Source organism: Triticum urartu, chromosome 5A (genome assembly GCF_056163025.1).
Source record: "Triticum urartu cultivar PI428250 chromosome 5A, HENAU_Tu73, whole genome shotgun sequence".
Lineage (NCBI taxonomy): Eukaryota > Viridiplantae > Streptophyta > Magnoliopsida > Poales > Poaceae > Triticum > Triticum urartu.
The window spans coordinates 43518950-43591038 of NC_141877.1; positions in this window are offsets into that span (position 1 = coordinate 43518950).

Below are 72089 nucleotides of genomic sequence, written 5' to 3' on the forward strand. Positions count from 1 at the left end.
CGTTTCGATTTTTTTTTCAAATAACTCCTCATTAATTAATTTATAGTACTCCCTCTGTTCACTTTTATAAGACCTTGAAGACATTTCAGACAATGTGCAAAACAATTCATTTTAAGTTATCTGAAATGACTTACAAAAGTGAACGGATGGAGTATCTCATTTGGAATGACTAATTATTGCAAGGAAAACACGGGCATGGTAATACATACAGATTCGTTTGCAAATAAAAGAAGATTCGTTTGCATTCTCAAATGTAGGCGCACCAGGCAGACTAGGGTCGTGTCGGGGTGGACGCTGCTTCGGTGCCTTAAAGGCAACTGCCTTTGGGTCACTGACATGTGGTCCAGCCACCTGTTGGGCCCACATGTCATGGACACAAAGGCAGGTGCCTTAAGGCATCGAAGCATAGTCCTGTCGGGGTGGTCGCGTGTGTCGTATGGACGCGTAGCACCCAGCCACTCACCCCCCTCCCCCCAAAAAAGGACGATGACAATATAAGTTCGCGCTTCCACATTTCGGATTGAAATATCTGGTGGCCCCAATTCCATCCCTGTAAAATCTCTCTTCTCCACCGTCCCCTTCCGCGCCCAGATTGCTCAAATCCCTAATTCACCGCCAACCCTCGAATCGCCCCTCGTCTTGTCTCTTTCCCCACCGTTCCCCACCTCTGTGCCAGACGACGATGACGAAGACGACGGTCGCGCTTCACCACCGCACCGGAGTTACCTCATCTACGCCCTCGTCCACCGCACTGGGTGGTCCACCGACAATGTTGGCCGCCGCAACCGACGTGCCTCACAGACACCGAGTTCCACCGCATCAGGTGCGCTTCACCGACGCCATCCCAGCTCACCGGGGCTACTTCACCAAGCACATCGTCGCACCTCCGCCCCACAAGGCCGTTGGGGCTTCACCAATGGTCTCGTCCACTGCATCGTAGCGCTCCGCTGCCACTCAAGATCTGCATCCGTGCGCGGCCAGCCAACGCCAGCGCATCACCCTCGACGGCTCTGAAGTGACCCGCACTCTAGCTAGGTGAGCATGCCCAAACGCCGGCCCGAACTAGGTATCCACACATCACTCCCTTGTGCATTGTTCCGACGATGTTTGGATATCCTTTCACTACAATCTTAGCTTACACGCATATGCAACTCTGACTTTAACTCTTATTTCTTCTGGAGATATCATTTGAAACAAGCAAATCCATTTTTTAGCGAAGCATGACGGCGCTACGGGATCTGGTACACATCCTGCACACCCGTATAACCTTGTAAGTATCTGTCCTCCGGTACAACATCAAGGTCAATTCCTCTTATTTGATCAACCATTCGCCGTGTCAAAAATGCAGAGGGGGATGCAAGGAGCACAAGGCCTGCACATCCAAGAAAGTGGTAACATGGACTTGTACATGGAACATCCCAAGCGCAAGCAGAGCTGCAGTGAGCCTGTACAACGAGCTAGCGTAAGTCCCTGCATTTCATTTAATTCGTACTTGCATTCGTGTATGATTTGTGTGCAGTGGCTGATCCACGAATTCAAGTTACCAGGGGCGAACATTTAACTTAAAAAATACGAAGGCACCTGCACTTCGGAAATCAACATAACTTGAGAAATGTGAAGCTACATGCACTTTGAAAACCAGCTAATGATCCAAAGTAGTTCAGATTATAAACACTAAATGATGCAAGCACCAAAAATCACAAAATGCAACATGGTGTAAAAGGACTACAAACATGGTCTGTACCTGCTTGAATTATTCGTTCTCTGGCTGAAAATATCAAAGTGTAATTGCATGTATAACCAGTGCACAAACTGCATATCAATATATCTATCCTGCACAAGTATGTCAATAGTTTCAAACAACAGATTAGAAAAGTATTTATGCTATGTTGTCATGATACGGGGACTTTCTGGTAGATGGCCTCGATGTTTCCTCAAGCTATGAAAATGCACTATAATTTGCTTGTCATCAATGCCTGCAAATCTCTGTCTCTCTGAACATAGTAGATCATCATTAGACACTAAATCCTTCAATGAGCTTGCAAAATGCTTGCATTAGATCCCTCATTAGACACTATATGTTCATCACCAGGAGCATGTAAAATGTTTGCATCAAATCCTTCATTAGCAGTCTGTTCATTAGACACTTCAGGCTCAAGAACAACATGAGCTTGTATGTTTGCACCGGAAACTTGATTAGATACATCAGATTTAGTCAGTTCAGTATTGATTGGGGGAGTTATAAAATAAGTAGAAATTGGTTTCATTTTCTCATAGATTCCCTACATACAAGCAGTTTTACAACACCGTCAGGTTTAACTATTGGGCAGAAATTGAAGAGTTGAATTAGATATAATCAGGGATGTGATGTACCTGCTCGTTGCGCATGCTACTCTTGCAAGCTGCGACTGTCCGTTTGCACAAGCTCGATGCCATGCCCATGCTGCCGCCGCTGCCTCCCACGCAGGCTACACCCAGGGTTGGATCTTCATCTTCTTGTCCTTTCGTTCGCTTGAAGCCCGGCGACCTCCCTCCAACAAGGGCGCGAGGAAGTGTTGTGTCGGTCTATCCAGCGGTGGCTAGGTTGGGAGCGAACCAGACTAGAGGCTGGAGCGAATGAATTGGGATTTTTCCTGCTGTCGATCGATAAGGGAGGCGCTCGTTTGGGCTGCGAGCCTACTATAGGGCCTGCCTTGTACTTAAGTTATTGGCCCATCCAAATTGAAACATTTTTCTTCATTTTTTACATTGCCTGCTCGTGCGTTGGGACGAACAAAACTACCATGGGCCAACCTGGACGACTCAAACTAGGTGCACACTTTCCAGCCACCTGAGGCGGCCGCCCATACCAGCCACTATGGTGGCGTCGCCCCTTTTTGCATTTATGATTGGATAGTGAAAAATATTCCAGTGGCGCTTTTGATTTACCCACAGAATGGTTGAATTGCTTGTTTCTATGAACTGAGTTCGCAAATAATGTGGAGGATGCCAGTCTTTTCATCCTATTGTAGATTGCTTAGATCTCGATATGCCAAAAGTAATCGCATGAAATATACAGTAAAAGCCAGTGTGATGTGTTTGGCTACAACTAGTCTGACTACACGTCCTCATATAACATATCAAGGATGCACCATCTTACCAGATTAACCATTCGACTTACCCATGCAGTGTGGCAAGAAAGAAGTATTGGGACTGTGTATCCAAGAAATTGATGCTATGGACTCCTTCGTACAACCTTGTAAGCGAAAAAATATTTGCAGTGTGCCTGTACAAAGAACTACCGTAAGTTCAGTTACCTGCTTCTCGGAATTTTAGTTAGCCACTTATTGCAAAATTGTTCAATTACGTTGCTTGGCTTAATTTAGTTTGCTACTGATACTTACTGTTAATCATATTGTAGACTGCGCCTATCTATGTGTTTGATACTTACTGTTAAGAATTACCTATTTGCCTTAACTTAAATATCTACTTGTTTGTTTAACTGCTTTGCTGCTGCAACAGCGGGTTACAATGATGTTAATAACTACTTTTCAGTATCCAATTGAAACTCTTTAATTCCTTGTTTGCTTAACTGGTTTGCTGTTATAACTCTCAGTTGAGATGTTTTGCTAACTTCAACTTTTCTGAATCCAATCGGAACTTTAGTGGCAAAACAGGTTAGCCCAAGATCAAAGAGCGAGGTCCCCATGGATGTTGCATCATACCACAGCAGTGGCACCGGACCAATCGTGCATTATGAATTGCCAACTGCTGATGCTTTAGAGGCTAAACTAGTGGTAGAAAGAGATTCTGCTTCTGCACTTAGAGATGAAGTTGACATGTTGAGGAAGCAAACAGCACATTCACAAGCAGTACTCAAGATAACCATTAAATATTTGGTGGATTTCAAAACGAAGCAAGCTGAGACTGACCAGATTGTTAAGGTCCTGAAGGAAAAAAGGAAATTAAATTTCTACTTGGTAAATCATAGGTGAAATGTTCTTTCCATAGTTGAGTAACCTTTGTGTTGTTTGTTCATGTAATCAATCAAACCATTTGTTTTAGAGATCATGTAATAATTGTTTTTTTTATTTTTTGGTTTGTAATTTTATTTGAGCACAAGTCTGTAGTAATTGATAAGACTCGGAGACATTTCATTTGGATTGCTGTGCCAGACCTACAAATATGCCAATCGGGCTGAATGTGCATTCAGCAATAGTAGTAGTATAGATGGACCATAAGTGGCACGCATCGGAAAGGGCCAAGATGCTGGCTAACAAAAGGATGTTGTTGTAGCCAAAAAAAGTACAGCGGCCTGGCTTATGTATGTTAGTTGATATTATTGATCAATATACTCTATAAGTATTTATATGTCTGTTAGTTCTATACATTCTTGGTTGATTGACTCAGTATTTGAATCTTGATACATCGCTTGTGTACATATCTAAATGGGAGTACACATTATGCTGCGTGTGACATTTGAGTTGGACATGAAGTATTCCAAATATTGAATTCACCTTAAACTGGATTCTAGTTTCTGAATTTGAGTATCGGCATTTGTAAACCATATTCATATATGACAGTGGAATACATCTTTGTCGTCCTTTTGAAGATATATAAAAAACATAGAATGATTTATAAAGATTCATATAGGAATACAAAATGGATTCGAATTTAGTTGCCAGGGTAACTGTGGATGCTTATTGTCCCAAAATTTCGAAAGAAGTAGCAAAATGTCCATTCCCACGTCGGCTTCCCAAAGCCAAGTGTTTGGGAGATGGAAATTACTGTCTACCCATTACACGGACAATCCATCGGCCCGATTTCCACTGCTCTAAATAGGGGTAGGTTAGTAACTTCAATTAGACGTGACACGACCGCCTCCGAGCACATTCTGACACAGTGGGCGTCAAACATGGGCGGCAAAACTCATTTGATTCAAGCTCGTCTGAAAGACCTCTATTTCTCCCTCCATTCCCCATTCATACACGGTGGGTGGCAAAACAAACTTGACTCGGCCGAAATCGATGTAGGCAAATATTTTCAATAGGGGCAGGTTTGTAACTTCACTCAGACGTGACACAACCGCCCTACCTGTCAGCCCCGTTCATACACCATGGGCGCCAACCATGGGTGCCAACCACCCTCTCCTCGCCCAAAAACGCCCTGGACAAATATTGGCGAGATGCGAGATTACCGTCCTATCACCAACCGACGAGACGTCCAAATTTTAAACAGGGGCTAAGTTCGTAACTTTCCCATATTTCAGACAGGCGCGTCCCAAAAACATGGTTCCCCGTACCTCTCCCTCCATTTTCCCATTCATACACCGTCCGCGCTAGAAGACCCCATCCCCACACCAGCCTCCGTCCGCCACCCCATCCATCGTCGCCGTCCTCCACCACATCCATCGCCACCGTACTCCACCATGCCGGAGCGCCTACCAAAACCGCGTTGTCCACTACTAGGATGGACGTTTCTCATCCACGGCGACAGACCAATAGCCTTGCATCGCATCCTCTCGCTTCATCGGCGCCGTCGTCCTCTTTGCCGGGGCCGCTCACACGACCTTCTCTTCCACCGCAACGGGACTTTTCCCCCGATGCACCCGTCTACCGTCGCAGATCTGCTTCAACGCCACCGATAGCCATCACACCCCTGATGCCTACACGGCGCCGCAAGAGAGGTGGTACTTCATATCTCCTCAACTTTTTGATCTCAACCAGAAAATAGATCTTAACTTGGTTACTCTACTTTCTTTCTAGCTCTTAGAATTTAGTTCTTAGTTCAAAGCAAACAATGGATGCTAAATATCATTTCTCCGGTTTGCAGCTTCAAATCTGCCATGGCACAGCCATAATACGGTTTAATTGATCATGCTTAGGGTTTAATTGATCATGTTGGTTCCGTGGTGGTTTCTTTAATAGAAATCGGAGGGGAAACCCTCTTTTGCTGAAAAAATATGCTTAGAGTTTCCCCCTTTTATGATCACTATACGATCAGAATACGTGCTTCGTGTCATAATAACGCTGCTCGGCCCACCAAGCTAAACAAGCTTAGTTGTTCAAATACGAATCTGATATTATTAAAACAGAGTTGTTTAATTGGTCAGCTAAATGTTCCTAAATTAGTTTCGAAAATGCATGTTCGCCGCTGGGGTGTGTATCTCTACAGGGTGCCCACGGTGGGCCAGCCCACCCTGGGATTTTGGGTCGTCCCAGGCCCTGATTCCCCTCTATTCTGCTGCGCGCTTCCGATCTCTACTTGCCCCCAGCCGCCTGCCTCGCCCGCGACTTGCCGTCCCCGGACGGCATGACTCTAGGAGGAGACGCCGGACTAACAAGAGGCCAGGAGCCGCTCACCCAACAGCGTCGCCGCTACCCGGGTGCACTGCTGTGCCTACCTTCCCAGTCCGTTCAGGGCTCAAGCATGCAGCACCCACCAAGCCAACCCGATTTATCCTGAGATACGTCCTCAACACTCAACAGCCACTCCTCATCACCCATTTTCTAATTGATTCATTACTCATTAGGCAGGACTGTCATTAGGGTTTGTTGTGTGCTCAGTGCTACCTACACTTAATGGTTCAGATGTATTTCGATAATCTTTAGTACCTCTAAAGTTCATAGGGTTTTCAAAATTCCGGCCCTCGGAACAGAAACTAGTCATTTTGGATTGTTGGTCGTAGTGACATTGAACTAGATTACTACTGCAAGCCAGGTTTGTTGAAAATTTTACTTGTCTTTCTTAATCATTCGATATAATATCCAATTATTCACGTTGATTAGTTGCAAACAATAAGTGCTAGACAAACTTCTTCATTCAGATTTGGACGGTCTCTTACTGCAGTTACAATTCTGCATACTTGTCCTAGTAAGCTCACAAGTAAATGATTGATTCACTACATCTATGCTTGCCTTGTCATATTTGTTGTCAATATTCTTTTAGGGTGGACCACCCTATTTCTAAATAATGGAACCGTAGACATGAGTGAATAGTATTTCTCTATGTGATCTCTTCCATCATGTGTGGGTAATGAACACTGCATTGTATAGAAAGAAAGTGTCATTTCCAGCTTTTACATAGGTTTCGATCTTTTACATGGAATACAATCTACCTACTTGCTTTGTGTCGCACTACCAACACTCCACCCTTAAAGCTAAACATTACGCCACTCATAATTTCTTAGTTTATTTGTTCAAATATGAATTTCATATGATTCTAATGTTCCTACTTCAATTCTGAAATGTGTGCCTGCCTGTTATAGAGACATAAGGGGTTTGTATTTCTGTGTGTGGTCTGGTCAGCACGGTTGGGGAGGTGAACTTTGCATATGCAGGGATTTATAGGGAGACACTCTCCGAGTTGAATCCGCAATGCATTCCATAGATAATCTGACTACTTTTTATGTTTTCATGACTCTCATATTCTGAACAGCATCATAATTATTATGAGCTTGCGCGCATGAAAAGAATAAAGCAGAACAATGCCATGGCTGTCAAACTTGGCATTAAGGGACCGAAATCAAGTCTGGATGCAATGCAATGCAAACGCTCTCCACCTACAGATTCATGCTCAGAATATGATCCTAATGGTGATTCTGAGCTAGAGGGAGACCTAAGTCAATGTAGCTCCCTAGTGGAGGAGTCAGAAGAAGATGCCTGATGTCTACTACACAACCTTCTTCTTGTAGACATTGTTGGGCCTCCAAGTGCAGAGGTTTATAGGACAGTAGCAAATTTCCCTCAAGTGGATGACCTAAGGTTTATCAATCCGTAGGAGGCGTAGGATGAAGATGGTCTCTCTCAAGCAACCCTGCAACCAAATAACAAAGAGTCTCTTGTGTCCCCAACACACCCAATACAATGGTAAATTGTATAGGTGCACTAGTTCGGCGACGAGAGGGTGATACAAGTGGTATATGGATAGTAGATAAAGGTATTTGTAATCTGAAATTATAAAAACAGCAAGGTAACTAATGATAAAAGTGAGCGTAAACGGTATTGCAATGATAGGAAATAAGGCCTAGAGTTCATACTTTCGCTAGTGCAAGTTCCCTCAACAATAATAGCATAATTGGATCACATAACTATCCCTCAACATGCAACAAAGAGTCACTCCAAAGTCACTAATAGCGGAGAACGAATGAAGAGATTATGGTAGGGTATGAAACCACCTCAAAGTTATTCTTTCCAATCAATCCGTTGGGCTATTCCTATAAGTGTCACAAACAGCCCTAGAGTTCGTACTAGAATAACACCTTAAGACACAAATCAACCAAAACCCTAATGTCACCTAGATACTCCAATGTCACCTCAAGTATTCGTGGGTATGACTATACGATATCATCACACAATCTTAGATTCATCTATTCAACCAACACATAGAACCTCAAAGAGTGCCCCAAAGTTTCTACCGGAGAATCACGATGAAAACGTGGGCCAACGCCTATGCATAGGTTCATGGGTGGAACCCGCAAGTTGATCACCAAAACATACATCAAGTGAATCACGTGATATCCCATTTTCACCACAGATACGCACAGCAAGACATACATCAAGTGTTCTCAAATCTTTAAAGACTCAATCCGATAAGATAACTTCAAAGGGGAAACTCAATCCATTACAAGAGAGTAGAGGGGGGAGAAAACATCATAGGATCCAAATATAATAGCAAAGCTCGTGATACATCAAGATCGTATCACCTCAAGAACACAAGAGAGAGAGAGAGAGATCAAACACATAGCTACTGGTACATACCCTCAGCCCTGAGGGAGAACTACTCCCTCCTTGTCATGGAGAGCACCGGGATGATGAAGATGGCCACCGAAGAGGGATTCCCCCTCCGGCAGGGTGCCGGAACGGGTCTAGATTGGCTTTCGGTGGCTACGGAGGCTTCTGGCGGCGGAACTCCCGATCTATTGTGTTGTCGGATGTTGTTAGGGTATATGGAGATATATAGGCGGAAGAAGTACGTCAGGGGAGCCAAAAGGGGCCCACGAGGGTGGAGGGCGCGCCGGGGGGGGGGGGGGCGCCCCCCTACCTCGTGGCCTCCTTGAAGCTTCCCTTACATGCACTTCAAGTCTTCTTTGCTTCTTTCCTTCCAAAAATGAGTTCCGTGAAGTTTCAGGTCAATTGGACTCCGTTTGATTTTCCTTTTCTTCGAAACCCTAAAATAGGAAAAAAAACAGAAACTGGCACTGGGCTCTGGGTTAATAGCTTAGTCTCAAAAATAATATAAAAGTGTATAATAAAGCCCATAAACATCCAAAACAGTAGATAATATAGCATGGGGTAATCAAAAATTATAGATACGTTGGAGACGTATCAGCATCCCAAGCTTAATTCCTACTCGTCCTCGAGTAGGTAAATGATAAAAATAAAATTTTTGATGCGAAGTGCTACTTGGCATAATTTCAATGTAATTCTTCTTAATTGTGGCATGAATATTCAGATCTGAAATATTCAAGATAAAAGTTCATATTGACATAAAAATGATAATACTTCAAGCATACTAACTAAGCAATTATGTCCTCTCGAAATAACATGGCCAAAGAAAGTTCATCCCTACAAAATCATATAGTTTAGTCATGCTCCATTTTCGTCACACAAGAATGCTCTCATCAAGCACAACCCCGATGACAAGCCAAGCAATTGTTTCATACTTTAGTAATCTCAAACTCATAAACCTTCACGCAATACATGAGCGCGAGCCATGGATATAGCACTATGGGTGGAATATAATATGATGAGGGGGTTATGTGGAGAAGACAAAAAAGGAGAAAGTCTCACATCAACGAGGCTAATCAATGGGCTATGGAGATGCCCATCGATTGATGTTAATGCAAGGAGTAGGGATTGCCATGCAACGGATGCACTAGAGCTATAAATGTATGAAAGCTCAACAAAAGAAACTAAGTGGGTGTGCATCCAACTTGCTTGCTCACGAAGACCTAGGGCACTTAAGGAGGCCCATTGTTGGAATATAAAAGCCAAGTTCTATAATGAAAAATTCCCACTAGTATATGAAAGTGACAAAACAAGATACTCTCTATCATGAGGAATATGGTGCTACTTTGAAGCACAAGTGTGGGAAAGGATAGTAGCATTGTCCCTTCTCTCTTTTTCTCTCATTTTTTTAATTTTTAATTTTTTTTGGGCCTTCTCTTTTTTATGGCCTTTCTCTTTTTTTATTCTTTTTTTCTCACTTGGGACAATGCTCTAGAAAATGATGATCATCACACTTCTATTTATTTACAACTCAATGATTACAACTCGATACTAGAACAAATATGACTCTATATGAATGCCTTCGGCGGTGTACCGGGATTGCGATGATGCATGAGTGACATGTATGAAAGAATTATGAGAGGTGGCTTTGCCACAAATACGATGTCAACTACATGATCATGCAAAGCAATATGACAATGATGATGCGTGTCATAATAAACGGAAAGGTGGAAAGTTGCATGGCAATATATCTCGGAACGGCTATGGAAATGCCATAATAGGTAGGTATGGTGGCTGTTTTGAGGAAGATATAAGGAGGTTTATGTGTGAAAGAGCGTATCATATCACGGGGTTTGGATGCACCGGCGAAGTTTGCACCAACTCTCAATGTGAGAAAGGGCAATGCACAGTACCGAAGAGGCTAGCAAGGATGGAAGGGTGGGAGTGCGTATAATCCATGGACTCAACATTAGTCATAAAGAACTCACATACTTATTGCAAAAGTCTACAAGTCATCAAAAACCTCGGCACTACGTGCATGCTCCTAGGGGGATAGATTGGTAGGAAAAGACCATCGCTCGTCCTCGACCGCCACTCATAAGGAGGACAATCAAATAACACCTCATGTTTCAAATTTGTTACACAACGTTTACCATACGTGCATGCTACAGGACTTAAAAACTTCAACACAAGCATTTCTCAAATTCACAACCACTCAACTAGCACGACTTTGATATTATTACCTCCATATCTCAAAACAATCATCAAGCATCAAACTTCTCTTAGTATTCAATACTCTATATGAAAGTTTTTACTAATCTTGTATACCTAGCATATTAGGATTTTAAGCAAATTACCATGCTATTTAAGACTCTCAAAATAACCTAAGTGAAGCATGAGAGTTCATATTTTTCTTCAAAATAAAACTACCACCATGCTCTAAAAGATATAAGTGAAGCACTAGAGAAAACGACAAACTACTCCGAAAGATATAAGTGAAGATCAATGAGTAGTCGAATAATTATACAACTATGTGAAGACTCTCTAACATTTAACAATTTCATATCTTGGTATTCTATTCAAACAGCAAGCAAAGCAAAATAAAATGACATTCTAAGAATGGCAAACATCATGTGAAGAAGCAAAAACTTAGGATCAACCGAAACTAACCGATAATTGTTGAAGAAGAAAGATGGGATGCCAACCGGGGCATCCCCAAGCTTAGATGATTGATAATTCTTGAAATATTATCTTGGGGTGCCTTGGGCATCCCCAAGCTTGAGCTTTTGTGTCTCCTTAATTCCTCTCATATCAAGGTCTCCCTAAATCTCAAAAGCTTCATCCATACAAAACTCAACAAGGACTCGTGAGATAAGTTAGTACAAACCATTGCCAAAACCTTATCATACTCTACTGTGGAAAATCCCTAAAATTATTATACAACATTGCATACTAAATGCCTCTGCATATTTAATAGTCCTATCCTCAAATAGAATCATTAAAGAAGCAAACATATGCAAACAATGCAAACATAACAGCAATCTGCCTAAACAGGACAGTCTGTAAAGAATGCAGCAACATCCATACTTCCCTAAATCCAAAAAATATGACAGGAAATTCTCACTGTAGTAAATTTATCAGAGCTTAATATGAAAAAGGTTTCAACATTTTATCACATTCTGACTTTTCTAGGGAATTATTGCAACAGCGGTAAACTTTTTGTTTTCAAACGGCAACATGTGGACTTCTAAAATAGGCATAGTAAAGACTATCAATGCCACTTTTATTGAAATAAAAGATGCAAAACATTTTTCTAAATAACATCAAGCAAATCCTAACAAAATAAATTGACGCTCCAAGCAAAACACATATCATGTGGTAAATAAAAATATAGCTCCAAGTAAAGTTACCGATGAACGAAGACGAAAGAGGGGATGCCTTCCGGGGCATCCCCAAGCTTAGGCTCTTGTCACTCCTTATTCCATAGTCCATCGAATCCTTACCCAAAACTTGAAAACTTCACAACATAAAACTTAACAGAAAACTCGTAAGCTCCGTTAGTATAAGAAAATAAATCACCACTTCAAGGTACTGTAATGAACTCATTCTTTATTTATATTGGTGTTAAAACTACTGTATTACAACTTCTCTATGGTTTATAAACTATTTTACTAGCCATAGATCCATCAAAATAAGCAAACAACACACGAAAAACAGAATCTGTCAAAAACAGAACAGTCTGTAGTAATCTGGATAAAACATATACTTATCGAACTCATAAAATTCTCAAATAAATTTCTGGACCTTAGTAATTTATCTATTAATCATATTCAAAAAGAATTAACTAAACATCACTTTCCAAATAAAAATGGCAGCAATTCTCGTGAGCGCTAAAGTTTCTGTTTTTTTACAGCAAGATCAATAAGACTTTCCCCAAGTCTTCCCAAAGGTTCTACTTGGCACAAACACTAATTAAAATCATAAAACCACATATAAACAGAGGATAGATAATTTATTTATTACTAAACAGGATCAAAAAGCAACGAACAAAAACAAAATTGGGTTGCCTCCCAAAAAGCGCTATCGTTTAACACCCCTAGCTAGGCATGATGATTTCAATGATGCTCACATAAAAGATAAGAATTGAAACATAAAGAGAGCATCATAAAGAATATGACTAGCACATTTAAGTATAACCCACTTCCTATGAATAGGGATTTTGTGAGCGAACAACTTGTGGGAACAAGAATCAACTTGCATAGGAAGGTAAAACAAGCATAACTTCAAAACTTTAAGCACATAGAGAGGAAACTTGATATTATTGCAATTCCTACAAGCATATATTCTTCCCTCATAATAATTTCCAGTAGCATCATGAATGAATTCAACAATATAACCATCACATAAATCATTCTTTTAATGATCTACAAGCATACAAAATTTACTACTCTCCACACAAGCAAAATTCTTCTCATGAATAATAGTGGGAGCAAACTCAACAAAATAACTATCATGTGATTGAAAATTAAGATCAAGATGACAAGTTTCATTGTTATCATTATTCTTTAAAGCATACATGTCATCACAATAATCATCATAGATAGGAGGCATGCTTTCGTCATAATAAATTTGCTCATCAAAACTTGGGGGACAAAATATATCATCTTCATCAAACATAGCTTCCCCAAGCTTGTGGCTTTGCATATCATTAGCATCATGGATATTCAAGGAATTCGTACCAACAACATTGCAATCATTCTCATCATTCAAATATTTAGTGCCAAACATTTTATAGATTTCTTCTTCTAGCACTTGGGCACAATTATCCTTTCCATCATACTCACGAAAGATATTAAAAAGGTGAAGCGTATGAGACAAACTCAATTCCATTTTTTTATAGTTTTCTTTTATAAAATAAACTAGTGATAAAAACAAGAAACTAAAAGACTTGATTGCAAGATCTAAAGATATACCTTCAAGCGCTAACCTCCCCAGCAACGGCGCCAGAAAAGAGCTTGATGTCTACTACACAACCTTCTTCTTGTAGATGTTGTTGGGCCTCCAAGTGCAGAGGTTTTGTGACGCCCTCGATTCAATCGTACACTAATCATACACGCAAATGTGTACGATCAAGATCAAGGACTCACGGGAAGATATCACAACACAACTATAGACACAAATTAAAAAGATACAAGCTTTATATTACAAGCCAGGGGCCTCGAGGGCTCGAATACATAAGCTCATAAACACAAGAGTCAGCGGAAGCAACAATATCTGAGTACAGACATGAGTTAAACAAGATTACCTTAAGAAGGCTAGCACAAAAGCAACAATGATTGAAAAGTCAAGGCCTCCTGCCCAGGAGCCTCCTAAGTACTCCTAGTCGTCTATGGTCTTCACGTAGTAGTAGGCATCCTCCGGGTAGTAGTAGTCATCAGTGGCATCGTCTGGCTCCTGGGATCCGTCATCTGGTCGCAATAATCGGGTATGGGGGAAAAGAAGTAGCAAAGAAACCGTGAGTACTCATCCAAAGTACTCGCAAGACTTACATCAGATCTAAACTAAGTATGCATCTGTATCAAAGGAATGGGTTGTATCTGTGGACTAAACTGCAGAATGCCAGAAGGGAAGGGAAAAGCCTAGCCTATCGAAGACTAGCATCTTCTGGAAACCACCATCTTGGAGCAACAGGAGGGAGTAGAGAAGCATAAAGTAAGGCAGTAGAAGTGTTATCAACCTCGGCCAGAGATCCTTTCTCGACTCCCTGCGAGAAAGCAATCCCGGAGCCATACTATCCAGTTATCATCACAATCCAGTTCTCATCATCATCCAGTTCTCATCACAAGTATCCAGTTCTAGTTGTATCGATCGGGATACAACTCCAAGTGTCCGTTACCGTAGGACAGGCTATCGATAGATGTTTTCTTCCCTGCAGGGGTGCACCAACTTACCCACCACGCTTGATTACTCCGGCTGGACACACTTTCCTGGGTCATGCCCGGCCTCGGCCAAACAATACGCCGCAACCCGACCTAGGCTTAATAGAGAGGCCAGCACGCCGGACTAAACCTATGCCCCCAGGGGTCATGGGCCATCTCCCCGGGAACTCCTGCATGTTGCGTGGGCGGCCGGTGAGCAGACCTAGCTACCTCCTTCAACAAGGTAGGTGCTTTCCAGTCCAACCCGGCGCGCGCCGCTCGGTCGCTGACGTCTATTAAGCTTCGGCTGATGTATACCACGCAGAACGCCCATACTATGCCCACGTGATGGTTAGTGCTATCAGGCTAGAGGCCCCTCGGATCAAATATCCAAATCGTAGTGGATTAGGCACGCGCGGTAATGAGCAGAGACTCACGATCGATGTGACCCCTGTTGGGGAACGTAGTAATTTCAAAAAAATTCCTAAGCACACGCAAGATCATGGTGATGCACAGCAACGAGAGGGGAGAGTGTTGTCTACGTACCCTCGTAGACCGAAGCGGAAGCGTTGACGCAACGTAGAGGAAGTAGTCGTACGTCTTCCCGGTACAACCGATCCAAGCACCGTTACTCCGGCACCTCCGAGTTCTTGACACACGTACAGCTCGATGACGCACCCCGGGCTCCGATCCAGCAAAGCTTCGGGGAGGAGTTTCGTCAGCACGACGGCGGGGTGACGATCTTGATGTTTAACCGTCGCAGGGCTTCGCCTAAGCACCGCTACAATATGATCGAGGTGTAATATCGTGGACGGGGGCACAGCACACGGCTATGGAACGATCACGAAGATCAACTTGTGTGTTCTAGGGTGCCCCCCTGCCCCCGTATATAAAGGAGCAAGGGGGAGGCCGGCCGGCCCTTGGGTGCGCCAAGGAGAGGGGGGAGTCCTTCTCCTAGTGGGAGTAGGACTCCCCTTTCCTAGTCCAACTAGGAATAGGGAGGGGGAAGGAAAGAGAGGGAGAGGGAGAGGGAAAGGGGGGCCGCGCCCCCCCCCCTCCTAGTCCTATTCGGACTCCCCATGAGGGGGGCGCGCCACCTCCTGGGCTGCTTCCCTCTCTCTCCCCTCAGGCCCAATAAGGCCCATTACTTCCCCGAGGGGTTCCGGTAACCCCTCCGGCACTCCGGTTTTATCCGAAATCACCCGGAACAATTCCGGTGTCCGAATATAGTCGTCCAATATATCGATCTTTATGTCTCGACCATTCTGAGACTCCTCGTCATGTCCATGATCACATCCGGGACTCCGAACAACCTTCGGTACATCAAAATACATAAACTCATAATAACTGTCATCGTAACGCTAAGTGTGCAGACCCTACGGTTCGAGAACAAAATAGACATGACCGAGATACGTCTCCGGTCAATAACCAATAGCGGGACCTGGATGCCCATATTGGCTCCTACATATTCTACGAAGATCTTTATCGGTCAGACCGCATAACAACATACGTTGTTCCCTTTGTCATCGGTATGTTACTTGCCCGAGATTCGATCGTCGGTATCCAATACCTAGTTCAATGTCGTTATCGGCAAGTCTCTTTACTCGTTCCGTAATACATCATCTCACAACTAACACATTAGTTGTAATGCTTGCAAGGCTTATGTGATGTGCATTACCGAGAGGGCCCAGAGATACCTCTCCGACATTCGGAGTGACAAATCCTAATCTCGAAATACGCCAACCCAACAAGTACCTTTGGATACACCTGTAGAGCACCTTTATAATCACCCATTTACGTTGTGACGTTTGGTAGCACACAACGTGTTCCTCCGGTAAACGGGAGTTGCATAATCTCATAGTCATAGGAACATGTATAAGTCATGAAGAAAGCAAAAGCAACATACTAAACGCTCGGGTGCTAAGCTAATGGAATGGGTCATGTCAATCAGATCATTCAACTAATGATGTGACCTTGTTAATCAAATAACAACTCTTTGTTCATGGTTAGCAAACATAACCATCTTTTATTAACAAGCTAGTCAAGTAGAGGCATACTAGTGACACTCTGTTTGTTTATATATTCACACATGTATTATGTTTCCGGTTAATACAATTCTAGCATGAATAATAAACATTTATCATGATATATGAGGAAATAAATAATAACTTTATTATTGCCTCTATGGCATATTTCCTTCAGTCTCCCACTTGCACTAGAGTCAATAATATAGATTACACAGTAATGATTCTAACACCCATGGAGCCTTGGTGCTGATCATGTTTTGCTCGTGGAAGAGGCTTAGTCAACGGGTCTGCTACATTCAGATCCGTATGTATCTTGCAAATCTCTATGTCTCCCACCTGGACTAGATCCCGGATGGAATTGAAGCGTCTCTTGATGTGCTTGGTTCTTTTTGTGAAATCTGGATTCCTTTGCCAAGGCAATTGCACCAGTATTGTCACAAAAGATTTTCATTGGACCCGATCCACTAGTTATGACACCTAGATCGGATATGAACTCCTTCATCCAGACTCCTTCGTTTGCTGCTTCCGAAGCAGCTATGTACTCCGCTTCACATGTAGATCCTGCCACGACGCTTTGTTTAGAACTGCACCAACTGACAGCTCCACCGTTTAATGTAAACACGTATCCGATTTGCGATTTAGAATCGTCCGGATCAGTGTCAAAGCTTGCATCAACGTAACCGTTTACAATGAGCTCTTTGTCACCTCCATATACGAGAAACATATCCTTAGTCCTTTCCAGGTACTTCAGGATGTTCTTGACCGCTGTCCAGTGATCCACTCCTGGATTACTTTGGTACCTCCCTGCTAAACTTATAGCAAGGCACACATCAGGTCTGGTACACAGCATTGCATACATGATAGAGCCTATGGCTGAAGCATAGGGAACATCTTTCATTTTCTCTCTATATTTTGCAGTGGTCGGGCATTGAGTCTGACTCAACTTCACACCTTGTAACACAGGCAAGAACCCTTTCTTTGCTTGATCCATTTTGAACTTCTTCAAAATCTTGTCAAGGTATGTGCTTTGTGAAAGTCCAATTAAGCGTCTTGATCTATCTCTATAGATCTTTATGCCTAATATGTAAGCAGCTTCACCGAGGTCTTTCATTGAAAAACTCTTATTCAAGTATCCCTTTATGCTATCTAGAAATTATATATCATTTCCAATCAGTAATATGTCATCCACATATAATATCAGAAATGCTACAGAGCTCCCACTCACTTTCTTGTAAATACAGGCTTCTTCGAAAGTCTGTATAAAACCAAATGCTTTGATCACACTATCAAAGCGTTTATTCCAACTCCGAGAGGCTTGCACCAGTCCATAAATGGATCGCTGGAGCTTGCACACTTTGTTAGCTCCCTTTGGATCGACAAAACCTTTCGGTTGCATCATATACAACTCTTCTTCTAGAAATCCATTCAGGAATGCAGTTTTGACATCCATCTGCCAAATTTCATAATCATAAAATGCGGCAATTGCTAACATTATTCGGACAGACTTAAGCATCGCTACGGGTGAGAAGGTCTCATCGTAGTCAACCTCTTGAACTTGTTGAAAACCTTTTGCGACAAGTCGAGCTTTGTAGACAGTAATATTACCGTCAACGTTAGTCTTTTTCTTGAAGACCCATTTATTCTCAATTGCTTGCCGATCATCGGGCAAGTCAACCAAAGTCCATACTTTGTTCTCATACATCGATCCCATCTCAGATTTCATGGCTTCAAGCCATTTTGCGGAATCTGGGCTCACCATCGCTTCTTCATAGTTCGTAGGTTCATCATGATCTAGCAGCATGATTTCCAGAACAGGATTACCATACCACTCTGGCTCGGTTCTTACTCTGGTTGATCTACGAGATTCAGTAGTATCTTGTCCTGAAGTTTCATGATCATTATCATTAGCTTCCTCACTAATTGGTGTAGGTGTTGCAGAAATAGTTTTCTGTGATGTACTACTTTCCAATAAGGGAGCAGGTACAGTTACCTCATCAAGTTCTACTTTCATCCCACTCACATCTTTCGAGAGAAACTCCTTCTCCAGGAAGTTTCCGAATTTAGCAACAAAAGTCTTGCCTTCGGATCTGTGATAGAAGGTGTATCCAATAGTTTCCTTTGGATATCCTATGAAGACACATTTCTCCGATTTGGGTTCGAGCTTATCAGGTTGATGTTTTTTCACATAAGCATCGCAGCCCCAAACTTTCAGAAACGACAACTTTGGTTTCTTGCCAAACCATAGTTCATAAGGCGTCGTCTCAACGGATTTCGATGGTGCCCTATTCAACGTGAATGCGGCCGTCTCTAAAGCATAACCCCAAAATGATAGCGGTAAATCAGTAAGAGACATCATAGATCGCACCATATCTAGTAAAGTACGATTACGACATTCGGACACACCATTACGCTGTGGTGTTCCAGGTGGCGTGAGTTGCGAAACTATTCCGCATTGCTTCAAATGTACACCAAACTCGTAACTCAAATATTCTCCTCCACGATCAGATCGTAAACTTTATTTTCTTGTTACGATAATTTTCAACTTCACTCTGAAATTCTTTGAACTTTTCAAATGTTTCAGACTTATGTTTTATTAAGTAGATATACCCATATCTGCTTAAGTCATCTGTGAAGGTTAGAAAATAACGATATCCGCCACGAGCCTCAATATTCATCGGACCACATACATCTGTATGTATGATTTCCAACAAATCTGTTGCTCTCTCCATAGTACCGGAGAACGGTGTTTTAGTCATCTTGCCCATGAGGCACGGTTCGCAAGTACCAAGTGATTCATAATCAAGTGGTTCCAAAAGTCCATCAGTATGGAGTTTCTTCATGCGCTTTACACCGATATGACCTAAACGGCAGTGCCAAAAATAAGTTGCACCATCATTATCAACTCTGCATCTTTTGGTTTCAACATTATGAATATGTGTATCACTACTATCGAGATTCAACAAGAATAGACCACTCTTCAAGGGTGCATGACCATAAAAGATATTACTCATATAAATAAAACAACCATTATTCTCTGATTTAAATGAATAACCGTCTCGCATTAAACAAGATCCAGATATAATGTTCATGCTCAACGCTGGCACCAAATAACAATTATTTAGGTATAATACTAATCCCGAAGGTAGATGTAGAGGTAGCGTGCCGACCGCGATCACATCGACTTTGGAACCGTTTCCCACGCGCATCGTCACCTCGTCCTTAGCCAATCTTCGCTTAATCCGTAGTCCCTGTTTCGAGTTGCAAATATTAGCAACAGAACCAGTATCAAATACCCAGGTGCTACTGCGAGCATTAGTAAGGTACACATCAATAACATGTATATCACATATACCTTTGTTCACCTTGCCATCCTTCTTATCCGCCAAATACTTGGGGCAGTTCCGCTTCAAGTGACCAGTCTGCTTGCAGTAGAAGCACTCAGTTTCAGGCTTAGGTCCAGACTTGGGTTTCTTCTCTTGAGCAGCAACTTGCTTGCCATTCTTCTTGAAGTTCCCCTTCTTCTTCCCTTTGCCCTTTTTCTTGAAACTAGTGGTCTTGTTGACCATCAACACTTGATGCTCCTTTTTGATTTCTACCTCCGCAGCTTTCAACATTGCGAAGAGCTCGGGAATAGTCTTATTCATCCCTTGCATATTATAGTTCATCACGAAGCTCTTGTAGCTTGGTGGCAGTGATTGGAGAATTCTGTCAATGACGCAATCATCTGGAAGATTAACTCCCATCTGAATCAAGTGATTATTATACCCAGACATTTTGAGTATATGCTCACTGACAGAACTGTTCTCCTCCATCTTGCAGCTATAGAACTTATTGGAGACTTCATATCTCTCAATCCGGGCATTTGCTTGAAATATTAACTTCAACTCCTGGAACATCTCATATGCTCCATGACGTTCAAAACGTCGTTGAAGTCCCGATTCTAAGCCGTAAAGCATGGCACACTGAACTATCGAGTAGTCATCAGCTTTGCTCTTCCAGACGTTCATAACATCTGGTGTTGCTCCAGCAGCAGGCCTGGCACTAAGCGGTGCTTCCAGGACGTAATTCTTCTGTGCAGCAATGAGGATAATCCTCAAGTTACGGACCTAGTCCGTGTAATTGCTACCATCATCTTTCAACTTTGCTTTCTCAAGGAACGCATTAAAATTCAATGGAACAACAGCACGGGCCATCTATCTACAATCAAACATACATAAGCAAGATACTATCAGGTACTAAGTTCATGATAAATTTAAGTTCAATTAATCAAATTACTTAAAGAACTCCCACTTAGATAGACATCCCTCTAATCCTCTAAGTGATCACGTGATCCAAATCAACTAAACCATGTCCGATCATCACGTGATATGGAGTAGTTCCATTGGTGAACATCACTATGTTGATCATATCTACTATATGATTCACGCTCGACCTTTCGGTCTCCGTGTTCCGAGGCCATATCTGCATATGCTCGGCTCGTCAAGTATAACCTGAGTATTCCGCGTGTGCAACTGTTTTGCACCCGTTGTATTTGAACGTAGAGCCTATCACACCCGATCATCACGTGGTGTCTCAGCACGAAGAACTTTCGCAACGGTGCATACTCAGGGAGAACACTTCTTGATAATTTTAGTGAGAGATCATCTTATAATGCTACCGTCAATCAAAGCAAGATAAGATGCATAAAAGATAAACATCACATGCAATCAATATAAGTGATATGATATGGCCATCATCATCTTGTGCCTGTGATCTCCATCTCCGAAGCACCGTCATGATCACCATCGTCACCGGCGCGACACCTTGATCTCCATCGTAGCATCGTTGTCGTCTCGCCAATCTTATGCTTCCACGACTATCGCTACCGCTTAGTGATAAAGTAAAGCATTACAGCACGATTGCATTGCATACAATAAAGCGACAACCATATGGCTCCTGCAAGTTGCCGATAACTCAGTTACAAAACATGATCATCTCATACAATTTAGCATCATGTCTTGACCATATCACATCACAACATGCCCTGCAAAAACAAGTTAGACGTCCTCTACTTTGTTTGTTGCAAGTTTTACGTGGCTGCTACGGGCTTAAGCAAGAACCAATCTTACCTACGCATCAAAACCACAACGATAGTTTGTCAAGTCGATGCCGTTTTAACCTTCGCAGGGACCGGGCGTAGGCACCCTCAGTTCAACTAAAGTTGGAGAAACAGTCACCCGCAAGCCACCTATGTGCAAAGCACGTCGGGAGAACCGGTCTCGCGTATGTGTACGCGTAATGTCGGTCCCGGCCGCTTCATCCAACAATACCGCCGAACCAAAGTATGACATTCTAGTAGGCAGTATGACTTATATCGCCCACAACTCACTTGTGTTCTACTCGTGCATATAACATCAAACCATAAAACCTAGGCTTGGATGCCACTATTGGGAAACGTAGTAATTTCAAAAAAATTCCTACGCACACGCAAGATCATGGTGATGCATAGCAACGAGAGGGGAGAGTGTTGTCTACGTACCCTCGTAGACCGAAGCGGAAGCGTTGACGCAACGTAGAGGAAGTAGTCGTACGTCTTCCCGGTCCAACCTATCCAAGCACCGTTACTCCGGCACCTCCGAGTTCTTGACACACATACAGCTCGATGACGCACCCCGGGCTCCGATCCAGCAAAGCTTTGGGGAGGAGTTTCGTCAGCACGACGGCGTGGTGACGATCTTGATGTTTAACCGTCACAGGGCTTCGCGTAAGCACCGCTACAATATGATCGAGGTGTAATATCGTGGAGGGGGCACCACACATGGCTAAGGAACGATCACGAAGATCAACTTGTGTGTTCTAGGGTGCCCCCCTGCCCCCGTATATAAAGGAGCAAGGGTGAGGCTGGCCGGCCCTTGGGTGCGCCAAGGAGAGGGGGGAGTCCTTCTCCTAGTGGGAGTAGGACTCCCCTTTCCTAGTCCAACTAGGAATAGGGAGGGGGAAGGAAAGAGAGGGAGAGGGAGAGGGAAAGGGGGGCCGCCCCCCCCCCCCTCCTAGTCCTATTCGGACTCCCCATGAGGGGGGGCGCGCCACCTCCTGGTCTGCTGCCCTCTCTCTCCCCTCAGGCCCAATAAGGCCCATTACTTCCCCGAGGGGTTCCGGTAACCCCTCCGGCACTCCGGTTTTATCCGAAATCACCCGGAACAATTCCGGTGTCCGAATATAGTCGTACAATATATCGATCTTTATGTCTCAACCATTCCGAGACTCCTCGTCATGTCCATGATCACATCCGGGACTCCGAACAACCTTCGGTACACCAAAATACATAAACTCATAATAACTGTCATCGTAACGTTAAGTGTGCGGACCCTACGGTTCGAGAACAGTGTAGACATGACCGAGATACGTCTCCGGTCAATAACCAATAGTGGGACCTGGATGCCCATATTGGCTCCTACATATTCTACGAAGATCTTTATCGGTCAGACCGCATAACAACATACGTTGTTCCCTTTCTCATCGGTATGTTACTTGCCCGAGATTCGATCGTCGGTATCCAATACCTAGTTCAATCTCGTTATCGGCAAGTCTCTTTACTCGTTCCGTAATACATCATCTCACAACTAACACATTAGTTGTAATGCTTGCAAGGCTTATGTGATGTGCATTACCGAGAGGGCCCAGAGATACCTCTCCGACATTCGGAGTGACAAATCCTAATCTCGAAATACGCCAACCCAACAAGTACCTTTGGAGACACCTGTAGAGCACCTTTATAATCACCCAGTTACGTTGTGACGTTTGGTAGCACACAAAGTGTTCCTCCGGTAAACGGGAGTTGCATAATCTCATAGTCATAGGAACATGTATAACTCATGAAGAAAGCAATAGCAACATACTAAACGATCGGGTGCTAAGCTAATGGAATGGGTCATGTCAATCAGATCATTCAACTAATGATGTGACCTTGTTAATCAAATAACAACTCTTTGTTCATGGTTAGGAAATATAACCATCTTTGATTAACAAGCTAGTCAAGTAGAGGCATACTAGTGACACTATGTTTGTTTATATATTCACACATGTATTATGTTTCCGGTTAATACAATTCTAGCATGAATAATAAACATTTATCATGATATATGAGGAAATGAATAATAACTTTATTATTGCTTCTAGGGCATATTTCATTCAACCCTGTCGCCCCGTCTCGAGTACTTGCGACAAGGGCTAAGAATGCCCGGCCACGCCTCGTAAGTATCTCGCGGGCACCTTCCAGGTCAACCCGACTCCACATCACTCACTATTAAGCTCGCGCGGGTACCCCTCAGGGTCGTCCCGTCTTTAGTAACATGGCTCAGTGTAAAGTCATAGTAATCATAGTAACTGTGTGTCTAACACCAAAGGGAAAACCCAAGGAATCACCCTCGGTGAATTCCACTCGATGTTGTCATCAAGGTGAACGTAAGAGGATCCACCCTCGAGGTTCACACTTGAGGGTTTGCAGGACAGAGCCGTACCGGAGGTGGTTAAGGAGGAAATCACCCTCGATGACCACGACCGGATAGCTACACTACAGAGATCTCATCCGGAGTGATGTGAGAGGTTCCACCCTCGGCACTCGATGGTAACTCTGCGGAGTCGTACAACTAGGGGGGTGATGTGAAGTGTCGGGGCCTGGACGTCGATCGTGTTGATCGAGTCATCAAACATAAAGCAAGGCAACTGGGACAAGGTGGGGGTCACTGATGGATCATTAACCATCCTATACTAAGCAGTTTAGGATAAGCAGGTAAGGTATGAAAGCAGGTAACAACAACAGGCTATGCATCAGAGTAGGATCATACAGAAAACAGTAGCAGTTCTAATGCAAGCATGAGAGGGAAAGAAATGGGCGATATCGGAATGCTCAAGGGGGGTTTGCTTGCCTGGTTGCTCTGGCAAGGAGGGGGGTCGTCGTCGACATAGTTGATCACAAGGGCAGCATCGGTCTCGGGATCTACCGGAGAGGAGAGGGGAAAGAAACAGTAAATACAAAGCAAACATAGCATCACAAAGCATAACGTGGCAATATCATGTGCCGAGTGTGACCTAACGTATGGCTACACGATATAGGTGAAGGGGCAATTCAACCGGGAATGTTTTCCCGGTTTCGGACCTGTGTCAGACAGATGACCGGAGGGGGAATGTTCCAGGTTCAGATAGTTAGAGGCATCTGACAGGTAAACGGATCGCGTATTCTTATTCGTCTCATCGTTCTGAGCAACTTTCATGTAGGAAGTATTTTGATCTGAGCTACGGTTTATTTTATATCAATTACCAAAGATTTAAAGATTTTCTGGAACATTTTTAGTTAATGTAATCCAAATTTGACCAAGTCAAAATGATTAGTCAAAAAGGGGGATGTGGCCCACATGTCATTGGCACATAATTTAATTGATGGCTAAACTAAAATGGAGGGGTTAAAATTAACATAGGGGGCCACATGACATAGGCTAGCAATTATCCTAAGTAGTACTAATTAGTCTAACTACTCTGACCACTAAGGGCATCTCCAGCCGTGTCCCCAGGAAGGCCTCCCCAGGCGTTTTTCTTGCGCCGACACCGAAAAATCGGCCCAGTCGCGCCCCCAGGAGCCCGATTTTCGCCGGCCTGGGCTGAAAACAGCGCCGACGGACCCAGGCCGAACCTGGCACGCTGGGGGCGCCCGGGGGCGCCGGGCGAACTTTTTTGGCGCGAAAAAGCCGTGGGCCCGCCGCGTCAGCGACACGGCTCTCTTCTCGCCCCTTCGTCGTCCTCATCGCCTCGTTTCCCGCGGCGAATCAATGCCAAAGCTGCCGCGCTGCCGCGCCGGTCAACCTGCACCATTGATGCCTCACGGGCGGCGCAGTGAAGGCCGGACGACGTGCATCCCTCGCCCTCCCTCGCCCGCCACGTGTACACACGGCAGCCACGCGTACGGGCGGCGTCTCGGCCTATATAAGACGCGCACCAGCGTGCTCGGCGATCACACTCTCTCGCCGTCGTCCCTCCCTCTCCTCTCTCTCGCCGTAGCCGTTCCTCCCTCTCCTCTCTCTCGCCGTCTCCACCCATGGCCGAGCGCTTCCCTGGTGACGGCGCGGCGCCGAACGGCTTCGGCCGCCGCCATCTCCACAAAGACGAGGCTCGCCTCCTTTATGAGGCCGGGTACCCGGTCCCGCCGGACATGCGGGTGCCCGGCGCGTGGAGGATCAGCGCCGGCGGCGTGCCGGTGCCACCACCACCCACCGGGGTGGCGCGGCGTGCGGAGATCACACGCATCCACGCGTCCCTGCCGCGGGCGGCGAGGGAGGGGCCACGGTACGTCCCCGACAGCCCGCTCTGGGAGCCCTACTTCCGTCGCCGTCACGCCGAGCAGCTCGAGGCCACCAACGGCGTCGTGCCCTCCGGTAGGCTCAACTCCAATGGCCGGCGCCGGTGGTGGGGCGTGCCCGGGCGCACGTTGGAGGCCGTCCTCGAGTACATCGAGGGCGGCAACACGCCGCGCCTCGAGTACCCCGATCCCCCGTCCTTCTCACGCCGCCGGGGAAGCTCCTGGACCCCGAGGCGCATGGAAACTGGGGGGGTCCTCCTCGTTGTCCGGCGGCTCGCCCTGCCTCCGCCCCGCCAAGCCGGAGCCCAGGGCACGCCGACAGTGCCCGCACGCGCAGCTCCGGCGTCCGCATCGGCGCCAACGCCTCCCCACCGACCGGCCGCTTCGTCCTCGTCAAGCCCAAGCCGGAGCGCGGCCTCCCCGCGGAGTACGAGGAGATAGCCCGGCGCGTTATCTCCGACGAGGACGCCCTGCAGTGGGCGCGGGACGACTACCTCCGCGACGAGATGGTCCGGCAGCGCCGGGCCCTGGAGGAGATCGCCGCCCGCAAGCATGGGCGCGAGGACGAGCACGGCGTCGTGGTCCTCAACAGCGACGACGACGATGACGACAGCGGCGACTACACGCGGTTCTACCGCCTCCTCGGCATGTAGGCGGCGTGGCGGGCGGCGAGGGAGACGGCGGGGGTAGCCCGCGGAAGTTTTTTTTTCTTCTTTTGTAAAATATGTTTAAGTTTGAACGAACTCGCCGATGTTTGCGTCAAATTTCAGTTGTGTTTGCGCCGTATTTGGATTTTTAAAAAAAACGTGAGCGCCGCGACTGGGGGGCATCACGCCCCCAGTGTGCGGTTTAGCGCCGGCGCGCCCCCAGGGGGCGATTTTTTGCCCCTCCTGGAGGCCAACGGCTGGAGATGCCCTAAGTATTTAATCAGCCTAAACTAATCAGGGCCATCCCCACCTGGTAGTGAGCCAGCCCTGGCTCCCACGCACACACACAACACACTCACGCACACAGCTCTGTTTCTGCTAACAAAAGATAGCATTTTGTGATTTTCGTTGAATTTAATGCATGCACCAAATGGATTTGGCCCAATGGAAACATTTGAGCATTGTCAAGTGTACTACCTCCCCATAATAGTTTTGCTCCAGTTAATAGTCGTTTAGTCGCTGTTTAGGGGCCATCCAGAGGGTTAGTCGTTGTAGAAAATGAAAAGCTAGCAATAGCTACAGTAACAGAATGTTACTGAAGCTGTGCAGCATTGCAGCAGGCACCGGCTACGGGCGCCCGCGTGCGGCAGCGTCAGTGGTGGTGAGCAGCGCGGCTGCAGGAAGCAGAGTAGCGGGGCGAGAGGGCGCGAGGCAGGGAACGCCGGGAGCAGCGGCTAGCGACGAGCGGAGCAGCACGGTGGGCGAGAAGCGCCCGAGGAGCAGCGAGGGCAGCGGGCGACGAGCTGCAGCGGCGAGGGCCGCGCGGCTGCGAGCGGGGCTGCGGCGAGGGCCGTGGTGGCTGGCAGAGCGGTCGAGGGGGCAGAGGCACAGCGAGGCAACGACGGCAGAAGCAGACAGCAGCAGCGCAGCTCATAGCAGGTAGCAGCAGCATCGGGCGTAGGCAGGCGCAGGGCGTGCGCCGGAGCGCGTTAGGTTCGCAGGCTTCGCGCGGTGGGCGCGGACGCGATTCCAGGAGGGCACGACGACGACTACAGGGGGTGACGGGACGCATGGGGGCGGCCAACGCGGGCACGCACGGGCGGCAGAGCATGGCGCAGTGGCGGCGTGGCTACGGCTACGAGGAGAGGGAGGAGAATCGGGGGCTCACGGCCGTTGCAGAGAAGGCCTGGGGAAGACGCGCGGCGGCCAGAGACAAAGAAGGCGACGGCGACCCGATCGAGGCGGATGGAGGGGAAGAAGAAGACGACGTCGAGGCATCCCGTCATCTTCAACCCTGCGACGCAGGCGACGTAGTCGACGCCGAGGTCCTCCCGGGACATGAGCGGACGAAGTACAAGGAACGGTGACCACGCGCACGACACGGCAATGACGACGAGCCCGCTCGGGCGAGCGCATCTCGGCGGATCTGAGAAGGGGAGGGGAGAGGGAGATATTTGTGCGAGGGGGAGCTGACAAGGCCGAGGGGGAGGGTCGCGTCGTTCTTATCCCCTCCGGGGCAACGCCAACGATGTGGTGCGGCGGGGACGCGCGGGAGGAGCCCCGGTCCGATGAACAGGGAAAGAGGAGGACGACCAGGGAGGTGGGCTACGGGGTTGGGCCGCCAGATGGCTAAGGTCCAGGGGGTAGTGGGCCTCTGTCTCACTTTTGTTTTCTTTAACAGTTTTCTTTTCCTTTTAAACTTTCTGTTTATTAGAATTTAGACTCAGCTCCGTATTTTCTTTTAGTAACAAATGAGTTTTGTTTTGAACGAAACTTGGCACCTAATTCTAACACAATATAATGAGATGGAACAAAAAGTATGGAGTGAAAAGGAGATGTCTAACCATTATAGAAATTGAAAAGGCCAATTTTAAATGCTGCTGAACCACTAAATAATTTCCAGGGGCACTTTGGGAATCCAAAAGAGATTGTTTCCAATATGAAAAATATACATGGATTATTTTCCACACCTTGAACATTTTTATTTTGAAGTTTGACGAATTTGAAATTTTGACTTTAGATTGGATTCGAATTTGAATTGCGATTTGGATCAAGTGAAGATTAGCAACAGTAACATGATGTCATGGCACCATTAACAGGGGAGTACTGTAGCATGACACTGGGGGTGTTACAAATCTCCTCCACTAAAAGAAATCTCGTCCCAACATTTAAGTGGGGATGTAAAGAGTAACTTCGGGAGAACTGACCCTTAAAGGGTTAATTATCGGGTGAACAATTCAGGGAAAGAGGCAAAAGTATCTCTCGAGTCGAAACTTAATAAAACATCGAGAGCAAAGTATGAAGGTACAATAGGAAGTTTCAACTGAATGGACAAACGATTGATACCTGAACAAAGTGTGAGAAAGGGGGTCCAGAGCATCGGGAATAGATCATCTCTCGAAAGGTGGCTCGTGACAACACACAAAGCCAAGAGCATATGATACTTCGAAATAAAAGATATACAGGAGAGTCGGGTTCCGATCCTTTGGAACTGTGGGTTATGGGCCCACCATGTGGGTTAAAAGTAAGAAGGGTGTTGGCATCTTGCACGGTTATGATAGCAAGGTATGTCAGAGGGTAGCCTATCAGTTATGTCGGCAACAACGTTGGTACCAAGGGCGAGGGACGAAGAGAACCATTATCCTGCTCGTTGAACGAGGTGGGCCAATAGGCAAAGTTCTCATCCATCGGTGGCTACCAGAAAGTCGTCCACAATAGTAATAGGGTCTTACGGACAGTTTGTACACCGAGGTGTTTACATAAGCAGGGAAATATTTCTGCTTATATCATATAGATCACCAGAAAGGTCGAACAAACCAATGGAAAGGAAAACGTGATCTTCAGGTTAAGCAGAACAATGGAAAGGAAAAATGTGTCTAAACACATATTTCAGGGGTATATCCTTCCCAAGGACAAGCAGAGCATGATATCCATGACAGGATAGAAGTATAGAACCATTTAGGTAAGGGGGAAGAAAATTCCTGACATTACCCATACAACGATGTTTGGATAATTGATAAAAAAAATTAGTATCGTGCTTCAAATGTTCTCATTGGAGATCGGATCACCACAGACATGCTTCGAGATAGCATTGACATGGTTTCAAGCAAAGGTTGGACTTTGGATACACCAAGGATCCATCAGGAATTTCTAGAACATAACATGTTATTTTATCAGGAAAAAGATGAGGAGGTGACCGATGGGTTCAGTAGCAATCCATCGACATGTCAACAAGGATGTATTTCCAAAATTATATGAACCAGTTTGTGTTGGGGAAGGCAAGAATGTTATCGATGATAACATAAATCATTGAGGGGAAGGATTGTATTTCTCATCATGAATTCGATTGATATCCTAGAAAAGCTCAGAATGTTGATGATGATCATGACACATTTGTCGAGATATTTCATGAAGAGGTAATCGATCAGCGATGACATTCAGTCAAAGGAATGATGAAGCAAAAGGTTATTGGAACCATGGGTATGACACAAGCTCAAAGTCAAGCTTGTTGTTCGAGGTGAAATGCTAAGATGAGGAAGATCGACGTAAGCTTAGCTCATCGTCGGAAGTTGCTCCGGGCATACAGACCAGGTAGCCCAGTTAAAAAGTTGACATGATAAAAATATAGCCGATCAGGCTAGGAATGATGTGATGAGGTGTAAAGCTTCCCAGTATCAAGTACTAGGTGTAATGCCAGAAGGTAAATCGGAGTAGAGGTTGGACGGGGGAAATGATTTGCAGAGGATAAGTATTTTAACTTATCCAGTAAATGGAATCAAGGAGGAAATATGGTCGGAATCACGATAGCAAGGATCAATTCATGGATACAAGATGAGCTTGTACCCAAGAAATAATTATTTTTATGAGTAGCTTCCATGATAAGTTCTACATCGGGTCCATGGGCATGAACACAAAGGTTCAAGGTTGACTCCCACTTCTTCAATGCATAACCTTTCATTCACTCCTCGTTCTCGAAGAAATTGTAGTGCAGAAGATTTATCTGGTGAAGTACCAGAAGAGTAAGACTCACATCTCTTTTGAGTTCACACGGATTAGGGAAGGCATATGATCAACCCGTAGGGGTATCTCAGGAACACCTACCACTAACTTCGAGAGCATATAACGTCAGCTCAATAGCAGATCATGGTTTACGATAAGCAGAGGATACAATTTACCGAAGGCAATATGTATCAGGGGAAGAGTGCATGAGATTTTGAATATGAAAGACATTGCTGGATAACAATCCCATAAAGGATTGAGCGGTCCTCAATGGATCTGATGTGAGTATCAATACTCAATCAGAAGGGGGAAAGAATGCAAAGGCAACAGATTATAGAAACAGCTGAATAATTCGACATTCAAGTTGAAGGGAACTAGGTGGACAATCATTACAACATGATTGGCCGATATCCAACTCATGTCTAGAATGACGTATGAGCAGGAAGGTCAAATTTGAGGGTTCGACTGATGATTGTGAGCAATCGCAACATAAAGAATCAATAGGCTCAGGATGACAAGGACAAAGGATGTTAATGAATATTGCTAGACATATGGATTTAACCATAATGCAGGCAGACAAGACTTTCGGGAGCACTAGGCTGCAGAGGATCTTAGGGAGATCGAATTGCATTCGAAGAAATTTGGTGAGACATAATATCAACTGGGATGAACGAATCTCCGATAAGTATGAGGAATTTTTCGTAGGGTTATTCAGGCGGAAAAGAGCTGCAAGGCAGTCGGAAAAAGGATTCTAGAAAGTCAAAGAATACTTTCAGGTATCTTGTAACAACAAGAACGACTAGGGATGGAAGTAAGAACAGTGAGGGTACACGTTTATCCATAAGGATTCAACGGTGTTAAGGGGTTGCAAAAGAAATAAACACAAGTTGTCGGGAGTAGATCAGAGAGTATCTTCGAATTCTTCTGGTGAAGCAGGCAACCATCCGGAATGAAGGGGCTCTTCGGGGAAAGTTGTTACAAGAACCTAATGTAGTTAGTAAATTCATTTAACCCTGAATAGAAGAGAGAACAGAGTCCCAAGTATAGACGAGGAGTAAAAGATCCTAATACCACCCATATGGCGACGCGGGCCCGTACGGCACACATCCATGTTAGTAAAAAGTTTTGTAATGTCTAGACTCAACTTCGGCCAAGGAGTGTGGAAGGGGGATTCCTACAGGCATTCGGCTCTGATACCAACTTGTGACGCCCTCGATTCAATCGTACACTAATCATACACGCAAATGTGTACGATCAAGATCAAGGACTCACGGGAAGATATCACAACACAACTATAGACACAAATTAAAAAGATACAAGCTTTATATTACAAGCCAGGGGCCTCGAGGGCTCGAATACATAAGCTCGTAAACACAAGAGTCAGCGGAAGCAACAATATCTGAGTACAGACATGAGTTAAACAAGATTTCCTTAAGAAGGCTAGCACAAAAGCAACAACGATCGAAAAGGCAAGGCCTCCTGCCTGGGAGCCTCCTAACTACTCCTAGTCGTCTACGGTCTTCACATAGTAGTAGGCATCCTCCGAGTAGTAGTAGTCATCAGTGGCGTCGTCTGGCTCCTAGGATCCGTCATCTGGTCGCAGCAATTGGGTATGGGGGAAAAGAAGTAGCAAAGCAACCGTGAGTACTCATCCAAAGTACTCGCAAGACTTACATCAGATCTAAACTAAGTATGCATCTGTATCAAAGGAATGGGTTGTATCTGTGGACTAAACTGCAGAATGCCATAAGGGAAGGGAAAAGCCTAGCCTATCGAAGACTAGCATCTTCTGGAAACCACCATCTTGTAGCAACAGGAGGGAGTAGAGAAGCATAAAGTAAGGCAGTAGAAGTGTTATCAACCTCGGCCAGAGATCCTTTCTCGACTCCCTACGAGAAAGGAATCCCAGAGCCATACTATCCAGTTATCATCACAATCCAGTTCTCATCATCATCCAGTTCTCATCACAAGTATTCAGTTCTAGTTGTATCGATCGGGATACAACTCCAAGTGTCCGTTACCGTAGGATAGGCTATCGATAGATGTTTTCTTCCCTGCAGGGGTGCACCAACTTACCCACCGTGCTTGATTAACTCCGGCCGGACACACTTTCCTGGGTCATGCCCGGCCTCGGCCAAATAATACGCGGCAACCCGACCTAGGCTTAATAGAGAGGCCAGCACGCCGGACTAAACCTATGCCCCCAGGGGTCATGGGCCATCTCCCCGGGAACTCCTGCACGTTGCATGGGCGGCCGGTGAGCAGACCTAGCTACCTCCTTCAACAAGGTAGGTGCTTTCCAGTCCAACCCGGCGCGCGCCGCTCAGTCGCTGACGTCTATTAAGCTTTGGCTGATGTATACGACGCAGAATGCCCATACTATGCCCACGTGATGGTTAGTGCTATCAGGCAAGAGGCCCCTCGGATCAAATATCCAAATCGTAGTGGATTAGGAACGCGCGGTAACGAGCAGAGACTCACGATCGATGTGACCCCGTCGCCCTGTCTCGAGTACTTGCGAAAAGGGCTAAGAATGCCCGGCCACGCCTCGTAAGTATCTCGCGGGCACCTTCCAGGTCAACCCGACTCCACATCACTCACTATTAAGCTTGCGCGGGTACCCCTCAGGGTCGTCCTGTATTTAGTAACATGGCTCAGTGTAAAGTCATAGTAATCATAGTAACTGTCTGTCTAACACCAAAGGGAAAACCCGAGGAATCACCCTCGGTGAATTCCACTCGATGTTGTCATCAAGGTGAACGTAAGAGGATCCACCCTCGAGGTTCACACTTGAGGGGTTGCAGGACAGAGCCGTACCGGAGGTGGTTAAGGAGGAAATCACCCTCGATGACCACGACCGGATAGCTACACTACAGAGATCTCATCCGGAGTGATGTGAGAGGTTCCACCCTCGGCATTCGATGGTAACTCTGCAGAGTCGTACAACTAGGGGGGTGATATGAAGTGTCGGGGCCTAGACGTCGATCATCTTGATCGAGTCATCAAACATAAAGCAAGGCAACTGGGACAAGGTGGGGGTCACTGATGGATCATTAACCATCCTATACTAAGCAGTTTAGGATAAGCAGGTAAGGTATGAAAGCAGGTAAGGTATGAAAGCAGAGTAGGATCATACAGAAAACAGTAGCAGTTCTAATGCAAGCATGAGAGGGAAATAAATGGGCGATATCGGAATGCTCAAGGGGGATTTGCTTGCCTGGTTGCTCTGGCAAGGAGGGGGGTCGTCGTCGACGTAGTCGATCACAAGGGCAGCATCGGTCTCGGAGTCTACCGCAGAGGAGAGGGGAAGGAAACAGTAAATATAAAGCAAACATAGCATCACAAAGCATAACGTGGCAATATGATGTGTCGGGTGTGACCTAACGTATGGCTACACAATATAGGTGAAGGGGGAATTCAACCGGGAATGTTTTCCCGGTTCCGGACCTGTGTCAGACAGATGACTGGAGGGGGAATGTTCCAGGTTCAGATAGTTAGAGGCATCTGTCAGGTAAACGGACCGCGTATTTGTATTCGTCTCATCGTTCTGAGCAACTTTCATGTAGGAAGTATTTTGATCTGAGCTACGGTTTATTTTATACCAATTATCAAAGATTTAAAGATTTTCTAGAATATTTTTATTTAATGTAATCCAAATTTGACCAAGTCAAAATGATTAGTCAAAAAGGGGGATGTGGCCCACATGTCATTGGCACATAATTTAATTGATGGCTAAACTAAAATGGAGGGGTTAAAATTAACATAGGGGGCCACATGACATAGGCTAGCAATTATCCTAAGTAGTACTAATTAGTCTAACTACTCTGACCACTAAGTATTTAATCAGCCTAAACTAATCAAGGCCATCCCCACTTGGCAGGGAGCCAGCCCTGCCTCCCACGCACACACACAACACACTCACGCACACAGCTCTGTTTCTGCTAACAAAAGATAGCATTTTGTGATTTTCGTCGAATTTAATGTATGCACCAAATGGATTTGGCCCAATGGAAACATTTGAGCATTGTCAAGTGTACTACCTCCCCATAATAGTTTTGCTCCAGTTAAAAGTCGTTTAGTCGCTGTTTAGGGGCCGTCCAGAGGGTTAGTCATTGTAGAAAATGAAAAGCTAGGAATAGCTACAGTAACTGAATGTTACTGAAGCTGTGCAGCATTGCAGCAGGCACCGGCTACGGGCGCCCGTGTGCGGCAGCGTCAGCGGTGGTGAGCAGCGCGGCTGCAGGAAGCAGAGTAGCGGGGCAAGAGGGGGCGACGCAGGGCACGCTGGGAGCAGCGGCTAGCAACGGGCGGAGCAGCAGGCTGGGCGAGAAGCGCCCGAGGAGCAGCGAGGGCAGCGGGCGACGAGCTGCAGAGACGAGGGCCGCGCGGCTGCGAGCGGGGCTGATGGCGGAGGAGGGCCGTGGCGGCTGGGCGCGCGCGCGGCAGAGCGGTCAACGGGGCAGAGGCACAGCGGGGCAATGACGGCAGAAGCAGACAGCAGCAACGCAGCTCGTAGTAGGTAGCAGCGGCATCGGGCGTAGGCTGGCGCAGGGCGTGTGCCGGAGCGCGTTAGGTTTGTAGGCACGCACGGGCGGCAGAGCATGGCGCAGTGGCGGCGTGGCTACGACTACGGGGAGAGGGAGGAGAATCGGGGGCTCACGGCCGTTGCAGAGAAGGCCTGGGGAAGACGCGCGACGGCCAGAGACAAAGAAGGCGACGGCGACCCGATCGAGGCGGATGGAGGGGAAGAAGAAGACGACGTCGAGGCATCCCGTCATCTTCAACCCTGCGACGCAGGCGACGTAGTCGACGCCGAGGTCCTCCCGGGACATGAGCGGACGAAGTACAAGGGACGGTGACCACGCGCACGACACGGCAATGACGACGAGCCCGCTCGGGCGAGCGCATCTCGGCGGATCTGAGAAGGGGAGGGGAGAGGGAGATATTTGTGCGAGGGGGAGCTGACGAGGCCGAGGGGAAGGGTCGCGTCCTTCTTATCCCCTCCGGGGCAACGCCGACGATGTGGTGCGGCGGGGACGCGCGGGAGGAGCCCCGGTCCGATGAACAGGGAAAGAGGAGGACGACCGGGGAGGTGGGCTACGGGGTTGGGCCGCCAGATGGCTAAGGTCCAGGGGGTAGTTGGCCTCTGTCTCACTTTTGTTTTCCTTAACAGTTTTCTTTTCCTTTTAAACTTTCTGTTTATTAAAATTTAGCCTCAGCTCCGTATTTTCTTTTAGTAACAAATGAGTTTTGTTTTGAATGAAACTTGGCACCTAATTCTAACACAATATAATGAGATGGAACAAAAAGTATGGAGTGAAAAGGAGATGTCTAACCATTATAGAAATTGAAAAGGCCAATTTTAAATGCTGCTGAACCACTAAATAATTTCCAGGGGCACTTTGGGAATCCAAAAGAGATTGTTTCCAACATGAAAAATATACATGGATTATTTTCCACACCTTGAACATTTTTATTTTGAAGTTTGACGAATTTGAAATTTTGACTTTAGATTGGATTCGAATTTGAATTGCGATTTGGATCAAGTGAAGATTATCAACAGTATCATGATGTCATGGCACCATTAACAGGGGAGTACTGTAGCATGACACTAGGGGTGTTACAGGTTTGTAGGACAGTAGAAAATTTCCCTCAAGTGGATGACCTAAGGTTTATTAATCCGTAGGAGGCGTAGGATGAAGATAGTCTCTCTCAAGAAACCCTGCAACCAAATAACAAAGAGTCTCTTGTGTCCCCAACACACCCAATACAATGGTAAATTGTATAGGTGCACTAGTTCGGCGAAGAGAGGGTGATACAAGTGGTATATGGATAGTAGATAAAGGTATTTGTAATCTGAAAAAATATAAAAACAGCAAGGTAACTAATGATAAAAGTGAGTGTAGACGGTATTGCAATGATAGGAAATAAGGCCTAGGGTTCATACTTTCGCTAGTGCAAGTTCCCTCAACAATAATAGCATAATTGGATCACATAACTATCCCTCAACATGCAACAAAAAGTCACTCCAAAGTCACTAATAGCGGAGAACGAACGAAGAGATTATGGTAGGGTACGAAACCACCTCAAAGTTATTCTTTCCAATCAATCCGTTGGGCTATTCCTATAAGTGTCACAAACAGCCCTAGAGTTCATACTAGAATAATACCTTAAGACACAAATAAACCAAAACCCTAATGTCATCTAGATACTCCAATGTCACCTCAAGTATTCGTGGGTATGATTATACGATATGCATCACACAATCTCAGATTCATCTATTCAACCAACACATAGAATCTCAAAGAGTTCCCCAAAGTTTCTACCGGAGAATCACGACGAAAACGTGTGCCAACCCCTATGCATAGGTTCATGGGCAGAACCCGCGAGTTGATCACCAAAACATACATCAAGTGAATCACGTGATATCCCATTGTCACCACAGATACGCATGGCAAGACATACATCAAGTGTTCTCAAATCTTTAAAGACTCAATCCGATAAGATAACTTCAAAGGGGAAACTCAATCCATTACAAGAGAGTAGAGGGGGGAGAAAACATCATAGGATCCAAATATAATAGCAAAGCTCGTGATACATCAAGATCATATCACCTCAAGAACACAAGAGAGAGAGAGAGAGAGAGACAGAGATCAAACACATAGCTAGTGGTACATACCCTCAGCCCCGAGGCAGAACTACTCCCTCCTCGTCATGGAGAGCACCGGGATGATGAAGATGGCCACCGAAGAGGGATGACCCCTCCGGCAGGGTGCCGGAACGGGACTAGATTGGCTTTCGGTGGCTACGGAGGCTTCTGGCGGCGGAACTCCCGATCTACTGTGCTCTCGGATGTCTTTAGGGTATATGGAGATATATAGGTGGAAGAAGTACGTCAGGGGAGCCAAGAGGGGCCCACGAGGGTGGAGGGCGCGCCCGGGGGGTGGGCGCGCCCCCTACCTCGTGGCCTCCTCGAAGCTTCCCTTACGTGCACTTCAAGTCTTTTGGGCTTCTTTCCTTTCGAAAATGAGTTCCGTGAAGTTTCAGGTCAATTGGACTCCATATGATTTTTCCTTTTCTTCGAAACCCTAAAATCGGCAAAAAAATAGAAACTGGCATTGGGATCTGGGTCAATAGGTTAGTCCCAAAAATAATATAAAAGTGTATAATAAAGCCCATAAACATCCAAAACAGTAGATAATATAGCATGGAGCAATCAAAAATTATATATACTTTGGAGGCATATCAATGCCCTATCTTATTCACCCATCAAGGTATTTGCTCTAACTTTTCAAGGTTACATTGCTCGTACATATCCTTGCAACTGATGCTTTGCATTGCTTCTACTTTGTTGAACTGCCATTAGCTTAGTTTACACATCGTGTATGTGAATACGCCCTGCCTATCCATTTTCTGTACATATTCCATCTGTCATCATACCATATTTATCCATTCAGATGTTGTTCTTGTGTATCAGACGTTCAAAAGGAAGAGGGCGATTGTTGATTGTGGAGGAGCACAAGCAAAGTATTTGGAAAAGGTAGTGGCACCTGATAAATCAAATAGCCCATTAGGTGTAGTTGCAATATCACCTGACCCACAAAATACCCCAACTCTAGCAGACTCTAGCCCTACTACACTAGTCATTTCTGATGCCCCAACTCAGCAGACCCCAACTGCAGCAAACAGTATGATTATGCCAGTTGACATAGCACCAGCTGTACGACGCAAAACCCCCATTCCAGCAAAGAGTACACCAAATCCAGTTGCCAAATCCCTTTTCGAACCAGAGAGAGCCCCAATTGCAGCAAATAGGACCCCTGTTCCATTTCTTCCCAGTTTAGAAGACGAAGCTTATGTTGTTGTCAGGAACTTTGTGCGCATCTTTCCTTCATGGAAAGATTATACCATAGACACAGAACAATTTCCAGTCTTCCTCCGCAACTTACGCGTAAGTAATGTACTAATGTTATTCATGGTCATTACTGCATATGTTTCTACTGACAGAAGACACAAGATTTCATTCTTTTAAATAGGTGAGGAGCAAACTGGATTGTGATGACGAGCAAGGGTTGGTTGCGCTTTTCAAGCACTCGTTGATGAAGTATCGTTCCTACCTGAGGCAAGCGCACTTCGATGGCAAGCCTCTGAACGAAATTTCTGTAAAGTCTCCGGTGCTACATTTATCCAACGGTGACTGGAATAATCTTGTTACACATTGGTCTCGGCTGCAGCGTAAGGTACTGTCTATGATATCACATCACAATTTGAACTACATTTCTGCATTTGCCTTAATGTCTCACTTGTACGAAAACTGTTAGCAGAAGAACATTCGTTCTCAAGGGACCATAGAATCTCGCAACTACACTGCACATTGCATTGCTCTTGTGAGTACCTCTTGCCCTGTATGACCATACTTACTTTCATAGATGTTTGATTATGTAGCATCACTGCAAATGTTAGCCTTGTAATCGTCCATTTGGTGGACATTATAAGATCCGTATGGACTCTTACATAAATTTAGAATCAACCCAATGCTTTTGAAGAGGTTTAGCTCTGCAGTCCTCTTGTAAGGACTGAACGTGGTCTATCACTGTACTTACATTAACAGCTACTCCCTCCGTCCCATAATATAAGAACGTTTTGTACAGTACACCAGTGTTCAAAACACTCTTGTATTATGGGAAGAGGGATTGGTTCATTTTGTAGCATTCTGCATCTTATCTCCCTCGCCCACCATTTACTAAAAAAGATCACATCTATATTTAATCATACCAACAAGTAGAATACACAGACAATGCCAGTGCAGAAGTGTAGCCCATTGCTCTTGTCAGTACATTTTGCCTATGACGCTTGTACTTTTAGGGGTTGGTAGTTGATTATGTAGCATCAATCTGCATATTATCTTCATTATCCTCTATCCCTTCCAGTATTATCATATCTATAATTACTCTCTACAAAATGTAGAGTACGGGCAATGCTTATGAAGAAGATTTTGTGCTGAAATTCTTGAGTTATCCTTCCCTTGACATGGAGAAGGGCATTATAAAGCCGGTGTTAACTGTTAATGTAAGTCAGTCCTTCTAAAGCCTTTATCCTCAACTGTTGTTTAATTTTCTCATACTCCCTATCTTTTACTGCTGTTTAGTTTGTTGTTTCTACCAAAATGCATGTTCGTAAGAACTGTAAGTTCTAAGTTTTACTTGTAAAACCAAATTCCTTATTCATACCATGCACATTACTTAATACTCCCTATATTTATGCTTGTTTTTGTGGATCTATAATCCAGTGTGTGATGAAGCAGCCCACGTTTGCACCTTGTCATCTCCTGTTTTATCTTACTGATGTGGTTAATGATATGAACAACATGCCATGCACATTATCCAAAATAGATACAATGATTTTCTTTGCCCTTCATCTATGCTTGTTATGTTGACATGGTAATCCAGTAGTGTGGTGAAGCTCCCCGCATTATGAACAATGCCAAATTATGCTATTGATATTTTGAACTTACTCTTTATTTTCTAATTTGAAATTGGATATAATTGACAGAACAGTTATCATCTTTGTTTATACACGTGCAAAACCTGTCATTTGTTTCAGGGTGATATGCTTGATGGCATGCACAAGTCTGCCGAAGGCTGTGAGACAAACCCAACATATATTGCAGCAAAGAAGGCAAAACATCTTGAAGATAGCGAGACAACCCCAAAGTCTTGTCTTGATGCAGTGTTCAAGTTACTTGAGACTAATAGTCAGACAAGCTCACAGAATTCGTTGTCTGAATCAGTTCGACTTCTTCAGTCCCAAGTTCTAGCAGAAAGGCATTCTGCAACTCAACTTTGACTTGAAGTCCTATCTCTAAGAAAGATTAAGGAGAACACTAATGAGAACCTCATCGCTAAACAGCTACACCTGGAAGCTGTGACTGACATGCTAGGCCGGTCTCACAGCCTTGCTCAGCATCTTGCGCAGCAGTTACCCCGCAAGGCTAACCTTTCTTGAACTATCTTGAAAGTGGTCTCGGTTCAGTATTATTTTGTTACGCTGTAATGGTGCCCAGTTTTTGTAATCTGCTTCTTCGTTGCGCTTTATGATCACTGGTGGCGAACTTCGATGCCCAGTGGATGTAATATACCTTAAATCCTTTATTGTATAGTGTAGGTTTATTCTTCGTTACTATGCCGTAATTTCTGTATTGTATAGAGTAGGTTTGTTCTTAATTCCTACTAGTTACTGCCATCATTCGCTATCTGAAAAAAAAATCAGATGTAGTCGACCGGACCGAAACATTCGACTCTAACGGGCCAAGTTTTTAGCGGGCCACAATTGGGCCGGCCTGCGTCTTCCTTGGGCCCGAATGATTGGGGCCTTCACACATTGCGCCAGGCCCAAACTTACACCGGCCTATATTTTAGTTGGGCCTTTTGTCGACCCAGTGCTTAGTTTGGCCCACGTAGCGTTGGGCCATTAACAGGCTGAATATTGTACTGGCCTGTTACGGCCGATATGAAACCACGAGCCTTTAGCAGGCCAAAATGCATGTTGGGCCTCCATTTTCACTAGTTGTCGATGGGCCTTCAGCAGGCCGAAATGTAGACCGGGCCGTTTTGGGCCCAGTTAGCTCAGGGGCTGTTACCAGGCCAAAACATATCTCAGGCCTTAGTTGGCCCACTAATATCATGGGCCTTTAAGAGGCCGAAAGCTTAGCACAGACATCAACGGGCTGAATTACGCGACAGGCCTTTAACAGGCCCAAAGTCATGTTGGGCTTAACTGTTGCCACCTTTAGCACGGGCCGTTAGTGGGCCCGATGTCCCGTCGGACCATATATGGCCCATGGGCAGCACGGGCCATTCCCAGGAGAAAGTCACACCGGGCTGAAATGGGCCCATGTCTACATCAGGCCTCTAACAGGCCGAAAGTCACTGGGCTGTAGTTGGGCCCAAATATTCGATGAACAATTAACGGGCCAGATCTGGCTTCGGGCTGCAAATGGGCCCAAATATTGGGCGAACAATTAACGGGCCAGATTTGGCTTCGGGCCGTAAATGGGCCCAAATATTGGGCGAACAATTAACGGGCCAGATCTGGCTTCGGACCGTAAATGGGCCTTTATTAAGCAGGCTGTTATTGGACTGGCCCACTAGTACCTGATTAAGTTCTACGGGCCTTTGCCTGGGCCGGCCTTTTTAACCTATATGGGCCTCTGTTGGGCCCAGCCACGTGTCGACGTATCATAGGCATGTCTCCTCCAATGGACGGGCGACATCTGGCCCACGGACGAGCTGACAGGTGTTCCCTTCGGCCAATTAGAATTTTACGCGTCGAAATTTCCCATTGGTCAGGGATTTAACGGGTTATCGGATCCAAAATCTGACCCGATAGCTTAACGACATTCCGTTACGGCGGATGCCACGTGTCGGTCACCTTGACGAAAGCACTTCTGTGACTGATAACCCACAAGTATAGCGGATCGCAACAGTTTTCAAGGGTAGAGTATTCAACCCAAATTTATTGATTCGACACAAGGGGAGCCAAAGAATATTCTCAAGTATTAGCAGCTGAGTTGTCAATTCAACCACACCTGGAAACTTAATATCTGCAGCAAAGTGTTTAGTAGCAAAGTAATATGATATTGGTGATAACGGTAGCAAAAGATAACAGTAGTAAAAGTAATGGTTTTGATATTTTTTAGTGATGATAGCAATAGCAACGGAAAAGTAAATAAGCGAAGAACAATATATGGAAAGCTCGTAGGCAATGGATCAGTGATGGAGAATTATGCCGGATGCGGTTCATCATGTAACAGTCATAACCTAGGGTGACACAGAACTAGCTTCAGTTCATTGATATAATGTAGGCATGTATTCCGAATATAGTCATACGTGCTTATGGAAAAGAACTTGCATGACATCTTTTGTCCTACCCTCCCGTGGCAGTGGGGTCCTTACGGAAACTAAGGGATATTAAGGCCTCCTTTTAATAGAGAACCAGAACAAAGCATTAACACAAAGTGAATACATGAACTCCTCAAACTACGGTCATCACCGGTAAGTATCCCGATTATTGTCACTTCGGGGTTAACGGATCATAACACATAATAGGTGACTATAGACTTGCAAGATAGGGTCAAGAACACTCATATATTGATGAAAACATAATAGGTTCAGATCTGAAATCATGGCACTCGGGCCCTAGTGACAAGCATTAAGCATAGCAAAGTCAAGCAACATCAATCTCAGAACATAGTGGACACTAGGGATCAAACGCTAACAAAACTAACTCGATTACATGATAGATCCCATCCAACCCATCACCATCCAGCAAGCCTACGATGGAATTACTCATGCACAACGGCGAGCATCATGAAATTGGTGATGGAGGATGGTTAATGATGACGATGGCGACGGATTCCCTCTCCGGAGCCCCGAACGGACTCCAGGTCAGCCCTCACGAGAGGTTTTAGGGCTTGGCGGCGGCTCCGTATCGTAGAACGCGATGATTTCTTCTCTCTGATTTTTTTTCTCCCCGAAACTCAATATATGGAGGTGGAGTTGGAGTCGGAGAGGCAACAGGGGGCCCACGAGGTAGGGGAGCGCGCCCCCACCCTCGTGGCAAGGTGGTGGCCCCCCTGGCCTTCATCTTTGGCAGGTATTTTTCTTATTTTCTGAAAAGTGTCTCCGTGAAATTTCAGGTCATTCCGAGAACGTTTGCTTCTACACATAAATAACACCATCCTAATTCTGCTGAAAACAGCGTTAGTCCGGGTTAGTTCCATCAAATCATGCAAGTTAGAGTCCAAAACAAGGGCAAAAGTGTTTGGAAAAGTAGATACGTTGGAGACGTATCAACTCCCCCAAGTTTAAACCTTTGCTTGTCCTCAAGCAATTCAGTTGACAAACTGAAGTGATAAAGAAAAACTTTTACAAACTCTATTTGCTCTTGTTGTTGTAAATATGTAAAGCCAGCATTCAAGTTTTCAGCAAAGATTATAACTAACCACATTTGCAATAACGCATAGGTCTCAAGTTTACTCATATCAATAGCATAATCAAGTAGCGAGCCATAATAATAAAACTCGGATGACAACACTTTCTCAAAACAATCATAATATGATATAACAGGATGGTATCTCGCTAGCCCTTTCTGAGACCGTAAAACATAAATGCAGAGCACCTTTAAAGACCAAGGACTGACTAGACATTGTAATTCATGGTAAAAGAGATCCAGTCAAGTCATACTCAATGTAAACTAACAGTAATGAATGCAAATGACAGCAGTTCTCTCCAACTGGTGCTTTTTAATAAGAGGATGATGACTCGGCATAAAAGTAAATAGATAGGCCCTTCGCAGAGGGAAGCAGGGATTTGTAGAGGTGCCAGAGCTCGGTTTTGAAACAGAGGCGAATAATATTTTAAGCGGTATACTTTCATTGTCAACATAACAACCAAGAGATGGCGATATCTTCCATGCTACACACATTATAGGCGGTTCCCAAACAGCATGGTAAAGTTTATACTCCCCCTTCCACCACAAGCATCAATCCATGGCTTGCTCGAAACAACGAGTTCCTCCAACTAACAAGAGTCCCAGGGGGAGTTTTGTTTGCAATTATTTTGATTTAGTTTGCATAAAGCATGGGACTGGGCATCCCGGTGACCAGCCATTTATCTCGTGAGTGAGGAGCGGAGTCCACTCCTCTTGAGAATAACCTGCATAATATGGAACATACATACAACCCTAGTTGATACATGAGCTATTCGAGCATACAAAACATGATATTTATTTGAAGGTTTAGAGTTTGGCACATACAAATTTACTTGGAACGGCAGGTAGATACCGTATATAGGTAGGTATAGTGGACTCATGTGGAATAACTTTGGGGTTTAAGGGATTTGGATGCACAAGCAGTATTCCCGCTTAGTATAGGTGAAGGCTAGCAAAAGACTAGGAAGCGACCAGCTAGAGAGCGACAACAGTCATGAACATACATTAAAATTAATCAACACCGAATGCAAGCATGAGTAGGATATAATGCACCATGAACATAAATATCGTGAAGGCTATGTTGATTTTGTTTCAGTTACATGCATGAACATGTGCCAAGTCAAGTCACTTAAATCATTCAGAGGAGGATACCACCCTATCATACCACATCATAACCATTTTAATAGCTTGTTGGCATGCAAGGTAAACCATTATAACTCATAGCTAATCAAGCATGGCATAAGAAACTATGATCTCTAGTTGTCATTGTAAATATGTTTATTCATAATAGGCTGAATCAGGAACGATGAACTAATCATATTTACAAAAACAAAAGAGGCGAGTTCATACCATCTTTTCTCATCTCAGCCAGTCCATCATATATCATCATAATTGCCCTGCACTTGCACGACCGAACGATGTGAATAATAATAATAGTGCACGTGCATTGGACTAAGCTAGAATCTGCAGGCATTCAATAAACAGGAGAAGACAAGGCAATATGGGCTCTTTTGTCAGATCAACAATAATGCATACAAGAGCCACTTCAACAATTTAATTATGGTATTCTTCTATCGACCCCCAAAGAAAAGAAAAGAAATAAAACTATATACACGGGAAAGCTCCCAACAAGCAAAAGAAGAACAGGAAATCTTTTTGGGTTTTATTTTTAATTACTACTACAAGCATGGAAAGTAAACTAATTAAAAGCTACAACTATTTTTTTTGGTTTTTCTTAAGGTTTATTAAACACACTAGAAGAAAGCATAAAAAGGAAAGTAAACTAGCATGGATGATACAATGAAAAAGTATGAGCACCGACATCTAGCAATGAGTGTGTGAACATAAATGTAATGTCGGTGGGAAATACGTACTCCCGCAAGCTTAGGCTTTTGGCCTAAGTTGGTCTATGGCCAAGGCTGGCCTGGCTGATATCCATAATAGTAACTGGGGTCGTACTGTGATGCAGCAGCTATCGCCTGCTGAGCCACAGCGTGGCGACGAGCGGCCTCCTCTCTCCTCTCGTACTCATCTGCCTCCTCTCTGGTAATGGTATATCCTCCTCTTGCCTGATAATCAAAGAAAGCAAGAGCAGGGAGAGTAATACGGACAGCACGGCGTCTGCCAAAGATTAGTTGATACTGGAGAGGTGATTCGTTCCTCTCGACAAACTGGTGGTGAACCATAGCATTAAAATCTAGGTAGGCGGGAGGTAATTCAAAATTATCTTCGCATATATCTATACCAAGAAAATTAGCTATGCGGGTTGCATAAATTCCACCAAAGAAATATCCATTACGTCTATTAAGATGCAACCTACGTGCAACAATGTCTCCCAAATTATATGATTTATCTCCTAACAGAACACTCCTAAGAATACTGAGGTCAGGGACACACATGTGACATGCCTCATCTTTACCATTTATGCATCTACCTATGAAGAGAGTAAAATAATGTATAGCTGGAAAGTGAATGCTCCCTATGGTAGCTTGTGTAATATCTCTAGATTCTCCCACAGTTATATTAGCAAAAAATCTCTAAATTCAGATTTGTGAGGATCCCTTATACTACCCCATTGTGGAAGTTTGCATGCAGTGGTAAAATCCTCTAAGTCCATGGTATAAGATTTATCATAAAGATCAAACAGGACAGTTAGAGAATTACGTGAAGTTGAAAATTCAAACCTCCTCACAAAGGAACTAGTGAGATTATGATACTGACTGCACTTCTCTTCCTCGAAGCTCACGAGATCAGCGTTACGCAAATATGCGTTGAATTCTTCTTTTATTCCCACTTGATTCATAAAATTTTCAGAAGGCCACTCACAAGGACGCACTGGAGCGTCTCTTGGTGGCTCTTTGTCAGCATCACGCATTGCCAGTCTGGGTCCTTACTTCCTTGAAGAACCACCTTGGAACATTTTCCTAAGCATTTTTCTTCCTCTGAAAAATTCTGAATTTTTTTAGTAACTTCAAAATAAAAGTAAACCAAACTCAATAATATTGATAGTAACTACTCCTACAAGTGCCTAGGGCCTATATCATGCATCAAAACAACTTTTGACCATATAAATTTGACATGCAAGCTCAAGAACAGGGTCACCTAAGCAGCAAAAATTTGCAATGAATAAAGCACTAGAACAAAAACTAATTGGACCAATGGATGAGTCATGATACGTCTCCGTCGTATCTACTTTTCCAAACACTTTTGCCCTTGTTTTGGACTCTAACTTGTATGATTTGAATGGAACTAACCCGGACTGACGCTGTTTTCAGCAGAATTGCCATGGTGTTGTTTTATGTGCAGAAAACAAATATTCTCGGAATGACCTGAAACTCCACGGAACATCTTAGAAAAATTAATAAAAAATCGTTGCCAAAGATGAAGACCAGGGGGCCCACACCCTTCTCACGAGGGTGGGGGGTGCCCCCCCTAGGGCGCGCCCCCCTACCTCATGGGCCCCTGGATGCCCTCCGACGCCAATTCCAACTCTATATACTTGCTTTCGGAGAGAAAAAAAATAAGGGAGAAGAAATCATCGCGTTTTATGATACGGAGCCGCCGCCAAGCCCTAAAACCTCTCGGGAGGGCTGATCTGGAGTCCGTTCAGGGCTCCGGAGAGGGGGATTCGTCGTCGTCGTCATCATGAACCATCCTCCATCACCAATTTCATGATGCTCACCGCCGTGGGTGAGTAATTCCATCGTAGGCTTGCTGGATGGTGATGGGTTGGATGAGATTTATCATGTAATCGAGTTAGTTTTGTTAGGGTTTGATCCCTACTATCCATTATGTTTTGAGATTGATGTTGCTATGACTTTGCTATGCTTAATGCTTGTCACTAGGGCCCGAGTGCCATGATTTCAGATCTGAACCTATTATGTTTTCATGAATATATGTGAGTTCTTGATCCTATCTTGCAAGTCTATAGTCACCTACTATGTGTTATGATCCGGCAACCCCGAAGTGACAATAATCGGGACCACTCCCGGTGATGACCATAGTTCGAGGAGTTCATGTATTCACTATGTGCTAATGCTTTGTTCCGGTTCTCTATTAAAAGGAGGCCTTAATATCCCTTAGTTTCCAATAGGACCCCGCTGCCACGGGAGGGTAGGACAAAAGATGTCATGCAAGTTCTTTTCCATAAGCACGTATGACTATATACGGAATACATGCCTACATTACATTGATGAACTGGAGCTAGTTCTGTGTCAACCTAGGTTATGACTGTTACATGATGAACCGCATCCGGCATAATTATCCATCACTGATCCGGTGCCTACGAGTTTTCCATATACTGGTTCTCGCTTATTTAGTTTCCCGCTGCTACTGTTACAATCACTACAAAATACCAAAAACATTACTTTTGCTGTCTTTACTTTTGTTGCTGCTACCACCACTATCATATTACTGTGCTACTAAACATTTTGCTGCAGATACTAGGTTTCCGGGTGTGGTTGAATTGACAACTCAGCTACTAATACTTGAGAATATTCTTTGGCTCCCCTTGTGTCGAATCAATAAATTTGGGTTGAATACTCTACCCTCGGAAGCTGTTGCAATCCCCTATACTTGTGGGTTATCAAGAATAATTTCTGGCGCCGTTGCTGGGGAGCATAGCTCTATTCTTTGAGTCACTTGGGATTTATATCTGCTGGACACTATGAAGAACTTGAGAGATCCAAAAACCAAGATTTATCCCTCAACTATGAGGGGAGGTTAGGAACTGCCATCTAGCTCTGCACTTGATTCACCTTCTGTTATGAGTAAGTTTGCGACACCTACACCTGCTTCTGCTATTCGTTCTGATATGTCGCATGTTATTGATGATGCCACTTCTGCTATACATGATACTTATGATGAAACTGCTTCTATTCCTGATACTAATGTGCCCCTTGGTGAATTTCTTGATGAACAAATTGCTAGGGCTAGAGAAAAAGAAATTATTGAATCTGAATACGATGATGATAGTGATGATGAAAATATGCCTGTTATTCCTGAGGGTTATCTTTTTGATACGGAATCTTCTGTCGCTATTTTAGCTTGCAAAGATAGATATGAGCTTAAGAGGTTATTAGTTAAATGGAATAAAGAATCACTTAGAGATAAAATGAAACCTGACCCTGCTTTTGCTACTTCACCTATTTGTGTTCCTGATAAGGATTATGAATTCTCTATTGATCCTAATATAATTACTTTGGTTGAATCTGATCCGTTTTATGGGTATGAATCTAAAACTGTTGTGGCACATCTTACTAAGTTAAATGATATAGCTGCCCTGTTTACTAATGATGAGAGATCGCGTTACTTTTATATACTCAAAATATTTCCGTTCTCATTAAAGGGTGGTTCTAAGACATGGTTTAATTCTCTTGATCCTGGTTGTGTGCGTAGTCCCCAGGATATGATTTATTACTTCTCTACTAAATATTTCCCTGCTCATAAGAAACAAGCTGCTTTGAGGGAAATATACAACTTCGTGCAAATTAAAGAAGAGAGTCTCCCACAAGCTTGGGGGAGGCTTCTCAAGTTACTTAATGCTTTGCCTGATCATCCTCTTAAGAAACCCGAAATACTTGATATCTTTTATAATGGACTAACCGATGCTTCCAGAGATTACCTGGATAGTTGTGCTGGTTCTCTTTTCAGGGAAAGAACACCAGATGAAGCTGAAATTCTATTGAATAATATGTTGACAGATGAAAATAATTGGGCACCTCCTGAGCCAGCTCCTGAGCCAGCCCCTGCTCCAATTACTGAGCCTATTCCTAAACCAACTCCGAAGAAGAGAGGTGTTCTATTCCTCAGTCCCGAAGATATGCAAGAGGGAAAAAAATCTATGAAAGAAAAAGGTATTAAAGCTGAAGACGTTAAGAATTTACCTCCTATTGAAGAAATACATGGTCTTAATATACCGCCTGTTGAAGAAACATATGATCTTAATTCTTTATTTGTTGAAGAACCTCCTGATCCCGATATCCCGACACAGGTAGTAAAGGTAAATTCTCTCTATAGATATGATAAAGCTGAAGTCCCTCCTACTAAAATTGCTAGTTAGTGCTTGGATAAGTTTGATAACTTTATGTTTAAGCAAGACGACTTCAATGCTTATTTTGGTAGAAAACTAAAAGAAAATGCTTATATGATTAGACGCTTGGGTGATTATATGGCTAATATTAAAGGTGAACTTAAACTTGTTAGCAAACATGCTTCTATGGTTACCACTCAAGTAGAACAAGTACTTAAGTCTCAAAAAGAAGTGCTTGATGAAATGAATAGTAAGAAAAATGATTATGCTGTTAGAGTGGCTACTAGAACTGGTAGAATGACTCAGGAACCTTTGTATCCTGAAGGCCACCCTAAGAGAATCGAGCAAAATTCTCAAAGAAATAATATTGATGTTCCTAGTTCTTCTAAAAAGAAGAAGAAGAAAAATGATAGAACTGTGCAAACTTCTAGTGAACCTATTGCTGAACCACCTGATAATCCAAATGATATTTCTATGTCTAATGCTGAAACACAATCTGGTAATGAACATGAACCTAATGAAAATATTAATGATGATGTTCATGATGATGCTCAACCTAGTAATGACAATGATGTAGAAGTTGAACCTGCTGTTGATCTTGATAACCCACAATCAAAGAATCAACGTTATGATAAAAGAGACTTTGTTGCTAGGAAACATGGTAAAGAAAGGGAACCTTGGGTTCAGAAACCCATGCCTTTTCCTCCAAAACCATCCAAGAAAAAGGATGATGAGGATTTTGAGCGCTTTGCTGAAATGATTAGGCCTATCTTTTTGCGTATGTGATTAACTGATGTGCTCAAAACAAATCCTTATGCTAAATATATGAAGGATATCATTACTATTAAAAGAAAGATACCGGAAGCTGAGATTTCCACCATGCTTGCTAATTATACTTTTAAGGGTGGAATACCAAAGAAACTTGGAGATCCCGGAGTACCTACTATACCTTGCTCCATTAAAAGAAATTATATTAAAACTGCTTTATGTGATCTTGGAGCCGGTGTTAGTGTTATGCCTCTCTCTTTATATCGTAGACTTGACTTGAATAAGCTGACACCTATCGAAATATCTTTGCAAATGGCTGATAAATCAACTGCTATACCTGTCGGTATTTGTGAGGATGTGCCTGTTGTGGTTGCAAATGTTACTATTTTAATGGACTTTGTTATACTTGATATTCCCGAGGATGATAGTATGTCTGTTATTCTTGGAAGACCTTTTCTTAATACTGCAGGGGCTGTTATTGATTGCAACAAAGGCAATGTCACCTTTCATGTTAATGGTAATGAGCATACGGTACACTTTCTGAGGAAACAACCTCAAGTTCATAGTATCAACTCTATTGGAAAAATTCCATCGATTATATTTGGAGGTTTTGAATTTCCTCTTCCTACTGTTAAGAAGAAATATGATATTCTTATTATTGGGGATGTGCATATCCCCATTGAGGTAACATAATGTTATTCGAAATTTCTCCGGTTCCATGTTATTCGGAATGAGTTCGTTAACAAGACTTGATCAACCTTGTTAGTGGATTCCTTTTGATGAGCATGAGATGGATGAAACTAGAAGCACAACCTTCTGTACCCTCTCTATATTTTCTGTTAATTAGTAGAAATAAAGTAAAAATAGTATTTTTCTGTCTGTTTCCTGACTTATCCGTGCAATATAAAAATATCCCGAAAATAAAATTCCTCAGAATGACATGCCAATTTAATATGATTTTTTCGGGAATATTTGAGGATTTACTGTGCAAAAAAATACCGCGGGAGGAGCTGCCACCTGGCCACGAGGGTGGTGGGCGCCCCCCCCTCTAGGGCGCGCCCCCTGCCTCGTGGGCCCACGGTGGCCCTCCTCCACTTATCCCAGCACCCATCTTCTTCCTCTATCTCACACAAACCCGAAAAACCAACTCAAGCACGAGTTCCAGCCACTTTTGCTGTGATTTTCAATCTCCTTGCTCAAAGCACCTCTCGCAAAACTGCTTGGGGAGATTGTTCCTTGGTATGTGACTCTTCCATTGGTCCAATTAGTTTTTGTTCTAGTGCTTTATTCCTTGCAAATTTGTGCTGCATAGGTGACCCTATTCTTGAGCTTGCATGTCAAATTTATATGGTCAAAGGTAGTTTTGATGCATGATATAGGCCCTAGGCACTTGTAGGAGTAGTTGCTATCAATATTATTGAGTTTGGTTTACTTTTATTTTGAAGTTACTAAAAATTTCAGAATTTTTCAGAGAAAAAAAATATGCTTAGGAAGATGTTCCAAGGTGGTTCTTCTAAGAAGCAAGGACCCAGGATTGCTATGCGTGATGCTGACGAGGATCCACCAAGAGACGCTCAGTACGGCCTTGCGAATGGCCGTCGTAAAATTTTATGGACCGTGCGGGAATTAAAGAAGAATTCAAAGCATATTTGCGCAATGCCGGTCTTGAGGATTTTGAGGCTAACAAATGCCCCCAGTATCATGATCTCACAAGTTCATTTGTGAGGAGGTTTGAGTATTCATCTTCGCGTAATTCTCCTTCAGTCATATTTGATCTTTATGAAAAATCTTATACCATGGACCTAGAGGATTTCACTCTTTCATGCAAACTTCCATCATGGGGCAGTATTAGGGATCCCCCTAAATCTGAATTTAGAAACTTTCTTGCTAGTATAACTGTGGGGGAATCTAGAGATATAACGCAGGCTATCATAGGGAGCATCCACTTTCCTGCTATACATTATTTTGCTCTCTTCATCGGTAGATGCATAAATGCTAAGGATGAAGCATGTCACATGTGTGTCCCTGATCTTAGCATTCTTAGGAGTGCTGTGTTAGGAGATCAATCTTATCATATGGGAGCCATTGTAGCTCGTAGGTTGCATCATAATAGACATAATGGAGATTTCTTTGGAGGAATTTATGCAACCCGCTTAGCTCATTTTCTTGAAATAGACATTCATGAGGGTGATACGGAGTTGCCTCCTGCATATTTAGATTATGACTCTATGGCTTCGCACCAGTTTGTCGAGAGGCCTGAATCACCTCTCTTATATCGTTTAATTTTTTATAAACGACGTGTTTTCCGTATTACTCTCCCTGCTCCTGCCTTCTTTGATTCACAGACAAAAAGAAGATATGTTATTACCAGAGAGGAGGCAGAAGAGTACGAGAGGGGAGCGGAGGCAGCTCGACTCCACGCTGCAGCACAGCAGGCGATAACCGCTGCACATCAGTATGATCCCAACTATTCTTCGTAGCAGTACGACCCCAACAACTATTATTATGGATATCCGCCAGGCCAGCCATGGTCATAGACCAACTTAGGCCAAAAGCCTAAGCTTGGGGGAGTACGTATTTCTCACCGACATTACATTTATGTTCACACACACTCATTACTAGATGTCGGTGCTCATACTTTTTCACTGTAATATCCATGCTAGTTTATGTTCTTTTTCCTGCTTTCTTCTTGTGTGTTTGTTAAACCTTAAGAAAAATCAAAAAAATTAGTAGTAGTTTATTTTTCTGCTATACTAGTAATAATTAAAAGGAAAACCCAAAAATATTTCCCGTTCTTCTTTTGCTTGTTGGGAGCTTTCCCGTGTAAATAGTTTTATTTCTTTTCTTTGGAGGTCAGTAGGAGAAGACCATTATTAAATTGTTGAAGTGGCTCTTTTATGCATTATTGTTGATTTAACCCAGAGCCCATATTGCCTTGTCTTCTCCTGTTTATTGAATGCTCGCAGATTCTAGCTTAGTCCAATGCACGTACACTCTTATTATTATTCGCACCGTTCGGTCGTGCAAGTGAAAGGCAATTATGATGATATATGATGGACTGACTGGGATGAGAAAAGCTGGTATGAACTCGACCTCTTTTGTTTTTGTAAATATGATGAGTCCCTCGTTCTTGATTCAGCTTATTATGAATAAACATTTTTGCAATGACAATTAGAGATCATAGTTGCTTGTGCCATGCTTGATTAGCTATGAGTTATAATGGTTTACCTTGTGTGCCAACATGCTATTGAGATGATTATGATGTGGTATGATGGGGTGGTATCCTCCTTTGAATGATTTAAGTGACTTGACTTGGCACATGTTCACGCATGTAGTTGGAACAAATCAACATAGCCTTCACGATATTTATGTTCATGGTGGATTATATCCTACTCATGCTTGCATCCAATAATGTTTATTAATTTTAATGCATGTACATGGCTGTTGTCGCTCTCTAGTTGGTCGCTTCCCAGTCTTTTGCTAGCCTTCACTTGTACTAAGCGGGAATACTGCTTGTGCATCCAATCCCTTAAACCCCAAAGTTATTCCAGATGAGTCCACCATACCTTCCTATATGCGGTATCTACCTGCCGTTCCAAGTAAATTTGTATGTGCCAAACTCTAAACCTTCAAATAATCATTCTGTTTTGTATGCTCGAATAGCTCATGTATCAACTAAGGCTGTCCTTATCTTCCGTGTTAGGCGGGTTATTCTCAAGAGGAGTGGACTCCGCTCCTCATTCACGAGATAAATGACTGGTCACCGGGATTCCAGTCCCATGCTTTATGCAAACTAAATCAAAATTAATTGCAAACAAAACTCCCCCGGGACCTGATGTATGTTGGAGGCACTTGTTGTTTCAAGCAAGCCATGGATTGATGCTTGTTGGTGGAGGGGGAGTATAAACTTTACCATTCTGTTTGGGAATCGCCTATAATGTGTGTAGCATGGAAGATATCGCCATCTCTTAGTTGTTACGTGGACAATGAAAGTATACCGCTCAAAATACAATTTATCTCTATTTCAAAACCGAGCTCTGGCACCTCTACAAATCCCTGCTTCCCTCTGCGAAGGGCCTATCCATTTACTTTTATGTTGAGTCATCACCCTCTTATTAAAAAGCACTAGTTGGAGAGCACATCCGTCATTTGCATTCATCACTGTTAATTTATATTGGGTATGACTATGATTGGATCTCTTTTACCATGAATTACAATGTCTAGTCAGTCCTTGATCTTTAAAGGTGCTCTGCATTTATGTTTTGTGGTCTCAGAAAGGGCTAGCGAGATACCAACTCGTTATATCATATTATGATTGTTTTGAGAAAGTGTTGTCATCCGAGATTTATTATTATGACTTGCTAGTTGATTATGCTATTGATACGAGTAATTATGAGACCTGAGAATTATTGAAAATATGGTTAGTCATGATCTATGCTGAAAACTTGAATGCTGGCTTGACATAGTTACAACAACAAGAGCAAACAGAGTTTGTAAAAGTTTTTCTTTCTTTCTTTCAGTTTGTCAACTGAACTGCTTGAGGACAAGCAAGGGTTTAAGCTTGGGGGAGTTGATACGTCTCTGTCGTATCTACTTTTCCAAACACTTTTGCCCTTGTTTTGGACTCTAATGATTTGAATGGAACTAACCCGGACTGACGCTATTTTCAGCAGAATTGCCATGGTGTTGTTTTATGTGCAGAAAACAAATATTCTCGGAATGACCTGAAACTCCACGGAACATCTTAGAAAAAAAATCCTCGCCAAAGATGAAGACCAGGGGGCCCACACCCTTCTCACGAGGGTGGGGGCGCCCCGCCCCCCCCCCCTAGGGTGCGCCCCCTACCTCATGGGCCCCCTGGATGCCCTCCGACGCCAACTCCAACTCTATATATTTGCTTTCGGAGAGAAAAAATAAGGGAGAAGAAATCATCGCGTTTTACGACACGGAGCCGCCGCCAAGCCCTAAAACCTCTCGGGAGGGCTGATCTGGAGTCCGTTCGGGGCTCCGGAGAGGGGGATTCGTCGCCGTCGTCATCATCATCCATCCTCCATCACCAATTTCATGATGCTCACCGCCGTGCGTGAGTAATTCCATCGTAGGCTTGCTGGACGGTGATGGGTTGGATGAGATTTATCATGTAATCGAGTTAGTTTTGTTGGTTTGACCCCTACTATCCATTATGTTCTGAGATTGATGTTGCTATGAATTTGCTATGCTTAATGCTTGTCACTAGGGCCCGAGTGCCATGATTTCAGATCTGAACCTATTATGTTTTCATGAATATATGTGAGTTCTTGATCCTATCTTGCAAGTCTATAGTCACCTACTATGTGTTATGATCCGGTAACCTCGAAGTGACAATAATCGGGACCACTCCCGGTGATGACCATAGTTCGAGGAGTTCATGTATTCACTATGTGCTAATGCTTTGTTCCGGTTCTCTATTAAAAGGAGGCCTTAATATCCCTTAGTTTCCAATAGGACCCCGCTGCCACGGGAGGGTAGGACAAAAGATGTCATGCAAGTTCTTTTCCATAAGCACGTATGACTATATACGGAATACATGCCTACATTACATTGAAGAACTAGAGCTAGTTCTGTGTCACCCTAGGTTATGACTATTACATGATGAACCGCATCCGGCATAATTATCCATCACTGATCCGGTGCCTACGAGTTTTCCATATACTAGTTCTCGCTTATTTACTTTCCCGCTGCTACTGTTACAATCACTACAAAATACCAAAAACATTACTTTTGCTGTCTTTACTTTTGTTGCTGCTACCACAACTATCATATTACTGTGCTACTAAACACTTTGCTGCAGATACTAAGTTTCCAGGTATGGTTGAATTGACAACTCAGCTGCTAATACTTGAGAATATTCTTTAGCTCCCCTTGTGTCGAATCAATAAATTTGGGTCCATTGGTTTCGGGCCCAATGCGTGGTAGTAACTGTTTCATGGATCACAAAGACAGAACTCAGTTCCTAAGAACGGTTTCAATGAGACAACCCACCATGTACTCCTACATGGCCTCTCACCGCTACCTTTACCAAATCGTGTTCACACGCTTAGCTCACACGCAATAGGACATGTTCATCACTGTTCCAATTCTTCCTCGATGAATCAGACCTGACTCAACTCTGAGCAATAGCAGGCATGACAAACAAGCGTGGATGAGTAGACACATCAGGGCTCAAACAACTCCTACTCATGCTAGTGGGTTTCACCTATTTACTGTGGCAACGACAGGTCATGCAGTGGAAAGGGGTTCAACTACCACAACATGTAATAGTTGAATCGTTGTTGTCCTAATGCAGTAAAAGAGAGCAGGAGCGAGAGAGTGGGATTGTATCAGAATGAACAAGGGGGTTTTGTTTGCCTGGAACTCCTGAAGATAATATAGTTCTTCATCGGTGTCATCGATCTCATCGTCGAAACCACGTCTATTGAGAGGGGATAAATACCGGCAACAGAGAAAGAAACACAATCAATGCAATCCACAATATGATGCATGATCATGACATGTCAATATGCTGTGGTTTGAGCTAATGCAACTAGCAACATGTTAAATGGAGTTGGTTTGAACCCTAGGTTCAAATTCAAACTCCATATGTGAGAGTTTAAATTCCATTTATATGAATTGGCCTTAACAGCAGCCATAGGTTGTTCTAACATGCATGAAAATGGCATAAACAGATTCCTTGAATTTTTCTGATAATTTTTCATATATAAATTATTTCATTCTGAGCTACGGTTGATTTTCTATGAATTTTTATAGTTTTAAACATTTCTTGGAATTTCCTGAATTAAATTAAATCCAGAAAAGTAATACTGCGTCAGCATTAGGTCATGCCGACGTCAGCAGGTCAACAGGCCCGGTCTAGGTCAAACCTGACCTGTGGGACCTGTGTGTCAGCGTCACATCTAACTAACAGTGCCTTTTAGTGCTAAGTAGGTGATTAACATAACTAATCTAGGGCTGGGCCCGCATTTCAGTGGCTCATCTAGTTAACTAAGTTAATTAACACTAATTACCTAGCACTAATTAAACAGGGGCCCGGGCCCACACGTCAGGATGGCGGGGAGGTCAAACAGGGGTCAACCTTGCCGGCGTTGAGTCGCCGGCGAGGCCGAGACGGCGGAGGGGCTCGGATTTTGCCCTCCGGCGACCAAAGTAGCGGCCGAGACCACCTACAGAGAGTTGGCACTCTCGCGCATCCATTGGACCAAGCGAGATAGGCTGCGGTGCAGTGAGCTCGTCGGAGTTGAGCTCGTGGCGGCGGCCGGGGCTCGGGCAACGACAGGTTCGGCGCTACGGTGCAAGGCAGGAGGATCTGGAGATGGCTACGGTTGCGCGAAGACATGCTGAGCACGGTGGTGCGCTCGGTTGCGGCTCTAGGTGACGGTGGCCACGGCGGCGACATGGCTGGGCGGCGGTGAGCTTCGGGCACGGCGGCGCTAACGCTAGGGAACGTGCGAGGTGACGGGGAGAAGGGCGAACGGAAGAGCAGCTCACTGAGGAATCGTAGAGAAGCCCAGCGGGGTCGGGGAAGCGTCTGAGGCGGCGAATCGAAGGGCGGCGATCGTTGGGGCAGAGGACGGCGATGGCGTCGACAATGGTGCTCCAGGGCATCCGGCATCATGTGGCTCGGCGGAGAGGGCCGGGGCATCACGGCAGAGCTCGGGGGCGCGTCGGAGAGGCTCGGAGGTGGCTCTGGCCACAGCAACTATAGGCGGCGGCGATGGTGGCGTTCGGCCGTGCGCGTGAGAGAGAGACAGAGGAAGGGATGAGGGTGAGGGAGAGTGCGAGAGAGGTCGGGGGATGCGTGGCGTCGCGAGGGAGGGCCAGAGCGACGAGGAGGCAAGCAGGGAGGCAGGAGGTGGCCGGCGCGCGGCGAGCACACGCCCCTGCCTTCTGGCGTGAGGTAGGGGGTGACTAGCACTGGCCAGTCGGCTGGGCCGGTATAGTGCCGGGCCAGCAGTGGCCCAGGTAAGCTCTCTCTCCTCTCTGTTTTCTAAATTGTTTCTACTTTCTATTTTTCTGCAATTGTTTTGGGTTTAGTTTTAACACCAAACCATTTGATAAAATCCTGAAAATAATTATGTGGCTAGAACTAAAATATCCCAAACCACATAGAATGTTCCAGAATTATTGGACATATATTAATTATATAAATAATATATATCCAATGCAAATAGTTATTGAATTAATTCAAAGGCCCAAAATAAATGTTTTTGAGGTACCAAAAACATTGGTTTGAATTTTACCTTTTGCCAATATTTTCAGAGACTAAGAGGAACATTTTCTTGGACTTCTTTGAAGACATTTTAATGTTGATTATTTTTGAACTAGTTTCTGAGGGTTTCAACAAACCTCAATTCAACCTTCAGAAATTTTAGACATGATGCATGAGTGCAGATGCAACTATTTCACTCGGGTACTCTAGGGCTGTGACAAAAAATACAGGGACTTAGTGGAATTTAGACCTCACGGGAAAAACTGGATGAGGAGGTTTCGGGACGAAGAGATCCGGGGACAGCGCAAGCGTTTGGTTCGAAGGGCTGGTGGATCTGGTCCCGCTTCTTCTCTGGATCCGGCCGGACCGAACTCCGGCGAAGAGGGCGACGAGCTCCGGCGATGGTGGACTCCGGCGAGTCGAGGCCGAGGCGACGGCCGGACAGCGTTCGCCGGCGAGGCAGGAGGCGGCACGAGGCACGAGGCGAGGTAGCGATGTGGTGGTGGTCGGCGGCGGCGCGCGAGGAACTGGGCGGCGGCGACGAGCGCGGACGGCGGCGGGGCCGGCGAAGGGCGACGGAGCGCGGCCGGTGGCGGAGAAGCGGCGGCGGCGAGCGGTGCTGTCGGGAGGCGGGAGGCACGCCTCGGGCGGAGGGATTCTCCGGGCGTGGGCGGCGGCGCTGGGATGGGCCTGGAGGGCCGGATCTGGGCGTCTCGGGCCAGGCGGCGCGGGAATGGCGGCATGGACAGGTGGCAGCTCCTCATTCGCTGCGGCGGGCGGTTGGACGTGTCCAGCCACCGGGCGGACATGTCCGGCGGCGCGGGGAGGGATTTGCTAGGGTTTCAGGGGAAGAGACCCGGGATTTGGAATGGGAGGTCTATTTATAGAGGTAGAGGGAGCTAGGAAGCTCCAAATGAGGTGCGGTTTTCGGCCACGCGATCATGATCGAACGGTCTAGATGATGGAGGAAGTTTAGGTGGGTTTTGGGCCACTTTGGAGGGGTGTTGGGCTGCAACACACACGAGGCCTTTTCGGTCCCTCGGTTAACCGTTGGAGTATCAAACGAAGTCCAAATGGTATGAAACTTGACAGGCGGTCTACCAGTAGTAAACCAAGGCTGCATGACAAGTCTCGGTCAAATTCGAAAACGTTTTGCTCCCACACACGAAAAGAGGTAGAAAGGGACATCGGAGGACATAGGAGCGCCGGAATGCAAAACGGACAACAGGGAAAATGCTCAGATGCATGAGACGAACATGTATGCAAATGAAATGCACATGATGGCATGCTATGGAATGCATGACACGCAAGCAATGACAAGGCAACAACAGCGAATAACTGGAAGACACCTGGCACATCGGCCTCGGGGCGTTACAACACTCCACCACTACGAGAGGATCGTGTCCCGAGATCTAGAATGGCACCGGAGGGACAACAGGAGAGAAAGAGAAGAGGTAAAACTAAGTTGCTTCTTTGACAAACGAGTGAAACCAAAGAACCTTGAGAGGTTGAGAAAATTGAATGGAAGAAAACAGCGAAGATGCACAAAGTTGAAAACACTCCATTAGAAAAGAGGAACAATGAAGAACAACTTCGGGCAGCACTCCGATTGAAAAGAAAAGGAAATGAATAAGAACTTGGTAAGATGAGAAGATACTAGATGAAATCACAACATACTGCCTCCGGAAGTATTTAATGAATGGAACAAGGGGTAAGAAAGATCGCAGACCGCACTCCAGTTGAAAAGAGATGCAAGGCTTGATAAGGAGAAGAGAACTTGAGCAAAAGGGCACAACACTCTGGTTAAATGGATAGGCATGAAAAGAACATGATCTTTGACAAAACGAGATGATGGGTTGAAAAGAGCAACATCACAATGCCTCCGGAATGAAAGAATAGAATGGAAATGGAATGAACGGAGGGAAAACAAGATATTGGGAGAGCATGCTAACAATAAATGCTAGAATTGAGTAGTTGAATTAACAACAACAAAAGAACAAGGTTGTAGTGGGCTTATGGAGAAACATCTCAAAATTTATGAGGTGAAAATTCTGCCACTAACGAAAATGATAGATTGGATTGATATCAACAAGGAGACAAGAACTATTTCACCGGGAGGATAAATGAAGAACTTGCGTCATTTATAAGCACCATAATAGCAACAATCCTTAGGGAAGGCTTTAGGTGAGATATAACCCAAGAAAACTCCAATGACGAGATTGATGGATTTACAATATCTCATTCTTGATAACTTGTGAATCATGAAACATGAACTCAAATTATCAAGAATAACATAATACCACCTCCAATAATATGGTAGAAAAAATTGCACTCCGGATTGCACGTAGGAGAAAACATGAGCTCCTTAGAAAAGAATGTTGATGAACACTTGGAGAAGGAAATTGAATCCTTGATGAACACTTGGAGAAGGAAATTGAATCCTTGATGAACCATCATGTAGAACCCTTATGAAGAACTCCGGTAAAAAAAAGAATGATCAAACGGAAGGAAAGAGAGGTTGAAAACACAAGGTGAATCCTTGCAATGATTTAGATGGATCTTCGCGACGAGATAAAGTGGAAGAAACTTGGAACTATGGAAAAGAAAAGATGAAAACAAGTGAAACCGAGAATTTGATGGGCCTCCGGAATAAGGAATTAAACACTTGGATGAACAAGAATAAGAATTATGTTATGCTTGTCCTTCATCAATTAAATTGATGATAAACAATGGATTTGGCACACTACTTATTCCTGTTGCAAAGGATTGAAGAGAGATATAGCACAAACTTGGGAAAACCTTCAACGAACCACCGGTAGAATTTGAAAGAACAAAAGAATTGATATGATACCCAAGGAAGAGAGATCTTGAACGAACCACCGTAAGAATTGAAAGTGAATGAAGTAGAGGGATGAATCACCGGTAAGAAATAGTAAATGAACGGAGATACATGAGAGAGTCTAGATATATGAGAACGAAGAGGTCGCGAACTGATTAGAGATCACTTGAACGATGCACCGGTAAGATTGGAGAATGATAACTGAAGTTGAGAATGAATAAACCTGAATTGATGGACTCCGGATAATCAAACTGAGAAGACTCTTGAATTGCTTCGGATGGGTGAAAAGAATTCTCACAATCAAAAACAATTATGAGAGGATGGCATCAAGCTAGCATCACGAATTTTGAAGAGAATGGAGCAAGATTGAGAGAAAAATCTTCTTCGGTCTTCAAATGCAGAGAATGATGATGAGAAACACCACCATGAATTGTTGAGACACTCCGGAATGAAGAATGGAAAGGTTGAGCCAACGATGAAAATAATTTGACAGATCTTGGAGAAAAGCATTTGACTGATGATAACTCATTCTTACGTCAAACTTAGAAGAGAATTTGAGAATAACTCCGGGAAAATAAGAAGAGTCAGGTAAGATCCTGGGAAAAGGCCTGTGGGTTAGGGCCCACTCAAGAGAAACACCGTTGAAACAATTACTTGAAAAGTAGATTGCACCGGTTGAATCAAACGGCTTGAATGAGATAACAACCTCGGAATAGGTTGAACGAATGCAGAGTGGAAACGCGAATCTTCGAGATATCTTGAGCACTCCGAAACAATAGAATAGCAAGCGGGGAAGATTAAGAGGTTCACCGGCATGAGAAGACATTTGAAACGAGGAAAAAGGATATTATCAACACCAAAGCTTGATTTGAATCCACCGGAGAAGAAAAGAATGAATAATGATGAACTTGAGGTTTCGTTAGGATCTTCATTAGAATCACCGGATAAGAACATTGACGGAAAGGAGTGGAGAGACTTCATATCCATAAGATGGATGCTTGACAAAGAAATCTTAGTCCTTGAAGAAAGAGGGTGGTAGGGAGGGAAACAAAGTCAACTTGAAGACAGATGAAACGAACAACGTTGATGAAAACTGAGATTGGATCTTGCGAATGTTGAAATGATCAGATCCACTTGAAGAGAAAAACACGCCGGTTGAAAAGGATTGACATGACAATCTCAATTATCATGAAGGATTAGTATTCACATAGAAATATGAGAACACCGCTTAGGAAAGGTATGGAATCAAACACTTGACTTCGAAGCAACTCGAATACCACGACTCAAAACAAAAACAAAGGATTGGCTTGCAAAATAAGCCGGAACAAACATATGATAGAGATTTCGTCCGAAGTTTTCGTGGTGGGGCCTACACGGGCTCGATCATACAGCACCATCATGTACAAGGCAGTGCACATCACATACGAAGCATCCCCGAGTCAGCATAGCCAAGGACTCTTTAAGACACAACGAGACCACTGTCAAACCAACCATGGATAGGCGGACCACTAGACGTCGAACCCCAATTTCATAGCATACATCTATCGGAAAGATATCCTAAGAGCTACTTGAATTCCCACTTATGAAACTCCCGAACCATTCCGGTTATGCAATCAGGTGTTGGGGATACAGGGGAAGCATTATATCTCACACAAAGCTAGCAAATCCTACATCCAGCTGTATCCATCCTTCAACACATAACCAAGAAACCTTCGGAAATCATTTACCTCAACCTTCGAAAAGCATCTGTTATACAAGTTATGGCGATACTCCCGAACCCTCGCCCTAGTACTGGGTGGCGTCGAGGTTATCTCAACAACAACTGCATAAAAGATATTTTCGATGTCGGCGAAACTCAGGTATTCCAGAATCTCAACGATAAAATTGTGACGACAACACCTCGGAGCTCAACTCCCCAGGACACTTCCACAACCCCTAAATGTCAGGAGGCACCAAGAACAATGTTCTCTTCACAAAACCATCGGAAAGATTCCAATATACCCTCGTGATCCTAAAAAAAATTAGTGAAATTTGAGAAGAGAAGAGTCAAAACTCTACGTTAGGATGCCTCACCAGAGCGACGAAGGGACTGAGGAGTAAAAAGAAGTCCTACTCTCCGATATGTATAATCCTAAATGACTCAAAACATTTTTCTAGACTCAACAACGCCAACGATTCGATCAAGAAGGGGGCTCCTAAGGTCGGGGAAGGCTCTAATTACTAACTTGTAACGCCCTCGATGCGGCTATATCTCCCACGTGTCGAAGCACGACTTAGAGGCATAACCGCATTGAAAGCAATGTCGCAAGTGAGGTAATCTTCGCAAACAACCCATGTAATACAATAAGGGAAAAGATACATAGTTGGCTTACAATCGCCACTTTACACAATTACATGAATAAAGCATTACATCATCCAGATACAAACAAGGTCCAACTACGGAACCAAAATAAAAGAAGAATACCCCAAATGCTACACAGGTCCCCGATCAACCCCAACTGGGCTCCACTACTGATCAACCGAAACGAAACAACATGATGAACAAGATCTTCATCGAGCTCCTCCTTGAGCTCGGTTGCGTCACCTGCACGATATCATCGGCACCTGCAAGCTGGTTTTTGGAAGTAATCTGTGAGTCATGGGGACTCAGCAATCTCACACCCTCGCGGTCAAGACTATTTATGCTTATAGGTAAGTTAAAGGTATGAGGTGGAGCTGCATCAAGCGACTAGCATATATGGTGGCTACCATATGCAAATGAGAGCGAGAAGATGCGGCTATAGCTCCCACGTGTCGAGGCATAACCGCATTGAAAGCAATGTCGCAAGTTAGGCAATCTTCACAACATCCCATGTAATATAGATAATAAAAGGGGAGATACATAGTTGGCTTAAACTCGCCACGTCAATCAAAGTACATAAATAGCATTACAACATTCAAACACTCATGGCCCGACTACGGCGCCAAAATAGAAGAACAACCCAACATGCGACACGGTCCCGATCACCCCAACTGGGCACCACTACTGATCATCAGGGATAGACACGTAGTATCGGCGTGAGTCCTCGTTGAACTCCCACTTCAGCTCAAGCGCGTCATCTGGAACGGAATCATCGGGTCCTGCATCTGGTTTGGAAGTAATCTGTGAGCCATAGGGACTCAGCAATCTCGCACCCTCGCGATCAAGACTATTTAAGCTTAATAGGTAAGGCAAGGAAAATATGTGGAGCTGCAGCGAGCGACTAGCATATATGGTGGCTATCCTGTTCGCAAAAGAGAGCGAGAAGAGGAGGCAAGGCGCGAGCGAGTAATCTAGAGAACAACCTGCGCAAGCATAACTCCAACACCGTGTTCAGTTCCCGGACTCCGCCGAGAAGAGACCATCACGGTAACACACTCAGTTGATTCATTTTAATTAAGTTAAGGTTCAAGTTATCTACAACCGGACATTAACAAATTCCCATCTGCCCATAACCGCGGGCACGGCTTTCGAAAGTTCAAATCCCTGTAGGGGAGTCCCAACTTAGCCCATGACAAGCTCTCATGGTCAACGAAGGAATAGACCTCCTCCCGAGACATTCCGATCAGACTCGGTATCCCGGTTCTACAAGACACTTCGACAAGTTAAAACAAATCCAGCAACACCGCCCGAATGTGCCGACAAATCCCGATAGGAGCTGCACATATCTCGTTCTCAGGGCACACTCAGATTGTCCAAACTTCCGGTAGGCCAGCCCAGAGTTGCCCCTGGTGGCCACCAGCGGCTGACAAGGTGGACCAACACTCAGAGGAGCACTGGCCCGGGGGGTTTAAATAAGATGACCCTCAGGCTCCGGAAACCCAAGGGAAAAAGAGGCTAGGTGGCAAATGGTAAAACCAAGGTTGGGAATTGTTGGAAAAGCTTTAATCAAGGCGAACTATCAAGGGGTTCCCATTATCACCCAACCGCGTAAGGAACGCAAAATCCAGGAACATAACACCGGTATGACGAAAACTTGGGCGGCAAGAGTGGAACAAAACACTAGGCGAGAGGCCGAGCCTTCCACCCTTTACCAAGTATATAGATGCATTAATATAACATGGCAATATAATGATATCCCAACAAGTAAATAATGTTCCTACAAGGAACGGTCTCCAATCTTCACCTGCAACTAGCAACGCTATAAGAGGGGCTGAGCAAAGCGGTAACATAGCCAATCAACGGTTTGCTAGGACATGGTGGGTTAGAGGTTTGACATGGAAATTTGGGAGGCATGATAAGCAAGTGGTAGGCATCGTAGCATAGGCATAGCAAATGAGAAAGCATCTAGCATAGGAAAGATAGTAGTGATTTCGAGGGTATGATCATCTTGCCTACAAAGTTGTCAGAGTTGACTGGATCCTCGAAAGCAAACTCAACGGGCTCCTCGTTAGCGAACTCGTCTCCCGGCTCTACCCAAACAAGACAAACAAGCAACAAGGACACAATCAACAACATGCAAAGCTCAAAAAATATGATGCAAAGATGGTATGCTATGCGGGATGCGATATGTGATGCATATGCAAGATTTGACAAGGAACGAATGAACCTAGCCTCAACATGGAAATCCAAGTGTGCCACTGGAATGATGAGATGAAATCGCTTGAAAACAATATAAAGAACGCCGGAATCGGAGTTACGGTTTGGAAATGGCAAGCGATTCAAATATGACCACGTTCTGTGATTTACAGCAAGTAGCCATCTAAATGCAACAAGATGAACATGCTACAACACCCAAACAAGGCATCAAAGTACATGGCAGGGATCCACTCATGATGCTTAACAAAAGACTACCACTGAGATACGGCCAATTCATCCATTAACAGGTTCAAACAAGCATGGCAAAAATGCATTTGGTAAACAGATTTCAAACTTAGTGAAATTAACACTTGTCTGGAATTTCAGATCAGATAGCACTCTTTGGAGCATGAAAACAATATGCTACAGGACCTGAACATGGCAAAGTAAAGCATGGCATGGAGCTACTCAAAGAGCTTAACAAAAGTCCCTTAGTGACCTTGAGCCAAAAGGGATCAGAAAATACAATTGCAAGCATGTGAACATGGCAAAACCATAATCAGATAACAGACTTGGAGAAAAACTGGAGCATGCTGAAACAGATATCAAGTAGGCATGTTTACGAGCTCGATGCACTCACTACAGAGAAAGTCATGACAATCTAAGCATACACCCATCAACAATACACAAAATGCAAGCTAGACATGGCAAGAACAATAACATAGCATGCACGGATCAACTACAACATCCTCGGCAAAATTGCTAACAAGTAGACAATCTGCCCAGATTCACGAAATAGCAAAAGTAGAGCTTGATTGACTCAAGCTAGGGTGCTCCATAATTGCAAACAAAGACATGGATGGATAGAGCACTACAAGATTGACAAAACATCCTTACTGATCATCCTCAAAAGAGGCACGGATCACTAGGAAACAACATGAACATATGGCAATTTGGGATAAACAGGTCAAGGACTTAGTGGAAATGCTAAGTCCCTAAAATCAGCATTAACGAATGCTCCACTTTGCAATCTTGTACTAGTCACCACACACATCACAAAAATACATGGGTTGCACCTCTGGATAGATGGCAAAACATATAACAAAACTCATGTAGAGCTCAGGGGCATATCATGCACACAATAATCATGGCAAAAATGACAAATATCTAAATGGAGCAGCAGATCTGACAATTATCTCAAATAGCATTCTTCTAACAGCATTTCGTGCATCAAGATGAACTCAAATGGAAATGATGCAATGAGTTTAAATGATGTACTCTCTGAGACGAACATTTTGATATGCTATATGCCCAAAATGGAGCTACGGATGAGGAGTTACGACATGATGAACAAGAGCAAATAATTAGGGTTTCGGGAAAAAAAGTCAACCGATCCAATCCCAGATCTGGATCCGGTGGCACGCTTTACGAGGTTCACCGGGTTGGAGCTTGAGCCCACCGGAGATGGGGACTTCGTCGGATCCGGCCGGTGCTCCGGTCGCCGGGGTCGAAGAAGATGCAGGGAGGCGAGGCGGCGCCGGCCGGTGGGCAGCTCCGGCGAGGCGGCGCGGCGTGCGGTGGCCTCGGGAGCTCGCCGGCGTCATGGGGCAGAGCCGGACGGTGAAGGTGGCGGCGCGGCGGAGCAAGAAGCAGGCGGCGGCGGCGCGGGATCCAGGCGGCGCGCGGGGAGATGGGCCGGGAGGGCCCGATCCGGGCTCTTCGGGCCGCGGCGGCGGCGACGGCGCGGGGTGCCACGTGGCGGTGCGGGAATGGCTGGCGGCGGCGTGTTCGGTGCCAGCGGACAATGTCCGGCCACGCGGATGGATCGGGGCTAGGGTTTTGGAAGAGGGGATCCGGGATTTTCGAGGAGGGGTGTATATATAGGCATAGAGGGAGCTAGGAGAGTCCAAATGAGGTGTTGTTTTTGGCCACGTGATCGTGATCGAACGCTCTAGATGATGGAGAGGGTTTTGGTGGGTTTTGGGCCAAAATGGAGGGGTGTTGGGCTGCAACACACACGAGGCCTTTTCGGTCCCTCGGTTAACAGTTGGAGCATCAAACGAAGTCCAAATGGTACGAAACTTGACAGGCGGTCTACCGGTAGTGAACCAAGGCCGCTTGGCAAGTCTCGGTCCAATCCGGAAATGTTTAATCCCCACACACGAAAGAAAGGTAGAAATGACCACCGGAGGAGAACGAAGCGCCGGAATGCAAAACGGACAACGGGGAAAATGCTCGAATGCATGAGATGAACACGTATGCAAATGCAATGCACATGAAGACATGATATGGGATGCATGACAACGATAACAACACACGGAGACAAAGACCCGAACCCAAGAAAATAAAATAACTTAACGCCAGAAACGGCAAGAGTTGGATTACATATTAGGTAAATCACATCCGGGGTGTTACAACACTCCACCACTACGAAAAGATCTCGTCCCGAGATCTAGGACTGAAAGAACGCCGGGTACTCAGAATGGAGATGATCCTCGCATTCCCAGGTAGCTTCACGGTCGGAATATGGTGACCACTTGACTTTGAGGAATTTGATTGACTTGTTGCGAGTCTTGCGTTCAGTCTCTTCAAGAATAGCAATGGGGTGCTCATGATATGAGAGATCTTCTTGGAGCTCAATGTCCTCGAAGTTGACGGTGTGGTCAGGAGTCTTGAAGCACTTTCGGAGCTGAGAGACATGGAACACGTCATGAACATTTGGAAAGTTTGAAGGAAGCTCAAATTGATAGGCGAGGTCGCCTCTCTTGCTGACAATCTTGAAAGGTCCCACATATCTAGGGGCAAGCTTCCCTTTGATACCGAAGCGGCGAGTACCTTTCATAGGAGAGACGCGAAGGTAAACATGATCTCCGATCTCGAAAGCCAAATCATGGTGCTTACTATCATAGTAGCTCTTCTGGCGGGATTGGGCTGCTTTGAGGTTATCTCGAATGACTTTGCACATTTCCTCTACCTCTGTGATTAAGTCATTTCCCAAAACCTGATGTTCACCGGTTTCAGACCAGTTGAGAGGGGGTACGACACTTCCTACCATACAGAATTTCAAATGGGGCCTTGCCCAAACTTGCTTGAAAATTGTTGTTGTAAGAGAATTCAGCATAAGGAAGACAATCCTCCCACTTCATGCCGAAGGAGATCACACAAGCCCTTAGCATATCTTCAAGAATCTGATTGACATGCTCGACTTGACCGCTAGTTTGAGGATGGAAAGCTGTACTGAAGTGGATGTTGGTGCCCATGGCCTTCTGAAAAGAATCCCAAAACTTGGAGGTAAAGATTATGCCACGGTCTGAAGAGATCACTGGTGGAATACCGTGCAGAGAGACAATCCGAGAGGTATAGAGTTCCGCCAATTGAGCTGCAGTGATTGACTCTTTGATAGGCAGAAAGTGAGCCACTTTAGTGAGTTTGTCGATGACAACGAATATAACATCATTGCCACGTTTGGACTTTGGAAACCCAGTCACGAAGTCCATCTCAATGTGGTCAAACTTCCATTCTGGAATGGCAAGAGGTTGGAGGAGACCCGCTGGCCTTTGGTGTTCTGCCTGTTGGGGAACGTTGCAGAAAACAAAATTTTTCCTACGGTTTCACCAGGATCCATCTAGGAGTTCATCTAGCAACGAGTGATTAGATGCATCTACGTACCTTGTAGATCGCGAGCGAAAGCGTTCAAAGAACGGGGATGATGTAGTCGAACACGACGTGATTCAAATCACCGATGATCTTAGCACCGAACGGACGGTGCCTCCGCGTTCAACACACGTACGGAACGGATGACGTCTCCTCCTTTCTTGATCCAGCAAGGGGGGAGGAGACGTTGATGAAGATCCAGCAGCACGACGGCGTGGTGGTGGATGCAGGGCGTCACAGTAGCAGGGCTTCGCCTATAATACGAGAGAGAGACGTAACGGGGAGAGAGGGAAGCACCAAAGGCTGAGTTCTGAAGTCCCTCCTCTCCCCCACTATATATAGGAGGGCCAAGGGGGGGGTGGTGCGCAGCCTAGGAGATCCAATCTCCTAGGTGCGGCGGCCAGGGGAGGTTTCCCTCCCCCCCAAGGCACTCAGGGGTGCCTTCCACTAGTGGGACTCCTCCCCCATGGAAACCCTAGGCGCATGGGCCTATAGGGGCTGGTGCCCTTGGCCCATATAGGCCAAGGCGCACCCCCTACAGCCCATGTGGCCCCCCGGGATAGGTGGCCCCACCCGGTGGGCCCCCGGGACCCCTCCGGTGGTCCCGGTACAATACCGATAACCCCGAAACTTGTCCCGATGGCCGAAACAGCACTTCCTATATATAATTCTTTACCTCCGGACCATTCCGGAACTCCTCTTGACGTCCGGGATCTCATCCGGGACTCCGAACAACATTCGGGTTACTGCATACACATATCTTCATAACCCTAGCGTCACCGAACCTTAAGTGTGTAGACCCTACGGGTTCGGGAGACAAGCAGACATGACCGAGACGACTCTCTGGTCAATAACCAACAGCGGGATCTGGATACCCATGATGGCTCCCACATGCTCCACGAGGATCTCATCGGATGAACCACGATGTCGAGGATTAATCAACCCCGTATACAATTCCCTTTGTCAATCGGTATGTTACTTGCCCGAGACTCGATCGTCGGTATCCCAATACCTTGTTCAGTCTCGTTACCGGCAAGTCACTTTACTCGTACCGTAATGCATGATCCCGTGATCAACCACTTGGTCACCTTGAGCTCATAATGATGATGCATTACCGAGTGGGCCCAGTGATACCTCTCCGTTATATGGAGTGACAAATCCCAGTCTCGATCCATGTCAACCCAACAGACACTTTCGGAGATACCCGTAGTGCACCTTTATATTCACCCAGTTACGTTGTGACGTTTGATACACCCAAAGCACTCTTACGGTATCCGGGAGTTACACGATCTCATGGTCAAAGGAAAAGATACTTGACATTGGAAAAGCTCTAGCAAACGAACTACACGATCTTGTGCTATGCTTAGGATTAGGTCTTGTCCATCACATCATTCTCCTAATGATGTGATCCCGTTATCAATGACATCCAATGTCCATAGCCAGGAAACCATGACTATCTGTTGATCAACGAGCTAGTCAACTAGAGGCTTCCTAGGGACATATTATGGTCTATGTATTCACACGTGTATTACGATTTCCGGATAATACAGTTATAGCATGAATAAAGACAATTATCATGATCAAAGAAATATAATAATAATACTTTTATTATTGCCTCTAGGGCATATTTCCAACAGTCTCCCACTTGCACTAGAGTCAATAATCTAGTTACATTGTGACGAATCGAACACCCATGGAATTCTGGTGTTGATCATGTTTTGCCCTAGGGAGAGGTTTAGTCAACGGATCTGCTATATTCAGGTCCGTATGTACTTTACAAATCTCTATGTCTCCATCTTGAACATTTTCACGAATGGAGTTGAAGCGACGCTTGATGTGCCTTGTCTGCTTGTGAAACCTGGGCTCCTTGGCAAGTGCAATAGCTCCAGTGTTATCACAAAAGAGTTTGATTGGCCCCGACGCATTGGGTATGACTCCTAGGTCGGTGATGAACTCCTTCACCCATATTGCTTCATGTGCTGCCTCCGAGGCTGCCATGTACTCCGCTTCACATGTAGATCCCGCCACGACGCTCTGTTTGCAGCTGCACCAGCTCACTGCTCCACCATTCAACATATACACGTATCCAATTTGTGACTTAGAGTCATCCAGATCTGTGTCGAAGCTAGCGTCGACGTAACCCTTTACGACGAGCTCTTCGTCACCTCCATAAACGAGAAACATTTCCTTAGTCCTTTTAAGGTACTTCAGGATATTCTTGACCGCTGTCCAGTGTTCCTTGCCGGGATTACTTTGGTACCTTCCTACCAAACTTACGGCAAGGTTTACATCAGGTCTGGTACACAGCATGGCATACATAATAGAACCTATGGCTGAGGCATAGGGGATGACACTCATCTCTTCTATATCTTCTACCGTGGTCGGACATTGAGCT